The sequence below is a fragment of the Schistocerca piceifrons genome, chromosome 6 (assembly GCF_021461385.2).
Source record: "Schistocerca piceifrons isolate TAMUIC-IGC-003096 chromosome 6, iqSchPice1.1, whole genome shotgun sequence".
In the NCBI taxonomy this organism is placed as follows: domain Eukaryota; kingdom Metazoa; phylum Arthropoda; class Insecta; order Orthoptera; family Acrididae; genus Schistocerca; species Schistocerca piceifrons.
This window is the reverse complement of record NC_060143.1, coordinates 69,400,186-69,472,274: the sequence shown is the minus strand read 5'-3', so window position 1 is coordinate 69,472,274 and position 72,089 is coordinate 69,400,186.

Here is a 72,089-nt window from a genome sequence, read left to right as displayed (position 1 = left end):
TTTCCGTAAGTCACGAAATCTTTGCTTAGTGTGCATGACCTGGGTTTGAATCCCTATGCAGAACGAGACGGTTCGTCGTGTCATTTGAAGTTCATACATACTCTCAACTAGCTGCTCGTGAATAACTTAAATTTTTAATGTCATTTTGTGTTAAATAATAAGTACGGTATGTTACTTTGAAGAGGAAATCATGAATACGACGAACTTACTACGTGCATTACCTATCTGACGTAATAATGAGAGTGGTAACATTTCAGGTACGTCTTTTATTGTAACAAATGTGAGCTTACAAGCCTTAAGGACTATCTTATCTGTGATAAGGTGTTCCCTGTAGTATTACTTTACATCTTGAGTTACTGCGTTACAGAGCAGTGTTTTCTAGTGGTGACTTGTTGGAACCATTTTCAATAGTCAAACGACTGTACCAAGGAGCGATTAGAGGACCTGCTAAACAGCTGCGTTATGCCAGTTGCATACGAATCAGGCGAAATGCAATTCAGGTCGTCCGGACACTTTTGAGCACGACTGTTTATCCACTGACATATGTGGATACTCTCTGTGAAACGTGTTGCGACTAGAGTAACCAGCAAAGAAGTAATAAATTCAAACGACATATACAATGCAGCAGTCTTTCACACGGTCACTGTTTATGACGTCGTATCTAGTGAAATACGTGTGGTACCATGATATAATTTTGTGGGTTCATTTAGCGGCATGTGTGAACACTTACACGAAATTTATTACGATTAGAGTATGTAGTACAAAAGTAATAAATTTAAACGTCTTGCATGATACGGCATGTCTCCTGAACTACGTTAGGTAGATGACTCTTACCTCCAAAGCGATCATTGTCTGACAGTAAGGGACATGTGTACCAAGTTTCGTTGAAATCGGTCCAGTGGCTTAGGAGTACATGTGGAACATTTGTAGACACACATACACAAACCCATTTTTATTGTATGTTTGTATTAAATATTTTGGTTAACCATAGTAGCTAACAGAAATGTTCAGTGATAGAAGCTTTTTTTATAAAGCAGGCTGTGCTTCAGCTAACATTTATATTTCGTTTAACCCTCCGAGTTCATACGCAGTCGTACTTGGAATTCCATTTGTTGCGCTTAATGGGTTTTACATGCCAGATAACTGTTTGTCAGAGATAACATTGGTTTCCAGGAAGTACTTCATCTCGATCAGTTTAACAACATAAATAAAAGGCTGTCCCGCAAATATAAAAAAGGAGAATGGGGGACACAGGAGTGGGGTGTTTGATGTATTCCCGTGAAATCATATACGCGTATCGATCCGTCCGCGAGTCACGTACGACAGATATTAAATTGGCTGCGATATGAATTTCGTGCTGGCACTGCGTTTGCTATAAATTACACAACACGGCTCGCTTTTTTCTTACTTTTTTCCTTACGGAGTGCGCCAGGAATAAGAGTGAGAGAAATTTATAACAACTGTATGTATAGTGAAATTCCACGCACGAAGAGTAGGAAGGTATTTGAAGAGACAAGTCACGCAAAATAATAATCCAGCGAAAATTTCGAAGAATTTGATGGTAGAATGCGGAGGGCTGGGATCTGTCTTATTCAGTGGACGCAACTCAAGATAATTTTTAGATCAGCAGTAAAAGATTAGGGAGCCAACTGCTTGCATTGAAAATGTTGTATACCTAATTATTATTCGTTATTTACGTAAAGCTTTTGAACCTAAATATTATTAACGTTAAGGCTAAGTGTGTTGACATTTTATCCGTCCCGGAAACCCAGAATCTCGAAAATTTTTGCCTTTCATCGATATCGATACTGTCAAGATATACGTCTACCTGTTACTGAGAGAAAGGTGTCTAAACAAACGGACAGACAGTCGGACAACAAATGAGGAGAACATATTTTTTCTTATGATGTAATTGGAAATTGACAATTTTCGGATTTTTTCCGTAGTTACTGTATGAAATCTTGCTTCTTGCCAAATTTCGTAATTCTACGTAGGTCAACGGGAAGTACCCTATATGGTTTGATGAGTGAGTTTGCGAATATGAAAATATGTAACATAAATAGTCGTATCTATTAATTGTATCGACTTATAAGCTTAAATTTTTTACATCGTTAAGGGACAGGACTCGAACCTGCTGTAGGCGAATATTTTTTTTATTTTTTATTTATTTATTTCTTAAGTAAAGACCTGCTGCCTGTTATTATATAGCAGGTCGTACATTGTGTGATTTTACATGTTCTGTCATACAAATCCAGTTTTATTACGAGGACATTTCTTTTTTATGGTTGTTGAAAATTAAAGATATCTGTCGAAGGAGCGAGACTGGAATTTAGAAAATGTTGCGTTGAAATCACCGAGTTCGTGGTTTATTTACTGTAACAATCTACACAATACTCTTTATACAGTGAACTTGTTTCACTGGACTCCTTAAGCGAATGAAAAATGTAATATATTCTGTAACGTAGACATGGGCTACCTACTTTGCAAATAGATGTCCTCAAAAAATTAACATGTGTAAGTACAGAGTATCCGAAAAAGATTGTACTCTTTTCTTCCATTTTTTTTCTGAGTATCTGGAGAAGAGTGACAGATGTCACTGATAAGCACTGCTGTTAGATACCCCGAGTTTTGGTAGAAATAACCGCCGTTCCCGCGACCATACCTTTTTTTGAGATGGCTTCCCTATAACAACAGAAGGTGTTTCATGCTGTGCAATCTGCGAAGATAAGGTCAGTTATCACAGCACAACGCAGCTTTCGGTGACAGTTCGGAATCGATCCACCTGACAAGAATTCCATTAAATGTTGGGCACAGACAACACTCGTGGTGACAGGTTGCCAAAGTCAGTTCGGAAAGCGACCGGCAAGTGAACACAGTCCCACTCGACAGTCTGCGATGTTCTTCATAAACGTTGCATATACGAGGCTTATCTCACTAGGGGTAAGATAGATACTGCCTACAGGAAAATTAAAGAGACCTTTGGAGAAAAGAGAACCACTTGTATGAATATCAAGAGCTCGGATGGAAACCCAGTTCTAAGCAAAGAAGGGAAAGCAGAAAGGTGGAAGGAGTATATAGAGGGTCTATACAAGGGTGATGTACTTGAGGACAATATTATGGAAATGGAAGAGGATGTAGATGAAGATGAATGGGAGATATGCTACTGCGTGAAGAGTTTGACAGAGCACTGAAAGACGTGAGTCGAAACAAATCCCCGGGAGTAGACAACATTCCATTAGAACTACTGACAGCCTTGGGAGAGCCAGTCATAACAAAACTCTACCACGTAGTGAACAAGATGTATGAGACAGGTGAAATACCCTCAGACTTCAAGAAGAATATAATAATTCCAATCCCAAAGAAAGCAGGTGTTGACAGATGTGAAAATTACCGAACTAGCAGTTTAATAAGTAACGGGTGCAAGATACTAACGCGAATTCTTTACAGACGAATGGAAAAACTAGTAGAAGCCGACCTCGGGGAAGATCAGTTTGGATTCCGTAGAAATATTGGAACACGTGAGGCAATAATGACCCTACGACTTATCTTAGAAGATAGATTAAGGAAAGGCAAACCTACGTTTCTAGCATTTGTAGACTTAGAGAAAGCTTTTGACAATGGAATACTCTCTTTCAGATTCTGAAGGTGGCAGGGGTAAAATACAGGGAACGAAAGGCTATTTACAATTTGTACAGAAACCAAATGGCAGTTATAAGAGTTGAGGGGCATGAAAGGGAAGCAGTGGTTGGAAAGGGAGTGAGATAGGGTTGTAGCCTCTCTCCGATGTTATTCAATCTGTATATTGAGCAAGCAGTAAAGGAAATAAAAGAAAAATTCGGAATAGGAATTAAAAACCCTTAAAGTAGAAATAAAAACTTTGAGGTTCCCCAATGACGCAAATCCGTCAGAGACAGCAAAGGTCCTGGAAGAGCAGTTGAACGGAATGGACAGTGTCTTGAAAGGAGGATATAAGATGAACATCAACAAAAGCAGAACGAGGATAATGGAATGTAGTACAATTAAATCGGGTGTTGCTGAGGGAATTAGATTAGGAGATGACACACTTAAAGTAGTAAATAAGTTTTGCTATTTGGGGAGCAAAATAACTGATGATGGTGTAAGTAGAGAGGATATAAAATGTAGACTGGCAATGGCAAGGAAAGCGTTTCTGAAGAAGAGAAATTCGTTAACATCGAGTATAGATTTAAGTGTCAGGAAGTCGTTTCTGAAAGTATTTGTATGGAGTGTCGCCATGTATGGCAGTGAAACACGGACGATAAATAGTTTGGACAAGAAGAGAATAGAAGCTTTCGAAATGTGGCGCTACAGATGTGGGTAGATCACAGAACTAATGAGGAGGTATTGAATAGAATTAGGCAGAAGAGGCGTTTGTGGCACAACTTGACAAGAAGAATGGATCGGTTGGTACGACATGTTCTGAGGCATCAAGGGATCACCAATTTAGTATTGGAGGGCAGCGTGGAGGGTAAAAATCGTAGAGGGAGACCAAGAGATGAATACACTAAGCAGATTCAGAAGGATGAAGGTTGTAGTAGGTACTGGTAGATGAAGAAGCTTGCACAGGATAGAGTAGCATGGAGAGCTGCATCAAACCAGTCTCAGGACTGAAGACCACAACAAAAACAACAACAACATACGAGGCTTACAAGCTGCAGCCTGAGCGGAGACTTAGTGAAGGTGACTCCAGAGATTCATTTTCCAACAGAATGGAGGTGCACAGCACATACATAATGACGTGGAGGGTACCTGGACCAACATCTCCCACAGCATGTGTGGGGCGCAGTCGTCGTGATTACGACGCATTGTGCAGATGCCTCTCCGGACGTGACACCACGCCACTTCTTTTAGTGGGGCTTCGTCAAAGCAAATTTCAATATTTGTTGTAAGTGATGTTCAGAACTGAAATACAACTCTCGCAAATGAGGTCGATGAACCTCTCAAATAGCCTCAAGAAAATTTGACTTTGAAATTTTTGGAGCGTGTTAAATTCACTAAATCTATGTCGACTTTTTGACGAGCTGTGTTGCTCTGTGGAAGAATGCTCACCTGCCATGCGGCTGGCCTCGGTTCGATTTGCAGCCATTGCAAATTTTTAAATATATGTGCATGGTCAATGCTGGCCGCGGTGGTCTAGCGGTTCTAGGCACGCAGTCCGGAACCGCGCGCCTGCTACTGTCGCAGGTTCGAATCCTGCCTCGGGCATGGATGTGTGTGATGTCCTTAGCTTAGTTAGGTTTAAGTAGTTCTGAGTTCTAGGGGACTGATGACCACAGTAGTTAAGTCCCATAGTGCTGAGAGCCATTTGAACCATTTGCATGGTCAACGATCATTTCAGTGGATTATAATGTGTGTGTTCTTTGGAAAATGTCCGAACGAACAGACACCATTTTCGATCCAGCAATCACTATGAATTAAGGCACAAATGAATTACAGACTTTGGCTATGAGTCGGCAGTGATGTAATCAATGAGAAAGTTGAAAATATGTGCCGGACTGGGATTCAAACATAGCTTTCCTGCTTGCTGGGCAGTTGGTCTGCCCACCAAGCCATCTGAACACGGTGGTCATCGTAGCTGCACGGACTACGCTAATACGCCTCCCGTCAGACCCAAATTCTCAACTTATTCATATACTACTAATGTAGTGCCCCTTGCCCAGTATCCTCATATATAGGGTGTTTCACTAAATGTGTTTGCCTCTGTAAGTTACGAAGTAATAGGCGACGGAAATATTTATTGCGGTACGTCACAATAAGGAACGATACACTGTCTGCGGAGGTATGAACATAGTTCATTGTGTTATTATCCAAAGAGTTACAGAAAAGAGATACAATTTTTTAAATGGAACAATAGTTGTTTCTATCATGCACTGGAATCAGTAACACCAGCTGTGTGTACATCAATTTAAATTACATTCCTATCACTTTTAGTTTGGGAGCTACAGCCCTTCAAAGTTTCAGGGGCAGATACCACACGTTGTACATCATACATGGCTGTGTGGTGGGTGATGGATGTTCTGGCGATGGGAAGTTGATTTAAATGAGATGTTCAAATGTGTGTCCATGTTCTTGAATGCACAGTGCAATGCGCGTTCAAAAGGATCTGCGGACGAGATGTAACATCGCCGGTGTCAAGCAGCAAAATGCGTCCTCGATAAGCCGTTTTAGATCATCTGGGGATGTGGGCTCAGTGACATAAACACGATCCTTCAGATATCCCCACAAAAAGAAATCTAATGGTGCTGAAAAAAGTAGGGGTAAGCTATAGGGAGAGACAGGTCATATACAATATGTGCAACAACCAAGAGGGAATAATTAGAGTGGACGATCAAGAACGAAGTGCTCGTATTAAGAAGGGTGTAAGACAAGGCTGTAGCCTTTCGCCCCTACTCTTCAATCTGTACATCGAGGAAGCAATGATGGAAATAAAAGAAAGGTTCAGGAGTGGAATTAAAATACAAGGTGAAAGGAAATCAATGATACGGTTCGCTGATGACATTGCTATCCTGAGTGAAAGTGAAGAAGAATTAAATGATCTGCTGAACGGAATGAACAGTCTAATGAGTACACAGTATGGTTTGAGAGTAAATCGGAGAAAGACGAAGGTAATGAGAAGTAGTAGAAATGAGAACAGCGAGAAACTTAACATCAGGATTGATGGTCACGATGTCAATGAAGTTAAGGAATTCTGCTACCTAGGCAGTAAAATAACCAATGAGCACGGAGCAAGGAGGACATCAAAAGCAGACTCGCTATGGCAAAAAAGGCATTTCTGGCCAAGAGAAGTCTACTAATATCAAATACCGGCCTTAATTTGAGGAAGAAATTTCTGAGGATGTACGTCTGGAGTACAGCATTGTATGGTAGTGAAACATGGACTGTGGGAAAACCGGAACAGAAGAGAATCGAAGCATTTGAGATGTGGTGCTATAGACGAATGTTGAAAATTAGGTGGACTGATAAGGTAAGGAATGAGGAGGTTCTACGCAGAATCGGAGAGGAAAGGAATATGAGGAAAACAACGATAAGGAGAAGGAACAGGATGATAGGACATCTGCTAAGACATGAGGGAATGACTTCCGTGGCACTAGAGGGAGCTGTAGAGGGCAAAAACTGTAGAGGAAGACAGAGATTGGAATATGTCAAGCAAATAATTGAGGACGTAGGTTGCAAGTGCTACTCTGAGATGAAGAGGTTAGCACAGGAAAGGAATTCGTGGCGGGCCGCATCAAACCAGTCAGTAGACTGATGACCAAAAAAAAAAAAATTAAATGGTGTTAAATCGGGCGACCTTGCGGGCCATGAATGAGGACCATGGCGCCCCAACCACCTTACTGCAAACTTGTAGTTTAATTCTTCCACAACAGCACGTGCAGAAAGGGCTGAGTGACCAACGTGCTGCACCCACATATGGACTCTCGTGTGTAGACACACATGTTCAAGGAGACCACCCAAACTGTCGGCTATAAACGCGCGATATAATTCACTTGTCAATGTATCTGGGAAGTAGTGTGGACCGATGTTTTCATCCCCAAGGTTTCCACACCATACGTTAATAGACCACCTACGTTGACAGTCGACAGGTCGTACCCACTTCGGCCCAGTAATGCACGTTATGGCGATTCACTGCACCATAATTTGTGAACGTGGACTCATCAGAGAACGTAACACCTTGTAAAGACTCCAGCGTGAAATTACACATGGCCTATTCACAGAATGTAACTCTCGCACGGAAATCGTTCCCATGCAGCTCCTGGTTTAGTGACAGGCGGTACAGGTGAAACCTGTGGCCGTGTGCTATACGCCACACAGATGTGAGACTGACACCAGCAACTGCAGCAACGGCTCGTAAGCTGACCTAAGGATCGTGGTGTACTGCAGCTAAAAAAACACCTCCGTCTCCTCACTTCTTGCAGTTCGTCGTCTGTTCCTGAGGCGCATTACCAAGCTGCCTGTTTCCCGAAGTCGTTGTTCGGCACGTAAGAACGTAATGGCTGCCGGAACTCTTCACCTAGGATACCTCACGGCGTACGCCATGGCTGTTTCAGTGGCATCGTCTCGGCTCTCGCCGAGCACCAGCAACATGTCAACGCACTCGTTGTTCGTGTATGCCATCTTCATCCGATGTCAGTAACTGTGGTGTATTGAGCCCCGTTTGTTTGTGTGGCTGGAACTGTCGGGTATACGGCCGTGTGTGGCGACAGTCGGCGGTCTAACAGCGCATCGAGGAAGCTTCCCGCTCCGTGACACAGGCGTCGTAACAACTCGGCCGCACCACATTTAGAAGGCGCATTTCGTCATGCACAGTATGTGTGGTATCTGCCCCTGAAACTTTGAAGGGCTGTAGCTCCCAAACTAAAAGTGATAGGAATGTAATTTAAATTGATTACACACAGCTGGTGTTACTGATTCAAGTGCATGATAGAAACAACTATTGTTCCATTTAAAAAATTGTATCTTTTTGCTGTAACTCTTTGGATAATAACACAATAAACTATGTTCATAGCTCCGCAGACAATGTAACGTTTCTTATGGTGTTATGGTGACCTACCGCAATAAATATTTACGTCGCCTGTTACTTCGTAACTTACAGAGGCAAACACATTTAGTGAAAACCCCTATATTTATTGTTCAGCTAATTCAATCTATACAAGATGTAGCCTCTTTAAGTTATTAAATACATTTCAAGAGGTGTTTCCATGCGTCCCTGTCCGCTCCTGTCGTTTGCCAGTTGAAGTCCGCAACTTACCTGAGTTCCTTATCACAGCGGTCGGGTGGTCTCCCTGGTGGTCTTCGTTTTTCTCTGGGACTTCACTTTAAAACTGATTTTGTCCATCTACCATCCTTCGTTCGTGCAATATGTCCTGCCTACTGCCATTTTAGAGACTTAACCCGTTCTTAATATTTTTTACTCCTGTTATCGCTTTTATGTCTTCACTTTTCTGTCGATCTTTCTTAGTGAGACCTAACATTGACCTTTCCATAGCTCTCCGAGCATGTCTAACAAGGGGAGGCCGCCAATTGTGAAATTCAGATTCGATTCATACTGCGAATAATAAAAGCTCATGGCCAGAGGTGTAATGTGGCAAAGCATCAAGATGCACTTCTCAGCCGTTGTCGAGAAAACCGACAGTTAAAAGAAACCGTTGCGGTGAAATACTCTGTACGATTAATAAATTTCTACAGCGTAGTGGCGCAGCGGTAAGCGCTCTGGTTCGTAATCCGCAGGTCGCCGGATCGAATCTCGCGCCATGCAACCTTTTTTTTTTAGTATTTGTTTTTTATAATTCAAATATATATATATATATATATATATATATATATATATATATATATAATTCCCGGCAATCAGTTGCAACAATTATGCATATAATAAGTTGTTGAAAGTCGTTTGTCGTGGAAAAACTGGCGACTTCGAACATCATTATGTTTTCCGCAAACAAAGTTGTATTTCACAACTGTTATTAATTGTCTTCACAATGTTAACCACGTATAGTTAACGGAAGACGTAGAAACGATATTCCGAAACGAATACGTATAGCGTAAGTCAAACGTTCGAATTAGAATAGAGACCCCACGAACACAAATTCGCTGTGGCACGTATGAAATATAAACTCCGTTACTCGCTCGTTACACTTGAAGGACAGATGTTGAATGGGCCGAAACGAGCCGCCGCATAACAGCGTAGTTGCCTGCTAACTTCGAAAGAAGGTAGATGCGGTCCCTAGCGCAACTTATAACGTCGTCCAAAATCAGTGCGGACGGGAGAGCTTTGGTACACCCTGTTAAAAAAACGGAAAAATGGAGGCGGTACAATTGGACAGCGATCCGCCTTTACCAACATGCATAAGCTATATATATATGAATTACAAAAAACTGATAATAAAAAAAAATTGCATGACGCGAGATTCGATCCGGCGACCTTTAGATTACGAACCCAAGCGCTTACCGCTGCGTCACGACGCTGGAGAAAATTATTAATCGTAGAGAGCATTTCACCGCAACGGTTTCTTTTAACTGTCGATTTTCTCGACAACGGCTGAGAACTGCATCTTGGTGTTTTGCCACATTACACCTCTGGCCTTGAGCTTTTATTATTCGCAGTATGAATCGAATCTGAATTTCACAATTGGCGGCCTCCCCTTGTAAGTTTCCTTTTGAAGAATTCATTCAAAGTCCAAGTCTCACATCCATACGTAAAAATCTGTAGGGTACACTGATCAAAAAATGTCTTCTTCAAGTAGACTGGCATGTCAGATTTGAAAACTGTTGCATTCCTTTCATAAGCCCTCCAACCCAGTTTAATTCGACGAAAAATTTTATGTTTCAAATCCCGTTTTGTGTCAATTAATTGCTCCAGATAAACGTATTCTGTAATATTGTTTAGGATGTTGCCGTTCAGTGTTACTTGTCCTGCAGCTACCCACTTATTATGTATAACATTAGTGTTAGAGTGGTTTATTTTAAGTCCAACTTCCTGACAACGATCTGTTAAGTCTTTTATAGAGCAGTGCATTTCCATCTTACTGTTAGCTACGACCACTATATCGTCGGCCCTTTTAACATTTATCCTTATTCTTCTGTTGTTCCAAATAATTTTGGACATAGCCATCTCGAGAACTGCTATAAATAACTTCGGGGATACAGGGTCGCCTTTTCCAACAGGAAATTCGCACTTGTTTTTTCATATGTTTATAGATGCTAAAATCGTGTCATGAATGTAGCACAATATGTTTATATATTTTGTTTTTACCACTCCTTGCTCGGCCAGTGCTTTTATGACTGCATTTTGGCTGACAGAGTCAAAGGCTTTTCGAAGTCAATGAAGGCTATGCATTTCATACTCATTGGCTCGACTAATTACCTCACGCAGTGTTTTTATATGGCCAATTGCACTGAAACCACTGCGGAATCCAGCTTGTTCTACGGGCTGTGCAGTCTCCACTACCATTTTAATGCGATTTATCAGGCCTTTAGTGAACACTTTATATATAACAGAGTGTAAGCTAATCGGGCGGTAGTTCTTCAGATCATGAATACTTCCCTTCTTATGTAGCAAGATTATGTTTGCTTCGTCCCAGCAGGTTGAGATGCTGCCATTCTGTATACACGAAGTAAAGACTTTAGCCAGATGTTTCCGTGTTTCCTCCCCTGTACGCTTGAGTATGTCTATTGTCACACCATCATGACCCCCTGTTTTGCCATTCTGCATCTCGTTTATAGCTTTTCTTATTTTCAGTTGAGATACCAGAAATATTCAAGTATATATACTTGAATATTTCTGGTATCTCAACTGCAGATTTTTCAGCGCTCATTTAACTTTAGGACTCTGTATCTCAGAATGAACAAAAATGGACTTGTACCACTATTGAAATAAGCCCTTCATATGTAATTAAGGCGAAGACGGTCAATGATGTCTTCAGTGCGGATGCACGTAAGGTTCGAGATAATAGTCAAGGGGCACCACATCAGTGGTGTGAGAATAAGTTGAGAATTTGGGTCTCACGGAATGCGTTCTAGGGCAGTCTGTGCAGCTGGGATGACAACTGTATCCGGGTGGCTCAGTGATCAGAGTTTCTGCCTAGTAACAAGAGACTCAGGTTTGAAGCCCGGTCTGGCACAAATTTTCAACTTTCACGTCCACTCGCGGGCTATGTCTGTAATTCAGTTGGGTATAAAAACGTTAATTGTTGGTGATTTTTTTATTTTAAACAATCTTTTGTAAAGGATTGGTGAATACGATTTGAGTAGACACCAGCCATTATTCTGATTACACTCTTTTGTGCAATGAATACTTTTCCCCCTTAATGACGAATTACCCCAAAATATGATCCCATATGAAAGCAGTAAATGCAAATAGGTACAGTAAGCTAATTTACTTATATATTTGTCGCCAAAATTTGCAATAACGGTATTAGCATAAGAAACTGAATTCAAATGTTTCAGCAGACAAACAATGAGCTTCTTCCAATTCAATCTCTCTTCAATGCACACACTTAAAAATTTGGAATGTTCTGCCTTAGCCGGCCGAAGTGGCCGTGCGGTTAAAGGCGCTGCAGTCTGGAACAGCAAGACCGCTACGGTCGCAGGTTCGAATCCTGCCTCGGGCATGGATATTTGTGATGTCCTTAGGTTAGTTAGGTTTAACTAGTTCTGAGTTCTAGGGGACTAATGACCTCAGCAGTTGAGTCCCATAGTGCTCAGAGCCATTTTGTTCTGCCTTAGCTACAGACTTCTGTTCAAACTCTACATTTATTAATGATGTTGTGCCATTTACTATACAGGACTGTATATACTGTATTTTATCAAAATGTAGTGAGCGTTCATTTGCAGACTTCAACATAATAATTTTCTGGAAGAAATTATTTACAATTTCCTCAACTAATTCCTGTTTGTTGGGTGTGATTACTGTACTTGTATCATGAGCAAAAAGAACTAGCTTCGCATATTCGTGAATATAATGCGAAATAAGAAAATAGGATTTTCAATGAGAAGTATGAGTCACATTACAAATTGAATTTGAAAAATCTAAGCAAAACCATTATAGAATCAGAATGTATGTATTTTCATAGAAGGAAAGAAGATCAGGTTTTAACGTCCCCCGCAGCTCGTGGTCGTGCCGTAGCGTTCTCGCTTCCCGCGCCCGGGTTCCGGGGTTCGATTCCCGGCGGGGTCAGGGATTTTCTCTGCCTCGTGATGACGGGGTGTTGTGTGATGTCCTTAGGTTAGTTAGGTTTAAGTAGATCTAAGTTCTAGGGGACTGATGACCATAGATGTTGACTCCCATAGTGCTCAGAGCCATTTAACGTTCCGTCGACGACAATATGATCGGAGATAGAATACGAGAGGAGACTGAGGAAGGATAGGAGCGTAAGTCGGCTGTATGCTTTCAGGGGAACCAGCCCGGAAATTGGAAATTTGTGGTAAGGTCTTATGGGACAAAACTGCTGAGGTAATCGGTTCCTAAGCTTACACACTACTTGATTTAACGTAAACTAACTTACGCTAAGGACAACACACACACCCATGCCCGAGGGAGGACTCGTACCTCCGACGGGGGGAACCGCCCGGGCCGTGACAAGACGTCTGAGACCGCGCGGCAGCCAACCCGGCATTTGGCTTGAGCGATCTACGGAACCGAAGGTCGGACGAGGACCTGAACAGCATTCATCACGAATACGAATACCATTGCATTTATTTTTAGGTTAAAAGTTCCTTCAGCAACAGCAACGAAGAAAAGGTCCGTTATCACAGCACAACGCAGCTTTCGGTGACAGTTCGGAATCGATCCACCTAACAAGAATTCCATTAAATGTTGGGCACAGACAACACTCGTGCTGACAGGTTGCCAAAGTCAGTTCGGAAAGCGAGCGGCAAGTGAACACAGTCCCACTCGACAGTCTGGGATGTTCTTCATAAACGTTGCATATACGAGGCTTATCTCACTAGGGGTAAGATAGATACTGCCTACAGGAAAATTAAAGAGACCTTTGGAGAAAAGAGAACCACTTGTATGAATATCAAGAGCTCGGATGGAAACCCAGCAAAGAAGGGAAAGCAGAAAGGTGGAAGGAGTATATAGAGGGTCTATACAAGGGTGATGTACTTGAGGACAATATTATGGAAATGGAAGAGGATGTAGATGAAGATGAATGGGAGATATGCTACTGCGTGAAGAGTTTGACAGAGCACTGAAAGACCTGAGTCGAAACAAAGCCCCGGGAGTAGACAACATTCCATTAGAACTACTGACAGCCTTGGGAGAGCCAGTCCTGACAAAACTCTACCACCTAGTGAACAAGATGTATGAGACAGGTGAAATACCCTCAGACTTCAAGAAGAATATTATAATTCCAATCCCAAACTTAGTAAAAACGGAGCAGGAAAAAGGAATCAGGAAAATTAGAACTTTTCTTTCAAGGCTAATAACCGGTATCAGCGATAGTCCCAGAATTGTAGACACTTTCACCCACTTTTTCCTTTTTTAAGAAAATGCCAGTCTTTTACGCCCGAAGAAGAAAAACACTCCATTTTAAGTTTAATAAATGTCAGCTCCTGTTTTTTTTACGAGTATTAGTCGATATAGGCAGTTTTGTTACACACAGCTCATAATTTTACCTTACAGAACTTTTGCGACGTAGTGATGTTCCAAAAACTCATTGAAATCGCCTGGTAAATCGCTGGTGTGTGCTGGAACAGGAGAGAGCGATGGACTGCAATTGATTTTGCTACCGCGATTGCCAGCGACATGTTGCTCGTACGCGGGGCTCGACGAGTTCGCCGTCGACGAAACAACTTGGTGTGCCAACCCACTGGCAAAACAGCGACGTAGGACGTGGACACTGCGCTACGCAGTGGCGACCATACTGTCAGAACTTACTGCACGCAGTATCGTTTGTTCGTCAAAGGTGGCAGCGGGAGTAATGAAACTATTGACAGAATTCCAGAGACTTCCTCCGATTTAGTCCTAGGAAGGCGAGGAGCCTGAGAAATGTGGGCGCACTGTACTGAGATTGAGGATCCGAACTGTACTGGTGCAAACACGTTAAGGCTCAAGCACCTTATTTAATAAAATGTACACAGAAACAGATACAAACTGTATTTCATTTCGGTAATACGGCGTCTCTTAATTAAAACGTAGGTTACTTTTCGGACAAGAATACGCCTTAATACACAAAAGATTCGGAGGAAGGCAATGGCAAACCACCTCCGCATGGACCTTGCCTAATACGGCAGTGGCCGCGCGGGATTAGCCGAGCGGTCTCAGGCGCTGCAGTCATGGACTGGGCGGCTGGTCCCGGCGGAGGTTCCAGTCCTCCCTCCGGCATGGGTGTGTGTGTTTGTCCTTAGGATAATTTAGGTTAAATAGAGTGTAAGCTTAGGGACTGATGACCTTAGCAGTTAAGTCCCATAAGATTTCACACACATTTGAACTTTTTTTTTTTTTTTTTTAGTACGGCAGTGCGGGTCTCCCGCATCGTCCCCTACGCTCTTCGGAGTATGGGACCTCATCGTCATCATCATCACACAAAAGATATCAGTACTGAGGTATAACGCCGGCCGAAGTGGCCGTGCGGTTAAAGGCGCTGCAGTCTGGAACCGCAAGACCGCTACGATCGCAGTTTCGAATCCCGCCTCGGGCATGGATGTTTGTGATGTCCTTAGGTTAGTTAGGTTTAAGTAGTTCTAAGTTTTAGGGAACTAATGACCTCAGCAGTTGAGTCCCATAGTGCTCAGAGCCATTTGAACCATTTGAGGTATAACTGCTTATAGAGCGGTATTATTGGGTGAAAAACGTTTGTTTCAAAACACCATGTTGATACTCGTGACTTGCCGAACATTATCTACAAGAGCGAATGCAATGAGCGCTTGGCACGGCAGCTCTGTTAGGGAATGATGAATGTGTAGTGTTCCAATGATATTGTAATTACAAAAATTCGTAACACGCTCCTCCTACACAAACAGTCTTGCAATCACCGTCATGGTACTGCGTGGTTTGCAAAATCGAATCACACCGAATATGACAGCTGTGTTAAAGATCTCCATACTCATTAAACATAGATGCCTGTGAGAATTTAGATCAAATGGCTCTAAGTACTATGGGACTTAACATGTGAGGTCATCAGTCCCCTAATCTTAGAACTACTTAAACCTAACTAACCTAAGGTCATTATACACATCCGTGCCCGAGGCAGGATTCGAACCTGTGACCGTAGTAGCAGCGCGGTTCCGGGCTGAAGCGCCAAGAACCGCTCGGCCACAGCGGCCGGCTGAGAGAATTTATACTGAACGTCCGCAGAAAACGTGTAGTTGACTGAGATGTTAACTGATGAGTTACCTCCTGACTGCTAGCGTTGCTGCACGCCCCTTACTGCATTTCACAGTTTTCACAAGACTTTGCTGAATGGGGTCGGAAACATCCATGTTGCTCACGATTCGACTCAACTCAAGACTGTTGATTAGCAACGGCGAGGGACGCTGCAGGGACGCTGCATTGTTGTAAAGTGCATCATGTCGCGATTTGCATTTTACTCTTCGAAGATGTGCGGAAAACAATCACCGCACAATTCAGGAAAGTGTGCAGCGATAACAGTACGTTGAAGTGACTCATAGGATAAGGTTCCCTATGCTCTCGAAGGAAAGCAGACGTTAATGAAATTTATAGATGCGAAAACAAAAGTAAATACGAGCCGCGAAGGCCACTACAATTTAACTGACTCCTAGTCTTCAAGAAGGGTCGTCGAGCAGATGCGCAAAACTATAGACCTATATCTCTGACGTCGATCTGTTGTAGAATTTTAGAACATGTTTTTTGCTCGAGTATCATGCCGTTTTTGGAAACCCAGAATCTACTATGTAGGAATCAACATGGATTCCGGAAACAGCGATCGTGTGAGACCCAACTCGCTTTAATTGTTCATGAGACCCAGAAAATATTAGATACAGGCTCCCAGGTAGATGCTATTTTTCTTGACTTCCGGAAGGCGTTCGATACAGTTCCGCACTGTCGCCTGATAAACAAAGTAAGAGCCTACGGAATATCAGACCAGCTGTGTGGCTGGATTGAAGAGTTTTTAGCAAACAGAACACAGCATGTTGTTATCAATGGAGAGACGTCTACAGACGTTAAAGTAATCTCTGGCGTGCCACAGGGGAGTGTTATGGGACCATTGCTTTTCACAATATATATAAATGACCTACTAGATAGTGTCGGAAGTCCCATGCGGCTTTTCGTGGATGATGCTGTAGTATACAGAGAAGTTGCAGCATTAGAAAATTGTAGCGAAATGCAGGAAGATCTGCAGCGGATAGGCACTTGGTGCAGGGAGTGGCAACTGACCCTTAGCATAGACAAATGTAATGTATTGCGAATACATAGAAAGAAGGATCCTTTATTGTATGATTATATGATAGCGGAACAAACACTGGTAGCAGTTACTTCTGTAAAGTATCTGGGAGTATGCGTGCGGAACGATTTGAAGTGGAATGATCATATAAAATTAATTGTTGGTAAGGCGCGTACCAGGTTGAGATTCATTGGGAGAGTCCTTAGAAAATGTAGTCCATCAACAAAGGAGGTGGCTTACAAAACACTCGTTCGACCTATACGTGAGTATTGCTCATCAGTGTGGGATCCGTACCAGATCGGGTTGACGGAGGAGATAGAGAAGATCCAAAGAAGAGCGGCGCGTTTCGTCACAGGGTTATTTGGTAACCGTGATAGCGTTACGGAGATGTTTAACAAACTCAAGTGGCAGACTCTGCAAGAGAGGCGCTCTGCATCGCGGTGTAGCTTGCTGTCCAGGTTTCGAGATGGTGCGTTTCTGGATGAGGTATCGAATATATTGCTTCCCCCTACTTATACCTCCCGAGGAGATCACGAATGTAAAATTAGAGAGATTAGAGCGCGCACGGAGGCTTTCAGACAGTCGTTCTTCCCGCGAACCATACGCGACTGGAACAGGAAAGGGAGGTAATAACAGTGGCACGTAAAGTGCCACCGTTGGGTGGCTTGCGGAGTATAAATGTAGATGTAGATGTAGATGTGCTTGATAGGCACGCAAGGAAAGCATAAAGCAAGAGTGACGTTCATCATTGCAAATTGAAGTCAGTGATATGGGTCTGTAATTCAATGAATATTGGTGTGACCTTTGCTACTTTCCAGTCTTTAGGAACAGACCTTTCGTCAAGTGAGCGGTTGTATATGACTGCTGAGAAAGACGCTATTGTGTCTGCATACTCTATAAGGACCGGAAGACTTGCCTTTCTTAAGTGATTTGAGTTGTTTCGCAACATCTAAGATATCTACTTTTATGTCACTCATGCCAACAGTTGTTCTGGTTTCTAATTCTGGAATATTTACTTCGTCTTCTTTTGTGAACGAATAACGGAAAACTGTATTTAGGAACTCCGCTTTAGCGGCACCATCATCGGTAACATTTCCATCAATATCGCGCAGTGACGGTATTGACTCTGACGTACTATAGGCCTTTCCACTCTGGCCCGCACAATCGTGCGGCTTCGGTTACAAATTTTTCGTGGTTCAGCTCCATCACGTTTCTGCGTCACTCCAGACTGCAGCCATGGTGAGGACTCCCGGCTTCCGTCTGGCAGCTGTTTTATTTCATATTGTGACCACCAGAGCGCAACAGATTATTTAAAACTTCAACGACAAGACAAAGCCATGCGTTACCGACATAAATACATCATGTTTTCCTACATTTCCTCAGTTTAAGGACATTTCTGAATCATTTTAGACTGAGAATGTTTCACTTAAGGTGTGTATGGTGTCTAGACACTTTCATGAAATGCTATTTGCAATTTTATATACGTTTGAATTTTGAGTAGCACGATATTGCTAGCGACTTTTTCAACAAACTATCACTATGCGAATTTTTTCAGTATTTTTACCTGATTCTATACTTAATAATGTATGGTGATTGGTACATATCAGATAACACTGACAGTCACCCACCAGAGGACAAGTTCTGCAGATGGTGTGTTGCAGAAACTGCCAATCTGTTGTTTGTTTCTTCAGTTCTGTTTACAAACGAGCCAACGTTTGCAAGTGCCATGCACACGCTAAAGATCGTACGGATACGTGAGTTTCCTGTGAAGTATCCTCCATGCTGAACGTACAGATTTGCCAAATGCCATGACACTTGTCTGACGCTGATTCGTGGCCGTTCTTCGACAGCCTGTAGAACGTGCTCCTGCGTAGCACTGAATATCTACGGACGGGTGACTTCTCTGGCGTAGTGGTAATTTTGTTTACGGGACACTGCACAGAGCTGAGATTAAATAAATCAGAGGAGAGCGCTAGATAACTGTATATCAACAGTTTCACATAAACTAAACAAGCAGTAGACACTATTAGCTGGTAGTCAGAGGTAGGGCCGTGCCTGCAGGAGGCACGTTAGCTTGCAGCTCCCATCGCTGTCTCATGACGTCACTCCAGACACCAATTAAATATGACACGGTCAACATTCGTAGCTATTGAAAATTTATCGATTCGAGCGGCCGTCTGGCGCTAGTATAAAAACTCTACTGTAGTTACTGACTGTAGCCTCCACATACAGACGTAGTACAGCACTGTAATTCATTATACACTACTGGCCATTAAAATTTCTACACCAAGAAGAAATGCAGATGATAAACGGGTATTCATTGGACAAATATATTGTACTAGAACTGACGTGTGATTACATTTTCATGCAATTTGGGTGCATAGATCCTGAGAAATAAGTACCCACAACAACCACCTCTGGTCGTAATAACGGCCTTGATACGCCTGGGCATTGAGTCAAACAGAGCTTGGATGTCGTGTTCAGGTACAGATGCCCATGCAGCCTCAACACGATACCACAGTTCATCAAGAGTAGTGACTGGCGTATTGTGACGAGCCAGTTGCTCGGCCACCATTGACCAGACGTTTTCAATTGGTGAGAGATCTGGAGAATGTGCTGGCCAGGGTAGCAGTCGAACATTTTCTGTATCCAGAAAGACCCGTACAGGACCTGCAACATGCGGTTTTGCATTATGCTGCTAAAATGTAGGGTTTCGCAGGGATCGAATGAATGGTAGAGCCACGGGTCGTAACACATCTGAAATGTAACGTGCACTGTTCAAAGTGCCGTCAATGCGAACAAGAGGTGACAGGGACGTGTAACCAATGGCACCCCATACCATCACGCCGTGTGATACGCCAGTATGGCGATGACGAATACACGCTTCCAATTTGCGTTCACCGCGATGTCGCCAAACACGGATGCGACCATCATGATGCTGTAAACAGAACCTGGATTCATTTGCCAGGTTCGTAGTTGAGTACACCATCGCAGGCGCTCCTGTCTGTGATGCAGCGTCAAGGATAACCGCAGCCATGGCCTCCGAGCTGATAGTCTATGCTGCTGCAAACGTCGTCGAACTGTTCGTGCAGATGGTTCTTGTCTTGCAAACGTCCCCATCTGTTGACTCAGGGATCGAGACGTGGCTGCACGATCTGTTACAGGCTTGCGGATAAGATGCCTGTCATCTCGACTGCTAGTGATACGAGGCCGTTGGTATCGAGCACGGCGTTCCGTATTACCCTCCTGAATCCATCGATTCCATATTCTGCTAACAGTCATTGGATCTCGACCAACGCGAGCAGCAATGTCGCGATACGATAAACCGCAATCGCGATAGGCTACAATCCGACCTTTATCAAAGTCGGAAACATGATGGTACGCATTTCTCCTCCTTTCACGAGGCATCACAACGTTTCACCAGGCAACGCTGGTCAACTGCTGTTTGTGTATGAGAAATCGGTTGGAAACTTTCCTCATGTCAGCACGTTGTAGGTGTCGCCACCGGCGCCAACCTTGTGTGAATGCTCTGAAAAGCTAATCATTTGCATATCACAGCATCTCCTGCCTGTCGGTTAAATTTCGCGTCTGTAGCACGTCATCTTCGTGGTGTAGCAGTTTTAATAGCCAGTAGCGTATGAAGCGGACAACATTCGTAGCTACTGAAAATTTGTCGATTCGAGCGGCCGTCTGGCGTTAGTATAAAAATCTCTACTGTAGTTACTGAGTGTAGCCTCCACATACAGACAGATAAACGCAATACGGGACTGTAATTCATTGTAGTTCAGCAGCTAGTTTGAACGACATATTTTTAAATTATACACGCGATCTTTCTTCTGAATCAAAGTATCTTTTAGTAAAAACCGGATCACAATCCCTATAGCAGTTCTTCAGATTAGCCTGAACATACAGACAGAAGCAAGCACGGGACTTCAGTTTATGCAGGCTGTTTCGGTATTACACGGATGTTGTATGAATGTGTGGTGTCTGTTCTTGCGGACACGCCCGAAGTACGTCCGATCTCCTGCCGGAATCTCAGAATAGCGAACACGGAGTAAATGGACAGGGGCTGTGGATAGGTGGCACCGGGTTGGAATGTGGGTCGGCCTGAGGCGTGCCGAGGCAGTCCGCGCAGTTGCGATAACGCTGTGTCCCAGATGGCGCAGTGGTCAACACACCTACCTAGTAAGCACGAGATCCCCGGTTCGAATCCCGGTCCGGCACACATTTTCGCTCGTCGCCTCTGATTCTGCGTAATGTCCCGATGCAGCTGACATCGGTAATTCCTTCCCTTTCGTTTCCTTTCTCCTCCCCCCTCTCCATCCCCAGCCCCTCCACCTTCAATTTACGTATAGCTAAACGGATAAACTTCGATGGGATGTACATGGTATGTTGAGGAACAAAAAGAGTATAGGAACCCGTGTCTCGAACTTTCATCCAACGACGCTACAAAGAGTCCAAGTTACAGACGCTGGCGGCTGCGTGCGTATGTACACAGGATGTTTCCGTGGTGGTGTTACAAGCTTCAAGGGATGATGGAGAACGGTAAATGTTTCAATTTGAGATAAGAGTCGAAAGTTATAAGCGAAAATCGTTGTGACACGTCTTGAAAACAGAATACATGTACCAGTACCGTTCTTGCTAATTTTGTGGGGTACAGCAATTATAGAGGTTCTAGTACGGATCAAAATAAGAAAAAAAAAGTCCAGTGTGAATGCACTCTAAGCTGCATACCTGGCAAGGCATGAGCAGTTGTTCATCTTCGCTACAGTGAAACACCTCTCCCCTATTAAACAAGTTCTCATAGCTCTTAAGGTATGCACTTTAGAGTCCATGTTTTCTAGACTTTTTTTTTCTTGTTTTGGTCCATGCTACCACCTCTGAAAGTTGCCTACCATACAATATTTCCAACAACGATACTGGTATATGTGTACCGCTGTCGAAGGTATCAGAACTAGAGATGGGTCGTTCGCGAACTAACGGGCCCAAAGGAACGGTTCACCAAGATGAACGGAACGAGCGAGGAACGAATTCTAAGTAACGGTCTTTCATAGTTCACTTCGGTCGCGGCTTTCTACTTATAGTTCCCGGGAACGGGAAACGGTCGGTCTCGTTCCCGCATCGGCAAGTCGGCCGGTCTCGTTCCAGCCTCGGTCCCGTTCCCGTCTCTCTCTGTCTCGGTCTCGCTCGGCCAGACTCGTCCTTCGCGTGGCCACTCGTCGCAGTTCCACTGCCGACTGTTTATAGTTAGTTCAGTAACGAGTTGTTGTTCGTTTCGTTCGCTTCGCACTCCCATTCCAGATCTGTTTCAAACTTTGTTTGAACTCCGAACTTCTGGTTCTTTTCCTTTTCTATTCAGCGTCCATGACCGGTAATTAAAATGCATTTTATAATTACGTAAGTTACATAAAAACTACGTGGTATGTAATACATACATCTTTTCAGGTAACAAAACGGTGTATCAGCTTACTTCACTATTTCGATAAACAGCAGAAGAAATACTTGTAAAAAGGCAAGAATTTCTGCTATTACACATGTAAAGGACGTCGGCACGGCAAACACGAGTGGCCATTTTCCGTCTTTTTTTGATCCAAGGTAAAAGAGCATGTTCATTGTTATGGAAGGCAGACCAACTTACAACCAAATGAAGCCCGCGCTTCGTAATCGAGTGTATGGTGTCACATTTTGTAAAGAGAATACGATAACTTGTACAATATTATTTCGGTGGTTCAGGGTGGCGCACGAAAGTCGGTCCCGAGTACTAAACTGCTCACTGTCGCTTACCAATCGTCATCTATTGTTTCAAAGTTGTTTGCATTAGTTTATTCAAAATGTTCAAATGGCTCTGAGCACTATGGGAGTTAACATCTACGGTCATCAGTCCCCTAGAACTTAGAACTACTTAAACCTAACTAACCTAAGAACATCACACAACACCCAGGCATCACGAGGCAGAGAAATTTAGTTTATTTGTTATTACTTCACTGCCTAATTATTGCATGTTTATCTATTCTGCTAGTAGCGGTCAACAAATCGTGCGTAAATGGCGAGTAGTCTGTACTCGGGGCCGCTTTTTGGTGCGCAACCTTACATTATTTCCCTGCGATCAGCCACATAACGCTACAGTTGTCTAAACGAGATGTTTTGCAGAATCACGAAAATTAAAACTGTGTGAGAATTCTGTTATGAATAAAAAATCTGTACTCCAGGGGGGAGGCAAGTGCCCCCTCTTGGCGCCTTCCATCTTCAGTCACCTATGCTAACAATTTTCAATTTTTCATAAGGACAATATACCAAGCACAATGAACGCTGAACAAGTAAAAAATGAACGGTTCCCAAAAAAGAGCGATCACTGGTGAACTAGTTCCCTAGGATGAACGACTTCGCCCATCTCTAATCAGAACGCTTTTCGCTTAACACTTTTGACTCGTTCTTTTCCGGGCCAGGGTTCCTTGCCTCCAATGGAAACATTTGTCCTTCTCCATAATCCCTGAAATCTGTTAGTGGAAACATCAGACAGACATGCGAACGGAGCATTCAACTGAGCTTAGCGACATACGTCGAAATTAATTTTATTCCACAAGTAAACTAACATATACACAAGACACAAAAGACAACATATGACTCTTCTCATGTATGAAATAAGAAGGAGGAATTCCCTTAATAATCTTGGTAACATTTTCTTCAGTTTTCGCAAAATATTGATTGGAGCTCCATCGGTCATTTTATTTATTATTACCTCCAAAAAATATGCAAAGTAAGAATATCAGGCACACGCCTTAGAACAAACATGACACTTTAAAAAATTATTAACCGATACGCTTCGTGCTGTCCAGTACAGGGAATTATTATAACAGACAAGACATGACATCTGGAAGCTACAGTCGTCATATTTTGACTTTAAACTGAACCAAGATAATGTTCCTTCGCTTTTCTTTTCGTGTAGGTTTGAATGCCTGGCGGCGTTCCCATTTCATCCGGTTGCCGGACTACGGATCGTACCAACCCATTCAGTAAAACAAAAAACCTGACAACAACAACATCCCAGGTCGCATCGGCGACAGGCAGTATTAGACACCAGCGACGCACAACGCATAAACACAGGCGCTTCTATAAACAGTGAGAGGGCCCGAAACTACACTCCTGGAAATGGAAAAAAGAACACATTGACACCGGTGTGTCAGACCCACCATACTTGCTCCGGACACTGCGAGAGGGCTGTACAAGCAATGATCACACGCACGGCACAGCGGACACACCAGGAACCGCGGTGTTGGCCGTCGAATGGCGCTAGCTGCGCAGCATTTGTGCACCGCCGCCGTCAGTGTCAGCCAGTTTGCCGTGGCATACGGAGCTCCATCGCAGTCTTTAACACTGGTAGCATGCCGCGACAGCGTGGACGTGAACCGTATGTGCAGTTGATGGACTTTGAGCGAGGGCGTGTAGTGGGCATGCGGGAGGCCGGGTGGACGTACCGCCGAATTGCTCAACACGTGGGGCGTGAGGTCTCCACAGTACATCGATGTTGTCGCCAGTGGTCGGCGGAAGGTGCACGTGCCCGTCGACCTGGGACCGGACCGCAGCGACGCACGGATGCACGCCAAGACCGTAGGATCCTACGCAGTGCTGTAGGGGACCGCACCGCCACTTCCCAGCAAATTAGGGACACTGTTGCTCCTGGGGTATCGGCGAGGACCATTCGCAACCGTCTCCATGAAGCTGGGCTACGGTCCCGCACACCGTTAGGCCGTCTTCCGTTCACGCCCCAACATCGTGCAGCCCGCCTCCAGTGGTGTCGCGACAGGCGTGAATAGAGGGACGAATGGAGACGTGTCGTCTTCAGCGATGAGAGTCGCTTCTGCCTTGGTGCCAATGATGGTCGTATGCATGTTTGGCGCCGTGCAGGTGAGCGCCACAGTCAGGATTGCATACGACCGAGGCACACAGGGCCAATACCCGGCATCATGGTGTGGGGAGCGATCTCCTACACTGGCCGTACACCACTGGTGATCGTCGAGGGGACACTGAATAGTGCACGGTACATCCAAACCGTCATCGAACCCATCGTTCTACCATTCCTAGACCGGCAAGGGAACTTGCTGTTCCAACAGGACAATGCACGTCCGCATGTATCCCGTGCCACCCAACGTGCTCTAGAAGATGTAAGTCAACTACCCTGGCCAGCAAGATCTCCGGATCTGTCCCCCATTGAGCATGTTTGGGACTGGATGAAGCGTCGTCTCACGCGGTCTGCACGTCCAGCACGAACGCTGGTCCAACTGAGGCGCCAGGTGGAAATGGCATGGCAAGCCGTTCCACAGGACTACATCCAGCATCTCTACGATCGTCTCCATGGGAGAATAGCAGCCTGCATTGCTGCGAAAGGTGGATATACACTGTACTAGTGCCGACATTGTGCATGCTCTGTTGCCTGTGTCTATGTGCCTGTGGTTCTGTCAGTGTGATCATGTGATGTATCTGACCCCAGGAATGTGTCAATAAAGTTTCCCCTTCCTGGGACAATGAATTCATGGTGTTCTTATTTCAATTTCCAGGAGTGTAGTTTGTGAATACTAGTTAGTGTCGACACTCACACGCGATCTGCTCATACAACAAGGCACACAGAACTTGATTCGTGTTCGGTCATAAGCACCCTCAAAACCAGTCTGCTGTGGGGCACATAGTTCAAGTTTCACCACAAACAAATCAGTCATCCATAAGCGGAGCGCTGCATACGAATAAACAGGAACCAGGCCGGGTGGTATCGTTGGGCGAACACGGTACCTCAGTGACACTGCATCATCCAGAAGCAATCTTTACGTCCAGCTGGCTGGTTATACTCGTGTCCAGCATTCCGGTACGCCACTTGCTCGCCCACAATACAACTCCAGCACTCCGCTGCGTCGGCCGCTCACTTCCTCCTCGCGCCATCGCCTGGACTCTTGTTTCCTGATGTCCCGCAACCCCACGAGAGGTCGCCTCACCGCTAGCGGAAGCATGACCAACCTAGGTGGCTAGCGCAGCCTACATCCATAGTTAAAGTTTGTAACATCACCACACAATCTCCTGCATACACACACACACCTGCAGGTGTCGGCGCTTATAACTTCAACGCACTGTAACGTCCTTGGACGACGTTTATCGACACGAGTTCCTATCCTCGGTTTGTTCCTCAAGACACCTTCTACGTCACCTCGAAGTTCACACGCTGTGTGTACGGAGATTACATCAAACTTCTGCCTGAATCACCAGGAGCCAAAAACCGAAAGGTGATCCCCAGCCTCGCTCTGGTTGCTAGCCGGCCGCTGTGGTCGAGCGGTTCTAGGCGCTTCAGTCTGGAACCGCGCGACGGCTACGGTCGCAGGTTCGAATCCTGCCTCGGGCATGGATGTGTGCGATGTCCTTAAGTTAGTTAGGTTTAAGTAGTTGTAAGTTCTAGGGGACTGATGACCTCAGAAGTTAAGTCCCATAGTGCTCAGAGCCATTTGAATCATTGCTAATTGCTACACAGTCTTTCAAGTTTGTATTGGTCATACCAGTTCTCGCACAAATTGTTTTTACAACTTTTTTTCTGATTCTTCGCTAAATGTTAATTTCAAATGTAGAGATAGCATAATGAATATCAAAATGTTGCTCAGCGATATGGAAACGTGACAAGGGGGAAAATTCGCGTTATTGACAATTTTGGAAAAAATATTGATGTTCACTGCGTAGGACGTCCGAGCCGCCAGCTAGTTTTGGGTTTCTGTGAGTGCAGTATCGTTTGAAATGGGACGCAGGAGCGGAACAATGGAGGCACGGCATGCACAACACGCCTTTGTCACGAAGAAGAAAGGCAAACAATCTTTAATTTAATAGACAGTCATTGCATTGTGTTCGTTCTGCACTGACCGACATAGAATTGCTCCAGAGCTACTGCAGTTGCAGTTGATATTTTTCAAAGACTGCAGTGTCCGTAATTTTATTTGAAGAATATACAGACAGTTTTTGTTCTGTGATCATTGGTTTGTGGTACATAGCGAACTGCTATAAAAATATTCTCTTTTTATTTTCAGTAAGGCCGGCCGTTGTGGCCGAGCGGTTCTAGGCGCTCCAGTCTGGAACCGCGCGACCGCTACGGTCGCAGGTTCGAATCCTGCCTCGGGCATGGATGTGTGTGATGTCCTTAGTTTATTTAGGTTTAAGTAGTTCTAAGTTCTAGGGGACTGATGACCTCAGATGTTAAGTCCAATAGTGCTCAGAGCCATTTGAACCATTCTCAGTAATATGCGGCAGTATGCAGTTGGTTTTCCTTTCTTTCTCCATTTTTCTAAAAAAAAAAAAATTGCTGCGTGAAGCTGAGACAAATTTTTATTCATTCGCTTATAATTTTCTATACTTTAGTCTCGTCAGTGCTGCCTGCAGAACTTTTTTTAATGCGGTAAAATGCGATTTCTAGGGCCCCGCTTACGTTTTCTGTACTGATAAATTAATTTTCCCAAGGGATTTTTTTTATTTAGACTCCTAACTGCAGGGCTTCGTTCGACTCAAATTATATGAAGTTCAGCGCTCAGGATAGGAGGCCTCTTGAGTAACGTTTAATTAAATTTAAAGCCTCGTTTTTAAATAAGGGAACAGCCATACGTTACATTTAAAATCATATTTCAACATTCTGGTGAAATGCTGGAAAAGTTCGTGTGTTAGCTTCTGGAGCAGTTCGCTCACTTAAAAAAGAGCGTATCCACAACGACCACTTTCTCGCTTTTCTCGTTAACTTTTTCTTCTTGTAGACTGCAAAGCAGTACAGTGGCATTCACTTCCACTCATTGGCTTTCATCCACTTCACGGTCATATCGCGGCCCCTGAAAACTAATCTGCTCCGGAAATGTATTGCCGTAAATGTTCACGGCCAACAGTAGCTGGCATTGCTGTCGAACATGAAGCTGACACTGGTGTGGCCATCAATGTTGCGGGGAAATTTGTCGCCCCATATTGTCGGAAATATTTACATCTACATCTACACTCCGCAATTTGAGGGTATTTTATGCACCACTGACACCTCTCCCTTTTCCTGCTCGGTTTATGAATGGTTCCTGGAAAGAACGATTGCCGGTAAGCCTCTGTGTAGTATCGAATTTCTCTAATTTTAGCACTAATAACACATAATTTACACATCACTACAAGGCAGCTTCTTAGTGCCATTGGGCACAGGCAGAAAAGTGTCTTATGAGCACTACATTCCAACGAATTTCATCCTTTCGACATTTCACTCAGTCAACAGTCTCATGGCAATGACTTTCAAAATTGGTTATAACTCTCCGAATGCCAAGTGATGTCTCTTTTCTACGCAAAGTTTTATTTGTGAATGAAGCATCATCAACAAATCATGGACGAATAAATCATTCCAATATGTACTACTGCTCAGTGAAAATCAATGTTGACTGAAGGAAGTTGACAAGTAATCATCTTGGTTGGTAACATACGGTGTAGGCTGTTCAAAAATCATATCATCGGTCGCTGTTTTATTGATGTGAGTCTAAATACAGACAGATATCTGCTATTCCTAATAGAAGTGCTGTCACGGTTATTGATAGATATCCAACAAGACATAAGACATGCCATGTGGTGCCATCATGACCGATGTGACACCAATTCTACAGCACAGATAATTATTTATATACCACCTTGACAGAATATTTGTAGGTCGTCGGGTTGGTTTTTCAAAAGACACAAAATCACCCGTGCACGTACCGGACTTAACACCTCGGGACCTTTATCTACGGTGTCAACTAAAACATGATATCTGCAAGGAAACACGATGATTCCTCAAGACACGAAGTGCCACAGAACATCGGTATGTGCTGCAATAAGTCGATATGAAAATATTTGTGCAGCATTGTTTGTCCAGTATCAGTTTACAGTTTGTATCAATGCCCAAGATCAACATTTCATGCAATTTTTATGGCTTGTGTAAACGTACCTTAAGATTAAACCGCCAAGGACTATTTGCTATGCAAAAGGCTCGTCAGCACTTAACGCCATACAGACAAGCAACATAGTTCTGTACGTAACGTAACCGTAGGCCTGGAAGGGGATCTTATTCCAAGCCCTCTATTCAGAATATCACGTTTTGGTAAATTATTTGAATGAGAAACGATGTTATTTACGCTGCCAGAAAATAGACGTACAATCTTCTCAGGATGAAAGTTTAGATGATTTCGAAGTACAGCTTGTCCATAATTAAACTTCTAGTTTCGAAATGCTGCAGAAGAAGAATCGCCTCTCAGAATGACGTCAAATTTAAAGAGCATATTATTGATGCAAGGGGGGACGTCACGGAACAAAAAAGAAATTATCGAAAACTAGACCAACAGATGGCGCTATAAGCATCAGAATATGCACACCAACAATGCGCGACACACGGCTGTTTATCAGTTTGCGTCCGAAACGCCCAACAAAAGCGCGCTGCTAGTAAAGGTCTGTTACAAGCACGGTGACTGTGAGTTAGTAGCCCTACAGAAGTTCCGGACGCTCAAGGCTATGAAAAAACGGCATTGGTCCAGTGTCTGATATGGGTCTGGAGAAAACGTTTATAAAATTAGAAAAGACAGATTCTTTGGAGTGCAATGTGGCAGAGAGAGAAATGTAGTTGATCCTACGTCTGTTGAGGATGTGACCACAGCACTGCAGTAGCGGTCGAGCGGCGATGTGCAAATGTGCAGCGCACGGGAAATTGCGCGAACGTTGGACATGCCTGAGAGCACGGTGCATAATATGCTACGACACATTCCGCATTGGTATCCATACAAAATCACCCATGTTCAGGAGTTGCTTCCTACTGTCCTGCCAGCAAAGAAAACGTTCGCTTTGCGGTTTCTTGCTCGCGTGGAAGTCAACAACGAACGGCCATGGAACACTCTGTGGACAAACGAAGCCCATTTCCATCTCCAAGGACATGTTAGTATGCAAAATTGCAGAACATGGACAACGAAAAATCCGCACGCACACCAACCAGTACCACTTCATTCCGCGAATACGGTTGTGTGGTGCGGATCGGCAGCATCGTTTATCGTAGGGCCGTATTTTCTCGAGGGGATGAGTCCTGTGGGTGCTTGTACCGGCACTGCCAAACGCTATAACAGTCTTTTCCGGACCAACGTCACTCCGCAGGAAGTGCGATACATTTCCGCTTATTATATCTACCCGTATTAGAGGTAAACGGGTTTTAAGGATTGAGTAGACAGATAGACGGTCAAGAAAGTGAGACTAGTGGGGTTCCACTGTGAAAGGTCTCTGTTGGATTCCTTTCTTGTTAATTTCTTAAATCTGTTATCATTTACGGCATACATTCCACTTCAAAATTTACTGTGGTGTTTCTGACTATCTGGGAGGAGACTGAGCAGTGAAACGTGTTACTTTTACACATAAACAAGAACGATCTGTCAGACTACTACACTTTAAAACACAGTTTATATGTAATTCATATCACGCAGTCTCATACGGAACCTACATCCACTTTCTTTTATATACTGTATATGATAAGATACTGTCATCCCCCTTCCCTTCTGTGTGAGAGGATGAATGAGCAAATGTGTTTCTAGTTGCATGCTTGAGGGTAGCAGACAATCCTGTCTGCTAGAGAACAGTAGGACCAACGTCGGAACAGGTAGCTACGCTTTCTAAAAGCAGAGAGGTTTCTATTCTTAGTATGGTCCTGTCCGTCCCTTGTCATGTTGGTATAGGAAGCTGCCTCTCTGGTCACTTCCGTTTGTATCTGTTAAGCACCCTTGGTAGGGGCCTAGCCAGTCTGTCCGCGGAGAGCGTCTGAAGTGGTAAGATCTCCGGCTAAGTGCGTGTCTGCTAAGTCCGTAGGACAATGGGTTTCTTAAGTTCAGCCTAACTGAAAATTTAATCACCTTTATTTCAGGTTTAGTTCTAAAATATCTAATGTTATCTTAAATTGCAATGCAGTGTAATTCGAGTGTGAAGTTCAGAATATCTTCCGGTAGTTGCTTTGTCACTACTTTGTGAGTAAAGTGGAACCACGTGTTGATCGGTAACTCTAACTAAGATCATCAATCTTAAATGCGAATGTGCATGAGATTATAACGTCTCGTCTTGACAATATTTTTCAATACAGCAACTTTTCTATATGTTCAACCCACGTGGGGTGTACTTTGTGAGACCAGTACCACGTGCTTATACAATTGTTTGACCCATCAGGTTAACAGTAAGACGATAGTAACCAGTTCGAGGTTTTTCTTTTGTAAATTGCGCTTCGATGTAATTTATTTTAATTATCAACATTATTGTGGAGTTACAACCTTTGTGTAAACCAAGTTGACCACGTGAAGTATGTGGTGTAAGCATCAAAGTAGCCCTAAGCTATTCTTTTCGGGAAGATTTCACAGAGAGTTAGCATGAATTTAGTATACCAGTGTGTGGTAATTTCATGACGGACAGGATTGGGCTACGAACGTAACTTCTTTGGGTGAAAATTGAATCGGTTGGTTGTGGTTGATTTCCTCTTGGATATGCTTCAACGTTCTTCGTGTGTTATTTTATGAATGCAGTGTTGTATGTAGTCTCCCAATCTTGGCTCCATATTTGATGTGTTCCGTAAGATTACAAACTCACATTTTCACGATCCTAAATAAGACACCAGTTTAGTTATGAATCAAGTTTGATATGCTGAAATTTTAACGAAACAATTATCAATGTTAAAAATAAATGTCCAAATATAAATTGATTTATTTCTTTTTGATTAAATTGTCTATATATATATATATATATATATATATATATATATATATATAATAACAAAAATATGGGAAACAGAAAAACTACCAGAGGATTGGAAATGTGCCCTTATTCACCCGTTACATAAAAAAGGAGACAGAACAAATGTCAATAACTACAGGGGAATCTCACTTTTACAAGTCACCTACAAAATTCTCTCAACATGCCTGCTGAAAAGAACACAAGAGCAGCTGGAACGCCAAATTGGTGATTATCAATCAGGCTTCCGCCCCGGTCGCTCATGCATAGAACAAATATTTAATTTAAAGACAATATTAAAACACAAAGCAATTAGAAATGCCCCCATAATTTGTACATTTGTAGATTTTAAGAAAGCCTATGACTCAATTGACCGGCAATCTTTGTTTAACATTTTAGAGGAACTTGGACTTGACTCCAAAACACTAAGGCTTATCAAAGAATCACTGACAGACACTGTATCTAAAGTTAAATTCAGGGGAGAAATCTCTGAACCTTTTCTCATAAAAACTGGAGTACGTCAAGGTGACGGGCTATCTCCACTTCTGTTTAATATAGTCCTGGATAAAGTCATTAAGGAGTGGGAAAAAGAATTAAAAAATCAATCCTACTGGAAACCAATCCATCTTGGTAGAACCAAAGACAACGTGGAGATATCTTGTTTAGCATTCGCGGACGACTTGGCCATACTTGCAGATGATGAAGAAATCACCACCAAACAAATAGAGATCCTTAAGGAATGCGCGTATAAAGTAGGTTTACAAATTTCGTTTCAAAAGACAGAATTTTTCTGTACGAAATTCCATATACACCGTTTGAACACAAAATATGGAAAAATAAATAGAGTAAAACATTTTAAATACCTAGGTGAAATTTTGGAGCCAACCGGAGGAGAGAAAGTTGCACAGAAGATCAGACAACAGAAAATGAAGAGAGCATATGGTATGACACATGAAATATACAATAAAAAATGCATCTCCTCGAACACAAAAATAAGACACTACTGCGCAGTAATTAAGCCAGCAGCACTATATGCTAGTGAAACGCTCACACTCCACACAAAATGTGATTTAGAAAAAATACTAAAAGAAGAACGCAAAATTATGAGAAAGATTTTAGGTCCAAAGTTAACAGAAGAAGGATACCGGATACAATCAAGAAGAACCACAGAAACTATATCAAACCTGGCAGCAGACATAAGAAGGCGAAGATTAAAATTTTATGGACATGTCACTAGACTTCCCCCCACACGACTCACCAACAGAATTCTCACTTACATAGAAAAAGTCAAATCAACAACACCATGGATTAGCCAAGTGAAATTAGATTTACAAAAAGCAAATATTGAACCTAAAGATGTCAAAGATAGAAAAACTTTTAGAAATAAGGTGGAAAAGTGGATTGTATTGTCGGAGAAGGAAGCACTAAAGAGACCAGGAACAAAATGGACAGAAGAAAGAAAAAGAAAACATGGAGAACGAATGAAAGAAGTATGGAAGAAACGACGTCACAAAGCTTTGCGTGATCCTTCTGGGTCCATTCGCGATAAGTAAGTATATATATATATATATATATATATATATATATATATATATATATATATATCCGGTTATCGTAAGATGAGTACTAAAAGATTATAACTAATGTTAGTCTGGGTGGGAATTTGGTAAGCTAGACTGGATACCTGGTGAAACAGTTGCGCAGTAATGCAAGGTTAACTTCCTCACATAGCTCACAGCTTTTAACTCACTTTTATGGTCTTGAATATCAGCACCGCAATCAGAACAAATTAAAGCAACAACATTACAACTGTTATCGACTTAGGTGACGAAATCCTAACAACGAAAATAGCTACGACAGTTACTGAAGATGAGGGCCGCATAAATAATTCCCTCTATTCTTTATTCGAAATGTTCTAGTTGCAGTCGATACATCAGCATATTAATAGTAGCTACGCTTTCGACCCAAATCACGTTTACAGGAATGCAAATAAAATCCATTTGCCTATACACGTGGTAATTCAGATTCCAATATTAATGCCACTGCGTTTTAGAAGTGCGAGCATTCCCACTGCTAGCTAGCTTAAGAAACACGTCGGCTAATGAACGTTTTCTGGCTGTGGCGAGTTTAATGCAGAATTCGAAACATTGTAGAATACATTTGGCAGCTATGTAGCCCTTTTTTTCCTGGGGTGGTGCAGAATTATCCTACTAAATTTACTCGCTAATAACAGTATTTTGTTATTTCGATAAACATTCCGACTGATTGTCACATAGGCGGTGACATAAAGGTAGAAAATTCACGTTTTTTAGTCCAGAAAGCTCTATGCAACAGAAACTGTAGATCGTTTTGCCATTTTCATTCCGAAATTTCCGGCTTATTCATGTCTGGGGTAATAATAGAAGGCTGTTTGCCTGGGTTGTCTGCTAGCGTAGTGAAAGGTGTTTGCTACTGCAAGGGAGGTCCGGTTTGTTTTTGGTTCTAATCGCAATGGAGGCAGATAGACTATCAGCAAAGCAGTTTTAAGAAAATCTCGGGCCCCAATACGTTTTATTCCTACCTTTTTTCTGTACCGGTGCCCTGTTGATGTAAATGTGAAAATCTTGTAGAATTTCGTACTTGTTACTGACTACTTTTTCCGCTTCTGTCAGTAACTGAATTGACTCACGTGTGGCACTAAATGATTTTTAACTGAATTTCGTTATGAATCGTAACGCATTGCTAAATTTGCACACTTTCATAGTACGCCAGCAACGGTAATCCAGTATGACTGGTCTGAACGTTGACACAGACCGTATCGCGGCCGAATGCGCATAATATTTTGCTAATTCGTAACGATCTTGGGTACTTTGGCTTACTGAAGCAGTTATGTTATATCGATAAGCTGAAATTCATTTTTATTAGTACAGTTCATACTAATCAGCGTTTCTTCTTTCATTTATATCTTATATTTACGCGTTGTGTTTAACACACTAATCAGCATTAATATAGTCTTACACATGATTGAAAACAGTCTGACAAAGTTCGGATAGTTTTTCAGTTTCACGCCTGTGCATAGTATGTTGGTAGCACTTCGTCGCCTTGCCTGTTATGTTGTGTAGCAGACTTTAAAGCTGTGCGGATCAGCATAACGAAAAGGCGAGGGGTATCGCTCGTTTTGTCCACGACTGTTCGTGTGACTTCTGGCTGTGGGGTTATCTGAAAGATGTTGCGTTCAATGCTCCAATTAACAACGTACCTGAACTGAAGGCACGCATTGCCTAACGCATTCTGAACGTGACCCCTTGAGACACTCCGATCTGTTGTAGAAGATGCTGTGTGTCGATTTCATTTTTTGGCAGAAAACGGAGGACGGCGTATTGACATCTCTTGCGCCAGTCTCACGACAGTTAGAAACCGATGTCATTTTGATTTTTATGCGGTTTTTGGCGTCGAGACAATTAAAAATCAATATTTTCCATCCAATGTGGTACGTCCTTGACATGGTGGATGGGCTTACGTAAGAGTGTAACAACTGTTGACTCCCGAACTTGTGCAGTCACGCACGTTGGACAGTGCGAATGGTGTCATAGCCAACGCATTGCAATTCATCTGTCGTTTATAGCCGTCGTTAAGACTCTTACAGCGCCATCTACTGGTAAAATTTTCTTTAATTTTTTTTTCTTCCGTAACATTTCTCCTGGGTCAATAACATGCTGTTCAAACTTGGCGTCATTCTGAGTAGTGGTTCTCTCTCTACAGCGTTTAGAAACTGGAACTTTAATTATGGACGCTCTTTAATCGAAACTTTAATAACGACAATAACGATTTTGAAGTTAAGTTTGAAGGTGCTGTTGAAAAGAGTATAATCTGGCAAATTTCAACAATCTCCTTTTGATGTCGATTAATATTGTGCTTATTGTAGCTATCTGATTCGATGTCTTGGAGGTCGTACTCCAGCACTGCGATAAAGCTGTGTTGCTCATCTGAAAGTACTAATATTTCAACGAATAAATACTAAAAGTAACATCTCGATATTGGGAAGATATATTTAAAAGAATTCGTGATAGTATGCGTTACAGTGACCTCAGGCAGTATGATTATTAATACGAAATTACCGATGTATTTAACATTCTGTTTATCATCATATTAAGTTAAACAAAATTTATAATTCTGAAGGCTGTCGTAACTGATCTTTGCACATATTTTGTTTGCAAACATGTAGTAACTGACAGCATCAGTTTGACTGTACCAGACCGTTATGTTAATTCTGTAACACAGTGTTCATAATTAATGGGTTCGTATGTGTGTTGGCCGGTTTTAAGTCAAGCGACCATTTTTTTTTTTTTAATTTAATTAGTATTTCACTTACATACGAATCCTCCTCGGGTGTACATCCAGCTCTTTGATTTCAGTGTAACTGCAACATACTTACGATTTGCATCCTCTAAGTGTTCTGACTCGGCATTCCCACAACATTATGTGTTTCAGTGTCTCAGTACAAGTTGTTGGCAGTGGCGGTGATCCCTAGGTATTTAGTTGAATCTGCAATCTTAAAATTTGTGATATTTACTTTGTAACCGTAATTTAACGGACATTTTTAGTACTCATTTGAAGATCCTCAAACTTTTTATTGTGTAGGGGTAATTTCAACTTCTCGCACCATACAGATATCTTGTCCATATCACTTTGCAAGTCGCTTTTATCTTATAGTGATTTTACTATGTAGACGGTAAACGATGATACTCCATAGGCACGCAATTTGGTAAGAAGCCGCGTGTTAGGAACGATATTAAAAACCTTCTGGAAACGTAGAAATATGATATACACTTTTTTTCTCGGGATATGATGAAAGCAGAGAATTCTTTCTGTCCGCCACGAGAGAGAGTATGGAAGCAGATGGGGGATGGTGGAGGGTGGCAGAGGTGGTGGGGGGAGGGGGGGGGGCTGAGTGGATATAAAAGCCAGCAGCGAGCTAACTGCGAGCTACAGCCTAACGCGACTTCACTTGCAACCCCTCCCCCTTCCACAACTGGGTTTCCCCTTCTAAAGGCGGAATGAAATATTTAATGGGTACTTCAGCATTTTTCATTTCCATTTCTTTTGAAGTCACAAGGTCACTTGGAAAACTTCCTGCTCAACACAGAAAGAAATGTTTTACGTGGTTCTGAAGTCCCGTCCATTTTCTAGTAGAGTGTCGCTTGAGTTTTCATCAGACGGCCAAAAGGTTATCAAATCCACTCACTTAGCACAGCCAGCCATTACTCTCTCCAACAACCTATTTTCGTATTAAACAGACATAGACAATTTTTCATGCTCGTTATCCCTACCCTCACAACATTTTTCCTATGGTTCCATGTAACATAGATAGTCAAGTGCTGTATGGGGCAATCTGATGTCCATATGACGTCATTCGTGTGACACGCTTTCTGTGATTACTGTCAGTTATTTGTACGTTACGTGGACCGTATGATGTGGAATGGTGACGTTAAGTCTATATAAAAAACATTTTTTCTCTGTGAAAAGATTTATGTTTACCATTTATATAATTGGATTTTTGCTTTAATCTTAATCTACAGTATTGTTTAATAATTAAAAACCAACCACGTGAATATACTGCCATTACAGAAATCCATGTCTGTAGTAGAAGGATTTGTCAAGCACTAATGTTTTAAACTTTTCGTAAAATTTTTATCAACATCTATGCTTTGCAAATCCACTTCCCTGTTTCATACGCAAATGGTGCCTATAGCCTTCCGTATGAACCCCAATTTCTCTGATTATCTCGTCGTGGTCATTTTGCGAAAGATGTGTGGGATCAAATAATACGTTTCCCGACCCTTATGCGCACATACGCACTCGTAAGTTCAACAGCAGACCTTCTTGTGTCTGTCAGCGCCTTTAATTCACGAGGGAGGAAATCAAATATTTTAACGTTTGCTATTTCCGCCGTCTCAAAACATATTTCGTGCGAAGCCAAGTAACATCTATGTTCAGGTGCGGATCAAAAATGAAGTAGTCAAGAGAGGTGACTATTTTTATTCCTAATGTTTACGGGTACCACTATTATTTCTGAATTGTGAATTTTTTCACAACAAGTTTCGTAAGGTAGTAAATTTTCTGTGAATCTATCGTCAACATAATAACTCTTTCAACCAATCAGCTACACGAGGTTCGAGGATTCAATCCATATATTAGCCTCACACCACGTTTCTGCTCAACGAATACGTTTTAAAGGCACATCTGCGGGAAGAGCGGATTTTACAAACAAAATGTTTGAAACGTAATAAATAAATAAGGTACGGTTCAAATGGCTCTGAGCACTATGGAACTTAACTTCTGAGGTCATCAGTCCCCTAGAACTTAGGACTACCTAAACCTAAATAACCTAAGGACATCACACACATCCATGCCCGAGGCAGGATTCGAACCTGCGACCGCAACGGTCGCGCAGTTCCAGACTGTAGCGCCTAGAACCGCAGTCCTTAGCATTTACGCATGCACGCTCTCGTCACAATTAATAATATAAGAAAATTTAAACTGGTGACTTCATGTCTGGACCAACTTTTGCATATACTACGTTGTATTTCTTTCCTACATGGACGAAGCGAACATACATGAGGAGCCATTACCATTGAAAAAACGTAACAAACAAACTGGAGAGAAATTTAATGAAAATTATGATGAAATCTGGAGTCTGCATTGAAAAGTAGAATCCGAGCTAAGATACCACATTTATAGGGCTACTTCATCACTCTAGTTCTAGTGCATTCCAGAATTGTAGTTTGCTCCGAGCTTCCATAAAAATTTTCCGAAATTGTAGCAATCACTTTTGCTCAAAATCGCGAATTGCAATTTATTTCACCGAACTGTTCACCACAAAGATAGACTAACACTATATTACAAAATAGCCGAATTGTGCCTGTACAATGCAAAATGGCGAGCAGCCATTGTAGCTAAATATTTTCCAACCAACTACTGTTCTTGCTCAACAAAACGATCATTGTTGCTATGCTGAATTTGACAAAATTAATTTTCACGAGTTTAATTTCTCACGAGCTTAAAGATTTTTTCGTTCCACAATACATTCCGTGTAGCATAGCAATGACACGCGAACAGTTCGCGAAAATGGAGCACGGTAGACAGCAAACACAAACAAAATCTTACATGGACACTAAACAGAATACTGACAATAACTCTCATGTTGACACAGACATTAATTAGCAATCAATAGATGAAATGCCTAGTGACGGTAATTTTTTAATGTCCGACCAATAGTCAATTATTAAAAGCCAACTCTGAATTAATTCTTGGCTGTGACGTCATGACGATTACAGCGTTGGTAATGAGTGTGAGAGCACCTTTGTGTGTACTTGCTCTTCCGCGGATACTTTTTTTTTTTTTTTTTTTGTACTATGCATTGCTGTAAACGACGACTCGAGCTTAGTCGCAGCGGTGCATAATAGGTGCTTTTAGTCGATTTGTATCTTTCCGCCATTGAATCTTCTACTAACAAAAGTCAATTCGAGTCAATGAGTTGCTGGAACTCCCAGCAATTACACTTTTGGTTCATTTTATTGTATTTGGATGTCTGCGACAAGAGAATGGTGCTCGAAACTCGTGGGAGTCTTCGATGGTGCCCAGCATTCAGGCAAACATCGCCTCCATTTCACTTTCCACGCCCTCCAGTAGCTACACACTTTAGGCTACTTCTCGGTGGCGTAATCTTTCAAGATGGAACAACTACCATACGTTTTCATGATACAGTATTTTCGTTTACTGTGACGGGATGGGGGCTTGGAAAGGTATGTGAATGGAATGGATAGTATATCGAAAAGTGATTACAGGATGCATATCAAGGAAAGTGAAACAAGGGTAATGGAATGCCATCAAATTAAATCAGGCGATGCTGAAGGAATTAGATTAGAAAATGAAACACTAAAAACGCCCAGTGCGTTTGGCTCTTTGAGCAGCAAAATAACTCACGGTCGTCGAAGTACACAGGATGCGAATCGTAGACTGGCAACAGCAAGAAAAAGGTTTTCAAGAAGGAGAAAAGTGTTGACATCCAACATAAATGTGTGACTAATTCTGTCCCGATGGCATTTGTCTGAGCTGTAGTCTGGTGCGAAAGTGAAACATGGACAATAAGCAGTTCACACAAGGAGAGACTGGCAGAATTTGTAATGTGATGCTAGAGAAGAGTGCTGAAGATCACACGAGTCTGCCTGTCATCTGCGGGTGTGACCCCTGTAGATTCCCGGTGTAGGCCACACGCACGATGACAGTGTGAGGAGGGCTGCTGCCAGCGTGGGTGAAGGGCCCATACACACTAGTACTGTGGATACGGTTCAAGAACTGTGTGTAGTCGATGTTTATAAGATGATCTGGGGTGTTTGAAAGAATTCGTAGCTCACTACAGAGACGAATGCTGTATTGCAACCATATGTGAAGACCACACATAGAATACCACCTAACAGGTAGGAATGTAGAGTTAATTGTAACATGTTGCACTCGTAGAGCGGGAAAAAAAGGCCGCGCGGGGTAGCCGCGGAGTCTTGGGCGCCTTGTCACGGATCGCGCGGTTCCCCACGTCGGAGGTTCGAGTCCTCCCTCGGGCATGGGTGTGTGTGTTGTCCTTAGTTTTAAGTTGTTAGCCGGCGCGATAGCTCAGCGTGTTCGGTCAGATGGTTAGCTACCCTCTGTAACAAAAAACTGAATGAACGGATCAACGAAGAACCTGAACGGGTGTCATCGGAAGTCTGCCCAAAACAAATTCAATGAACAATATCTACATCTACATCTATACTCCGCGAGCCACCTTACGGTGTGTGGCGGAGGGTACTTATTGTACCACTATCTGATCCCCCCTTCCCTGTTCCATTCACGAATTGTGCGTGGGAAGAACGATTGCTTGTAAGTCTCCGTATTTGCTCTAATTTCTCGGATCTTTTCGTTGTGATCATTACGCGAGATATATGTGGGCGGTAGTAATATGTTGCCCATCTCTTCCCGGAATGTGCTCTCTCGTAATTTCGATAATAAACCTCTCCGTATTGCGTAACGCCTTTCTTGAAGTGTCCGCCACTGGAGCTTGTTCAGCATCTCCGTAACGCTCTCGCGCTGACTAAATGTCCCCATGACGAATCGTGCTGCTTGTCGCTGGATCATGTCTATCTCTTCTATTAATCCAACCTGGTAAGGGTCCCATACTGATGAGCAATACTCAAGAATCGGACGAACAAGCGTTTTGTAAGCTACTTCTTTCGTCGATGAGTCACATTTTCTTAGAATTCTTCCTATGAATCTCAACCTGGCGCCTGCTTTTCCCACTATTTGTTTTATCTGATCATTCCACTTCAGATCGCTCCGGATAGTAACTCCTAAGTATTTTACGGTCGTTACCGCTTCCAATGATTTACCACCTATGGCATAATCGTACTGGAATGGATTTCTGCCCCTATGTATGCGCATTATATTACATTTATCTACGTTTAGGGAAAGCTGCCAGCTGTCGCACCATGCATTAATCCTCTGCAGGTCCTCCTGGAGTACGTACGAGTCTTCTGATGTTGCTACTTTCTTGTAGACAACCGTGTCATCTGCAAATAGCCTCACGGAGCTACCGATGTTGTCAACTAAGTCATTTATGTATATTGTAAACAATAAAGGTCCTATCACGCTTCCCTGCGGTACTCCCGAAATTACCTCTACATCTGCAGATTTTGAACCGTTAAGAATGACATGTTGTGTTCTTTCTTCTAGGAAATCCTGAATCCAATCACAAACCTGGTCCGATATTCCGTAAGCTCGTATTTTTTTCACTAAACGTAAGTGCGGAACCGTATCAAATGCCTTCCTGAAGTCCAGGAATACGGCATCAATCTGCTCCCCAGTGTCTACGGCACTGTGAATTTCTTGGGCAAATAGGGCGAGCTGAGTTTCACATGATCTCTGTTTGCGGAATCCATGTTGGTTATGATGAAGGAGATTTGTATTATCTAAGAACGTCATAATACGAGAACACAAAACATGTTCCATTATTCTACAACAGATTGACGTAAGCGAAATAGGCCTATAATTATTCGCATCTGATTTATGACCCTTCTTGAAAATGGGAACGACCTGCGCTTTCTTCCAGTCGCTAGGTACTTTACGTTCTTCCAGCGATCTACGATAAATGGCTGATAGAAAGGGGGCAAGTTCTTTAGCATAATCACTGTAGAATCTTAAGGGTATCTCGTCTGGTCCGGATGCTTTTCCGCTACTAAGTGATAGCAGTTGTTTTTCAATTCCGATATCGTTTATTTCAATATTTTCCATTTTGGCGTCCGTGCGACGGCTGAAGTCAGGGACCGTGTTACGATTTTCCGCAGTGAAACAGTTTCGGAACACTGAATTCAGTATTTCTGCCTTTCTTCGGTCGTCCTCTGTTTCGGTGCCATCGTGGTCAACGAGTGACTGAATAGGGGATTTAGATCCGCTTACCGATTTTACATATGACCAAAACTTTTTAGGGTTCTTGTTTAGATTGTTTGCCAATGTTTTATGTTCGAATTCGTTGAATGCTTCTCTCATTGCTCTCTTTACGCTCTTTTTCGCTTCGTTCAGCTTTTCCTTATCAGCTATGATTCGACTACTCTTAAACCTATGATGAAGCTTTCTTTGTTTCCGTAGTACCTTTCGTACATGATTGTTATACCACGGTGGATCTTTCCCCTCGCTTTGGACCTTAGTCGGTACGAACTTATCTAAGGCGTACTGGACGATGTTTCTGAATTTTTTCCATTTTTGTTCCACATCCTCTTCCTCAGAAATGAACGTTTGATGGTGGTCACTCAGATATTCTGCGATTTGTGCCCTATCACTCTTGTTAAGCAAATATATTTTCCTTCCTTTCTTGGCATTTCTTATTACGCTTGTAGTCATTGATGCAACCACTGACTTATGATCACTGATACCCTCTTCTACATTCACGGAGTCGAAAAGTTCCGGTCTATTTGTTGCTATGAGGTCTAAAACGTTAGCTTCACGAGTTGGTTCTCTAACTATCTGCTCGAAGTAATTCTCGGACAAGGCAGTCAGGATAATGTCACAAGAGTCTCTGTCCCTGGCTCCAGTTCTGATTGTGTGACTATCCCATTCTATACCTGGTAGATTGAAGTCTCCCCCTATTACAATAGTATGATCACGAAACTTCTTCACGACGTTCTGCAGGTTCTCTCTGAGGCGCTCAACTACTACGGTTGCTGATGCAGGTGGTCTATAGAAGCATCCGACTATCATATCTGACCCACCTTTGATACTTAACTTAACCCAGATTATTTCACATTCGCATTCGCTAATAACTTCACTGGATATTATTGAATTCTTTACTGCTATAAATACTCCTCCACCATTGGCGTTTATCCTATCCTTGCGGTATATATTCCATTCTGTGTCTAGGATTTCGTTACTGTTCACTTCCGGTTTTAACCAACTTTCCGTTCCTAATACTATATGCGCACTATTTCCTTCAATAAGAGATACTAATTCAGGAACCTTGCCCTGGATACTCCTGCAGTTTACCAATATTACGTTAACTTTTCCTGTTTTTGGTCTCTGAGGACGGACGTTCTTTATCAACGATGATAATGTCCTCTCTGGTAAGCCGTCAGGTATTTTATCGTTTCGCCCAAGGGGGGGTCCCTCTAACCTAAAAAACCCCCGTGTGCACGCCACACGTACTCTGCTACCCTAGTAGCTGCTTCCGGTGTGTAGTGCACGCCTGACCTGTCTAGGGGGGCCCTACAGTTCTCCACCCAATAACGGAGGTCGATGAATTTGCAACCATTATAGTCGCAGAGTCGTCTGAGCCTCTGGTTTAGACCCTCCACACGGCTCCAAACCAGAGGACCGCGATCGACTCTGGGCACTATGCTGCAGATATTAAGCTCAGCTTGCACTCCGCGTGCGATGCTGGTTGTCTTCACCAAATCAGCCAGCCGCCGGAAGGAACCAAGGATGGCCTCAGAACCCAAGCGGCAGGCGTCATTCGTTCCGACATGTGCTACTATCTGCAGCCGGTCACACCCAGTGCTGCCGGAAGGGCCTCCTCCACATTACGGACGAGACCCCCCGGCAAGCACACCGAGTGCACACTGGCATTCTTCCCCGACCTACCCGCTATTTTTCTAAGGGGCTCCATAACCCGCCTAACGTTGGAGCTCCCTATAACTAATAGGCCCGCCCTCTGTGACTGTCGGGACCTTGCCGGAGAATCGGCCACTGGCCCAACAGGCGAGGCATCCTGTGGTGGCTCGGAAACGATGTCATCACCACTAGGAAGCACCCCGTACCTGTTGGAAAGGGGTAAGGCAGCTGCCACGCGGCCAGATCCCACCTTCGCCTTTCGGCCAGGCACGCGCGAGCCCACCACTGTCCGCCATTCACCCTGGAGTGATGGCTGACCGGTAAGATGCTCACTGCCGGAAGACGCAGCGACATCAGGGGTTCCATGTGATTCCAAGGCCACCGAAGTAGGCATAGGTCTCACCACAGTTGCCCCAACGCCACTACGAGCCGACGCCTGCGCCTCGAGCTCGATGAGCCTAACAGACAAAGCCTCCACCTGCCTCCGAAGAGTGGCCAATTCTCCTTGCGTCCGCTCACAACAACCACAGTCCCTACACATGACTTTGTTTACCCTACTCAATACGGTGACAAATTCCCAAGATAATCTTCTGATGAGCTACTCTGATAATCAAGAAACACTCACTGAAATACGAGACGCGAAAACTACGCTAGGTTTTCCCAGAAAAACTATTTAAAAGCTAAGCGCAGCAAATAAGTACAAAAACGCTTTATACAAACAGTACTCGCTGCTGCTGGTGCTCTCGCTCTGGCTGTCACAAGACAACTGCTGATTCAAGTGACTAGTGGCTAACGGCCGCGAAACAAACAAAAGACGGTTTTAGGGCGCTTTCTGTTCTAAACGATCAAGAAAACACTAAGAAATCTAACACGAAAACTACGTAAAGTTTTATCAAGCACTGTTAGTTACTATGCAGAGCAGATAAACACAAATAGAATCCCTTCCTTAGTGGAAGGTCGTAAACAAAATGCAAAATAAACGCTTTATACAAACAGTACTCGCTGCTGCTGGTGCTCTCGCTCTGGCTGTCACAAGACAACTATAGAACAAAATGAGATAAAAAAAGGGTAGCGTCTTTGATTCATAATGGAAACGTCTTCGGTCCCGGGTTCGAATCCCCCCGCTGCTTAAATTTTGATTAATAATCAGTATTGGCAGCCGAAGGCTTCCGGTATAAGAAATCACGGCCTCGTCAAAGAGGGCGGAGGAGCGGACAGAGGTTCAGGGCACTCTCTTGTCCTATAGGTAGGAAACTACCCCTAAAGGTGGAACAATCAGCAATGATCAACAGCATGAGGATGCAGAAGGCAGTGGAAACCACTGTAGTAAAGACATGTAAAGTTTATTCGCAGGAAATGTGGCCTGTAATTGAAGAAGTGTCATGATGATCTCTCCATTAGTAAAATAGTCCCCCATTCGGATCTCCGGGAGGGCACTCCCAAGGGGGAGGTTACCGTGAGAAAAAGATTGAATAATCAACGGAAGGATAACGTCCTACAAGTAGGGGCGTGGAATGACAGAAGCTTGAACGTGGAAGGGAAGCTAGAAAATCTGAAAAGGGAAATGCAAAAGCTCAATCTAGATATAGTAGGTGTCAGTGAAGTGAAGTGGAAAGAAGACAAGGATTTCTGGTCAGATGAGTATAGGGTAATATCAACGGCAACAAAAAATGGTATAACGGGAGTAGGATTCGTTATGAATAGGAAGGTAGGACTGAGAGTGTGTTTCTGTGAACAATCCAGTGACAGGGTCGTTCTTACCAGAGTCGACAGCAGACCAACACCGACAACGATAGTTCGGGTATACATGCCGACGTCGCAAGCTGAGGATGAAGAGATACAGAAAGTGTATCAGGATATTGAAAGATTAATACAGTTTGTAAACGGGGATGAAAATGTAATAGTCATGGGGGACTGGAATGCAGTTGTAGGGGAAGGAGTAGAAGAAAAGGTTACAGGAGAATTTGGGCTTGGGGCAAGGAGCGAAAGAGGAGAAGGACTAATTGAGTTCTGTAACATGTTTCAGTTAGTAATAGCGAATGCCCTGTTCAAGAATCATCAGAGGAGGAGGTGTACTTGGAAAAGGCCGGGTGATACGGGAAGATTTCAGTTAGGTTACATAATGGTCAGGCAGAGATTCCGAAATCAGATACGGGAGTGTAAGGCGTACCCAGGATCAGATATAAACTCAGAACACAATACAGTAGTGATGAAGAGTAGGCTGAAGTTTAAGACATTAGTCAGAAAGAATCAATACACAAAGAAGTGGGATTGGGAAGTACTGAGTAATGACGAGATACGCTTGAAGTTCTCTAAGGCTATAGATACAGCAATAAGGAATAGATCAGTGGGCAGTACAGTTGAAGACGAACGGATACCGGTTCCTGTAAAAAGGACCATCATCGAAGTTGGGACGGAAAACATAGGTACAAAGAAGGCAACTGCGAAGAAACCATGGGTAACAGAAGAAATACTTCAGTTGATTGATGAAAGGAGAGAGTACAAAAATGTTCCGGGAAACTCAGGAATACAGAAACACAAAGTCGCTGAGGAATGAAATTAATGGGAAGTGCAGGAAAAATGTGAAGGCATCGAAAAATAAAGGTTGTCGGAAGGACAGGCTCAGCATACAGGCTCAGCATACGCTGATATTAAAAGCAAACTTGGTAACATTAAGAGTGGAACGAGAATTCCACTGTTAAACGCAGAGGAGAGAGCGGATAGGTGGAAAGAACACACTAAAAGCCTCTATGAGGGGAAGATTTGTCTGATGTGATAGAAGAAGAAACAGGAGTCGATTTAGAAATTCTGATGGAATGTTATCTATCCCTTCTGCCTTATTTGACCTTACGTCCTCCAAAGCTCTTTTAAATTGTGATTCTAATACTGGATCCCCTCATGTCTTAACAGATGTCCTGTTAACCTGTCCCTTCTTCTTGTCATTGTTTTCCATATGTTCCTTTCTTCTCCGATTCTGCGGTGAACCTCCTCATTCCTTACTTTTGCAGTCCACCTAATTTCCAACATTCGTCTATAGCACCACATCTCAAATGCTTCGATTCTCTTCTGTTCCCGTTTTCCCACAGTCCATGTTTCACTACCATACAATGCTGTACTCCAGACGTACACTGTCAGATATTTTTTCCTCAAATTAAGGCCTATATTTGATATTAGTAGACTTCTCTTGGCTAGGAATGCCTTTTTTTCCCATAGCTAGTATGCTTTTGATGTCCTCCTTGCTCCGTCCGTCATTCGTTATATTACTGCCTAGGTAGCAGAATTCCTTAACTTTATCCATGACCATCGATCCTGGTGTTACGTTTCTCGCTGTTCTCATTTCTACTACTTCTCATTACATTCGTCTTACTACGATTTACTCTTAACTCATACTGTGTACTCATTAGACTATTCATTCCGTTCAGCAGATCATGTAATTCTTCTTCACTTTCACTCGGGATAGCAATGTCATCAGCGAATCGTATCGTTGATAACCTTTCACCTCGAATTTTAATTCCACTCCTGAACTTTTATTTTATTTCCATCATTGCTTTCTTGATATACAGATTGAACAGTAGGGGCGAAATGCTACATCCTTGTCTTACACCCTTTTTAATACGAGCACTTCGTTCTTGGTCTACCACCCTTATTATTCCCTCTTTGCTGCTGTACATGTTGTATATGACCCGTCTCTCCCTGTAGCTTACCCTTAGTTTTCTCAGAATTTCGAAATCTTGCACCATTTTACAGTCGAACGCTTTATCCAGGTCGACAAATCCTATGAACGTGTCTTGATTTTTCTTTAGCCTTGCTTCCATTATTAGCCGTAACGTCAGAATTGCCTCTCTCGTGCCTTTACCTTTCCTAAAGCCAAACTGATCGTCATCTAGCGCATCCTCAATTTTCTTTTCCATTCTTATGTATATTATTCTTTTAATCAACTTAGATGCATGAGCTGTTAAGCTGATTGTGCGATAATTCTCGCACTTATCAGCTCTTGCCATCTTCGGAATTGTGTGGATGATGCTTTTCCGAAAGTCAGATGGTATGATGCCAGACTCATACATTCTACACACCAACGTGAATAGTCGTTTTGTTGCCATTTCCTCCAATATTTTATAAATTCTGCTGGAAGGTTATCTATCCCTTCTGCCTTATTTGACCTTACATCCTCCAAAGCTCTTTTAAATTGTGATTCTTATACTGGATCCCCACATGTCTTAACAGATGTCCTGTCATCCTCTTCTAAATTCTGGTCGTGCGATAATTCTCGCACTTATCAGCTCTTGCAGTCTTCAGAATTGTGTGGATGATGCTTTTCCGAAATTCAGATGGTATGATGCCAGACTCATACATTCTACACACCAACGTGAATAGTCGTTTTGTTGCCACTTCTCCCAATGAACGACTTCCCAGGTACTAGAGGGAGCTGTAGAGGGGAAAAACTGTAGAGAAAGACAGAGATTGAAATACATCCAGCAAATAATTGCGGACGTATGTTGAAAGTGCTACTCTGAGATGAAGAGGTTAGCACAGGAGAGGAATTCGTGGCGGACCGCATCAAACCAGTCAGAAGGCTGTTGACCAAACAAAAAAGTCTAGGGACCGATGACCTCAGCAGTTTGGTCCCTTAGGAATTCACACATATTTGAACATTTTTGAACGTTTAGTGGTTGCTCGTAACCATATACTCAGAATTACCTCACCAACTATTGGTCTGTGCATCCATGTTTACTGGTATGTTTTTGCTTGCATTATGGTGTATTGGGCTGACGCATAAGTTCGTACCATTTTTGTTTTGTTGGTATTCCAGTTGCGATGGATTTAACGAATGTCATTTTTATTTGTAAAACACTGCCGCTTTATGAGTTTATATATTGTCATATTGTAGTTGAGAGATTGAGAATGTAGCTGTGGACGCTAGAAAATGGAACGTCAAGTGAAGAAATCAGAACATTCCAGACATATTCTTCTGTTTCAGTTCAATAGAGGAAAGACAGCAGCAGAGGCACCCAGAAACATATGTGTGCCATGTAAGGGAAATATACTTCCCCAAGGCGTAAACATCACTGCTGACATTAATTATTGTCAACAACTGATACGTCTTGCTGACGCAATTCAAGAACAACCACCAGGAAGACGGCGTGAAGAGATGCAATTCCACGATAACCCCCGCCCGTGTTCTGCTAGACTGACAAAAAACGCTATACAGGAGTTGGGTTGGGAAGTCATTCCGCACCCACCTTATTCACCCGATCTCGCACCCTCAGATTTTCATTTTTTCTGCTCTCTATCCAACATCCTTCAAGGAACTTCCTTTCTGGATCAAAATATGCGTCGAACATGGTTCGACTAGTTATTCACCTCAAAATCACGTGCTTTCTGCAGTCGCAGAATCGAAATGTTATCCCAGCGTTGGCAGACTGTTGTATGTAATGAAGAACAATGATGATTAAAGTCTCTGTTATGTGAATCTGTTGTGTTTATTGAACTTAAGGAAAAACGCTTCGAGCTTACGCGCTAACGCAATACTTTCATCCCGTGTCGGTTTTCTCTACTGATCGGGATACACCCTGTATATAAATTCTCTGATATAAAAGCTTTTATAACATTCTGAAAGATAGTCGTGCAACCTACTGGAACACTGGCTAGAATACAGAGTATTTTCTTTTAAATTTTTGGGATTTTATATATATTCTGAAGACTACTTTAACGAACATACATCAAATGTATTCGCAGTTGCGAATATGGACAATCATCTGCCGTATAATAGAATGACGATAGTAAAAATTTCTGCCGGATCGGAACCCGAACCCGGATTTCCCGCTTTTCGCGAGCGGACGCCTTACTGTTTGGCTACCCGAGCATGAGACACGACCAGACCCAAATTTCCTCATGTTGTCAGCCTGTATTTGTACATTCATTATGTATATTCTAGTACAGGGCAGACATGTTACTTGAAAGTCGCTTGCCCGATGTTGGCGGATAAATACGATTGTACTGCGCCTGTGTTATTCCGAATTACGACGCAAGGTTCCTTCGAGCATGCGTGTTATTCCGAATTACGATGCATGTCTGAAGGAACCTTTCATCGTAATTCGGAATAACACAGGCACTGAAACCGATCTGGTAAGAAATTTCATAAACGTTACAGCTGTTTGCTGAGTTTCTTTTCCCTCCTAAATGAACTTCACCGCTGCGGACGCGCTTCAATCAGTCTGTGGTAATGCGTGAAGAATAATGGAGTGGCCGGATATCGTATTCGTGCTGATGTCAGCTGAAATCGTGAGTGTGTATTGGCCAGTGATAAGAAGTAAAGATTGTTTACACATTGACCTTGAGCTTTTGAGAACTGAAGTGGCCCAAGGTGAATAGCCACTTTCGTGCAGGGCTGGTTTGCGGTGGTGGGTTTCGGTGAGGGTTCAGGCCATTGGTACTCAGGAAAGCAATATGAGGAAGTAAAAAATTTTATTAAGGGGAGTTGGAACGCCCTAGCCCGACAGTGTTAAATTTGGTGACTTGGACTCCCTGTATTTCAGGAACCACTGTATCCATTAACGTGAAACTTTTACAGGACATTAAACTGTATGTTCTGAATCTACTTAACTACAATAACTGCATTTCAGCCACTGCTGTCGGAAATAAAATTTTTAATTACACGGTTAATATTTTGTGTACTTTTTTGTACATTACCCAAAATAATTTTAATTATGCATAACAAAATGTTCTTCTTTTAGTTCAGTAATCTCAGTATATGTATGTTATTATCCCTGAAAAATTGAATACTCTACTCGAAGTGGGTTATGAGATTTCGGGAAAAATGCAACAGAAAATCTAAATTTTCAGAAACGGCTTCTTAAGTTTCAATGGACTGTAACCCACTTAACATGTGCTTAATTTATTTTTAGTCACTCAGAAGCACAATACACCATACTGTATATCATCCTCTTGATCTCTTCCCAAGGTTTTTCTTCTTTCTGGACTCCTTAGTGGCCAACTGTGCTGCATACTCTGCTTTATCAATGCGAACCTTGTCCATCCGTTCAAGTTCTCTGATGCAGTTTGCTTCAGGATTAATTCCCATATGCTGCAACACTTTCACCCTACTAATGTTGCCATCATTAAAAGCGATAACAACATCACTGACTCCACTTTAGTGTCTTCATTCCGACAAAAACATTTTTTTGTAATCGAGTCCATAAAAGATTATTGAACGACTCATTGAGATTTTGAGTCTGACCATGCAGACACTTCCTTAGTAATTGAGGATTTTCCAGGTCTCTGTAAATAAGATTTATGAGACCCATGACTGCTGCTGGGATGGAATGTTTATGGCTGTATGAATTGTTTGAGTACTGGGCATTGCGGTAATTGCACCACGAATCAGGTCCAGGAGGGCAAAGGTGGTGTATTGGTTTTTCATCAGCTGACAGTCTGTAGAAGAAGGTGGCCCATACTGGCTGCTTCATTTTCAACAAATCCTCAGCATTATTTCTAGTGGCCATCCCATAATACTGGTGTAGTTCATCAATCATTTTGTCTGTCAGCCTGCCTCTTATGGTTTTACCACCAGTAAGTTTCTTTTAATAATCTTTTCATAATGCGGGGCCACAGTCATAATATATTTCTTTAACGTCAGTGCCGCCATTAGACTGTTGTTTATTTACAGTGTTACATTTACACTTACACAATCATGATTTCGCTTCAAAGTGCCGTTATCAAGTGTTTTCTGAAAGCAGGTTAGACAATAACAGTGAAATACATAACAAGTGATATAACCGTATAACAATCCATATTTGTAATGCTTGTTTACAAGAGCTTTAAATTGCGTGGGATGACATACTGTCGTATTAAAATACACTATTAGACACATTGTCTAAGAGTCGATATTTCTGGCAGAGTTTGTTTCATTACTGAGTACACCATCTAGACTGAATGACAGTTGTCTAAGTGTCAAATTGTCTTGGTCAAAGAAATTCCTGTTACAAGCAGGTGACCTTTTTTTTAGTCTTTGGACTCAGTGTCCGGTAGGACAGGAAAGATTAGGAGCAATTTATTTTCTTTGGTAGTTGTTACAGCTTTCCAGTACCTGTTTATCTTAGTATACAATGACGTTGCCTGTTCATAAACATAAACAGTAACAAACATCTCGATAATATTCGCTGCATCCATAAGCATAGAAGTCCAGCTAGTCCCTGACGTTGTTTAAAGTAAATTTTAGTAGGTAAATATACAGCTTTGTATGTGAAAGTAATACATGGCCAACTTGTGTAATTTTGCCTCAATTCAGAATTAATACAATACAGTGCAATTACTATTTCTACTCACTCATTAATTAACCAGTGAGGTTTGAAGCGATATTTATGATGTACGTATCATCAGACATGTAAGTCCTGTCATACGTGTTGGAACATTACTTAGGAATAAGTGCAAATAACACAGGTGTGTGAAACATGTCATGTACATAAAAGAATTTAAGCAAATTAAAGAATCAAAAAATTTCATATTAAACTGCAAATTTAAATTTAACATAACATAAAGACTAGGGATATCCTAGTATTTGTTAATTGTTGATGAGACACAATTGCAAACGTGAGTGCACCGTGGTATTGATACATATGGCTGTAATCATGGTGCTATAAATCTTATTTACATATTATAGTAGTGACATCTTATTTATATGACGTAAAGATGACATAGTAATGTTAACAACTCAATCAGCTACCACATATGGAAGCCCCAAGTGAGTTAATTCCTACTTCTTAACAACAAAGATAAATTCAATGTAATGTAACATTATTGATCACAGTTACTTCTTAGGTAATAAATAATTGAGAAGAAACACAAGGTCTAGAATACTATAAATCATTAATTGAAGACTGTAGGCATGTGGAGTATAAGTATAGGGTTGGGTGTAGAAGAATGGATTTGGGGGGGGGGGGGGGTATAAAATGACTAATGAAATGAAGAAGAAGCCATTATAGTGGGGTATGGGCCTGGTAGGGGACAAAATGCAAACTAACAAAGGAATAAGAATACAAATGTGAAGTGAATGACCTTTTTTAAAAATTAAGATACACCTATGGTAAATGGGCACTTTTAAATTTAAAGCTAGGACCAAATATAGCATATCTTAGAGCACTGTGTGGGAATTATGTATCCAGAGTGAGGGAATTGTTGAAGTATGCCATCTCAGGCAGTTTATAACACATGTAAGTAAGCATTACAAATATGGATTGTTATACAGTTATATCACTTGTTATGTACTTCACTGTTATTGTCTAACCTGCTTTCAGAAAACACTTGATAATGGCACTTTGAAGCCAAAATCATGATCGTGTAAGTGTAAACGTAACAATGTAAATAAACAGCAGTCAAATGGCGGTACTGACTTTAAAGAGAAAGTTTCTTGTCTCTTAAACTTTGTTTCAACTTTCTCAACCTGGCGCCCATCCTCTTCTGGGCGTGACCAACGCATTCCAGCCTTCTATATAAAACATTACCCATTTTATTAGATCTTGACGTAATGCACGTAAAAATTTTAACATTTTCAACCGGTGTAGATTATATTTAAAAAAATAAAATAAAATACTTCCCATGTGAGTTTTATAGATATATATAATTTTATTCGGAAAATTGCAGATTTTATAATGAGATAAAAATCCGAAAATGTGAAAAAAAGTTCCGTCCTAAGGACTGTGGCAGGGCGGCCACAACCCCTTCAGCACTTGGCGCGGTTGACCCGTGGTGCTCAACGGTGGCCAGCTGTCAGCCGACCGTGACACACGCACCCAGAAATGCTGATGTCCACAAGTCCGCTCAGCAACATCTGCTTGTTAGACGTGGCCTCTCTACCCTCTGAAGGCAACACACAGTGGGCCAGAACCATGAAAACCTGGCCAGATTTGCTAAATCTGCTCCAATACAGCCAAAAATAGGTACAATAGTGTTTCTGACCCTTCCGATAACGATATGTATATCAAAATTTAAAAATTCAAATTGGCGGTTTCAATATGGCGGAACGAAGTTGGGAAAAATTAATGAAGTGAACAAAAAACTGTTTTTGGCGAACATTTATAGTTTTAATAGTAAACTTTATTACAGAAGTGCCTCTATTACCGTCTTTATTACAGACAATACATATTAGTAACAAAAATAGAAAGTTTTAAAAGTATTCTCAATCGTCATCCTGTTGTGCTTCTTGCTCTTCATTTCTTTCTTCATCACCGTCCCCATCGATATTTCTATCCTCTACATCATCCTCAGCATTTGATTCCTCTAATGCTGTGCGGCAGGTAGTAAGAGGGCAACAGCTTCCTCGACAAAGTTTTGACTTTCTTCGTAGATGGTTCCGCAAAGAAGAAATATACAGGGTGTTACAAAAAGGTACGGCCAAACCTTCAGGAAACATTCCTCACACACAAAGAAAGAAAATATGTTATGTGGACATGTGTCCGGAAACGCTTACTTTCCATGTTAGAGCTCATTTTATTACTTCTCTTCGAATCACATTAATCATGGAATGGAAACACACAGCAACAGAACGTACCAGCATGACTTCAAACACTTTGTTACAGGAAATGTTCAAAATTTCCTCCGTTAGCGAGGATACATGCATCCACCCACCGTCGCATGGAATCCCTGATGCGCTGATTCAGCCCTGGAGAATGGCGTATTGTATCACAGCCGTCCACAATACGAGCACGAAGAGTCTCTACATTTGGTACCGGGGTTGCGTAGACAAGAGCTTTCAAATGCCCCCATAAATGAAAGTCAAGAGGGTTGAGGTCAGGAAGGTGTGGAGGCCACGGAATTGGTCCGCCTCTATCAATCCATCGGTCACCGAATCTTCGACTGAAATGTGCAGGAGCTCCATCGTGCATGAACCACATTTTGTGTCGTACTTGTAAAGGCACATGTTCTACCAGCACAAGTAGAGTATCCCGTATGAAATCATGATAACGTGCTCCATTGAGCGTAGGTGGAAGAACATACTGACGAAACTAAAATGAACTCTAACATGGAAATTAAGCGTTTCCGGACACATGTCCACATAACATCTTTTCTTTATTTGTGTGTGAGGAATGTTTCCTGAAAGTTTGGCCAAACCTTTTTGTAACACCATGTATAATGGTAAAATATAATTTAACAAAATTAATTTTATCAACGAAAAGTTTTTGGATATGAAATAATGTAATTATTTTATAAAGAGTGCTTTTCATACTTTTTAATATATTTCAAATATAGTTTTGTATTTACTACTTGTTGTTGTATTTCAAATATAGTTTTGTATTTACTAATTGTTGTTGTTTTGCTCTTCAGTCCAGAGACTGGTTTGATGCAGCTCTCCATGCTACTCTATCCTGTGCAAGCTTCTTCATCTCCCAGTACGTACTACAACCTACATCCTTCTTAATCTGTTTAATGTACTCATCTCTTGGTCTCCCTCTATGATTTTTACCCTACACGCTGCCCTCCAATATTAAATTGGTTATCCCTTGATGCCTCAGAATATGCGCTACCATCCGATCCCTTCTTCTAGTCAAGTTGTGCCACAAATTTCTCTTCACTCCAATTCTATTCAATACCTCCTCATTAGTTATGTGATCTACCCATCTAATCTTCAGCATTTTTCTGTAGCACCACATTCCGAAAGCTTCTATTCTCTTCTTGTCTAAACTATTTATCGTCCACGTTTCACTTCCGTACATGGCTGCACAACATACAAATACTCTCAGAAACGACTTCCTGACACTTAAATCTATAGTCGATGTTAACAAATTTCTCTTCTCCAGAAACGCTTTCCTTACCATTGCCAGTCTACATTTTATATCCTCTCTACTTCGACCATCATCAGTAATTTTGCTCCCCAAATAGCAAAACTCCTTTACTACTTTAAGCGTCTTATTTCCTAATCTAATTCCCACAGTATCACCCAATTTAATTCGACTACATTCCATTATCCTCGTTTTCCTTTTGTTGATGTTCATCTTATATCCTCCTTTCAAGACGCTGTCCATTCCGTGCTTTTCCAAGTCCTTTGCTGTCTCTGACAGAATTACAATCCCATCAGGGAACCTCAAAGTTTTTATTTCTTCTCCATGAGTTTGAATTCCTACTCCGAATTTTTCTTTTGTTTCCTTTGCTGCTTGCCCAATATAAAGATTGAATAACATCGGGGAGGGGTTACAACCGTGTCTCAGCCCCTTCCCAACCACTGCTTCCCTTTCATGTCCCTCGACTCTTATAACTGCCATCTGGTTTCTGTACAAATTGTAAATAGCCTTTCGCTCCCTGTACTTTACCCCTGCCACCTTCAGAATTTGGAAGAGAGTATTCCAGTCAACATTGTCAAAAGCTTTCTCTAAGTCTACAAATGGTTTGCCTTTCCTTAATCTACTTTCTAAGATAAGTCGTAGGGCCAGTATTGCCTGACGTATTCCAATATTTCTACGGAATCCACAAACTGATCTTCCCCGAGGTCGACTTCTACCAGTTTTTTCATTCGTCTTTTCACATCTGTACTACTTTTCTGTACTTAACTAATTATATTTTTATTTTTGACAGTTCATTAGCAACGTTGTAGAAATGACAATTGCACGATTAAGTGTGCATATTTGTTTTAATCTTATTTTAGTAAGATTTTTTATTCTATTTTCTAAGTGCAATTGGCGCTTAAAAACTGGTCAAAGCCAGAGATGCGGCTAGTAGCTGGGTTTTAATGCTGATTCGCGAAGGTATATAGTACATACTTAAGGACAGAATGAAAACAAAGTCAGAGTGTTGTGGAATCTCAAACTTATCTTTTGTTCGGTCGAATTTTTCAATTTTTTGCTTGTATTCTAGTAAGAAGTTAATTGAGAAAAACTAATTGTTAATTAATGATTAGATAATGAAACAAGTGTCTGGAATTAAGTACATACCTTCTAGAATAGCTACCATCTAAAAAAATTCGGTCTGATTTCGTTAAACAAAAATATTTCATTTGAACGAAATTCAGCTTTCGGAAGAAACAGCTGACCGCTTCTAAGATCGGAATTCAGCAGTCCCAACATAACTGCAGCCAACGTTATTAAACAAAAAAAACTTTTTTCCGGATGCTGGCTCAGTGTGCCCCAGTAACACTGAAGACTGCAGAAATACTTGCAGGGGATGACATTCTCCGGGAGAGGAAACTGGCACAGCGAGCGAAGACTCGGGGTGCCAGGGCGCCCGCACCAGCGTAGGAGGGCGTGCTGTACTGCTCTGGTCGCGATCTGCTGACCCCAGGGCAGGAGTCTGGCTGCTGCTGTTGGAGTGAGCCTGGAGGCCCGCCAGTAGCAAGATGGCAGATTTTGGGGGACGACGTTGTGCTAGAAGATGGTCCAGCAGTGGCGGAGGCCCAAATTGTAGGTGGCTGCTTGCCGACCCACGCGGCTCCGGCACACAGCTTAGTCCTCTCATCGTAGTAGCTGCTGCCGGACTGTAAATACCTCTGCTAGAATTGGTGGTCATTTATACTGCTTAGAGGCTCATTTGTTCTGCTACTGTCCTGCTTTCAGCCACATGTGGAATAACAAATCCGTTCCCCGACGTTGTACAAACTCTGTCGTGCAGGAGGCCTGTCTATCTGTGCGGAGACAGGATTTCGGTCCTCAGCCCGCCACGTTGCAGTGCGTAAACAGCCCTGCTGCTGCAACTGTCGTGCTGACGCGTTGGCACCCGCAGGCTGCTTATGGGATCTTCACTTGCTGTGGCTGTGCTGCTGTTTTACACTGTATGTCCAAAAAAGTGACGGCACCAGACAGCTCTCTCCTAAGGGACACCCAGCGCCTGTGTCTCTAGGTGGACCGGTCTGCAAACAAATTCAGCATCCATGGTCAACAAGATGCAATTTTTATAGTTTTCTTCCTAAGTACTAAGCAGCTTGAGCCACAGAGATCAGAGATTGCGAGTTTCTCGGTGCTTAAAATACTCCCCACGTCTTCACTTATCTTTCCTCCTCTCCTTTAACTTTATCTTTCTTCATCCCGTCTGGTTCCTCTCGTTTCTTCTTTCCCTCCTTATCGCATTCCTTGCTTCTTCAAATCACCTCCGAAAATTCTCCTCATACTCTGGAGAATTAGGAAAGCTATTTTCTTCTCCCTAGCCCGAAACATTTCCAGTTATCCAAACACGAACAAGAAGGACACTTAAAACTACTTTACTTACTTAAATATCGAGCCATATTCTTTGCTCAATAATGTTGCCGGTTCCAAACGGCGCAAATCAACATACATTTACTATTATCTGAGAGTCTGTCATTGTGAAAACTCTCTACAATAAACACAACAAACCAGCAAAACGTAAGCGATCTATGAATAGGACACTTGACTGTAACGCTACAATAATACTTCTGACTGTAACTTAGCTGCTCTGCCGGAGTGGCTGCTCATGATTACTACTTCACACACTGAAAACAATTTGTTATGCCGGAGCCAAGGTAGCCCCCGAGGGCTGGCAACCCATATTACACCACAGAGGACAGGGTTGTCTACGTCCAAGACATGCCAAAAGCACGATGGTAAACACCGGCTACTTACATACAGGATAATGGAAACAGACATTCCGAGCACTACTTCCAGCAGGGGGAGCTCGAGCTATGAACAGTTCACAAAGTACAGACAAAATACAATTTCATAAGTGTGTACTTATCCAACTGTGTAATTACGTAAACATCTGTGACAGATGTAATAAAATAAATGTTTGTCTCTCTCAGTTAAATGATCAGATAGCTGTGTAATTTATGTGTTAGAGATATATGATACCGATGTGTAAAGTTATATAAGCAAATACCGTATTAACTAGGGCTCCTTGTGGTTGCCAAACACATGGTACACAAAGTAAGCGTGTACCCCCCTGAGGATTAATGTAATTATACCCTCAGGTGTTACAGATTACAGCAATGGAATGAAATGTATCACAGAAAACCTTTGTATCATTGTAATTCAAAAATCTTTAAAAATAAATGTTTTAAGTACAAAATGAATCACTCAAATACATGTACTGCAGCGCTAAACTGTGCGTCTTGTTGTAAGATAATCTCTGTCATTATATAACGGTAAAAATGTGCCAAGTGTAGTAATTATAGTCGTCTGTAAGCAAAGTTCTGTAGAAGTCAATGTACTACTTCTTCAAGACTACATGGAAATCCACTACTTCCGTGTGCATGGTCTTTTACTACTCAGACTTTGAAAAAAAAAAATACACCACTGCAATTTTACAGTGATGAATGATCAGGACTGTCTTTATGGACTGTGAGAAAATTTTAGCTTTTGACTAACATTGTATCAATAAGTGTGTGCATTTGATTTCTTTGTTATTGTAATTATGAAAAATTTCTTCAAATATCTATTGGCCACTGCCTAAAACAATTTGTAAAACTTTTTCGTGGGGAGCATGGGGGCTATGTAAGTAGGCTGTTCAGGTTTTTATGTTGGTAATGTCACGTAGCGCTCTGTATGAAAATCACGTACTGTGCTGTGTGCAGTCTGTGGCTGGTTTGCATTGTTGGAATTTGCTATTATAGTGTTGGGTAGTTGGCTGTTAACAGCGCATAGCGTTGCGCAGTTGGATGTGGGGAGAGAGATGGCGGAGTTTTGAGAGTGGATGATCTGGACGTGTGTCCATCAGAGCGGATGATCTGGACGTGTGTCCATCAGAGAGAGTAAATTTGTATTACTGGATATCATGAAATGATATATATATATATATATATATATATATATATATATATATATATATATATATATAATGAGTTTTGAACACTATTAAGGTAAATTCATTGTTTGTTCTCTATCAAAATCTTTCATTTGCTAACTATGCCTATCAGTAGTTAGTGCCTTCAGTAGGTACAATCTTTTATTTAGCTGGCAGTATTGGCGCTCGCTGTATTGCAGTAGTTCGAGTAACGAAGATTTTTGTGAGGTAAGTGATTCACGAAAGGTATAGGTTATTGTTAGTCAGGGCCATTCTTCTGTAGGGATTTTGAAAGTCAGATTGCGTTGCGCTAAAAATATTGGGTGTCAGTTTAAGCACAGTCATCTATAATTTTTCTAAGGGGACGTTTCATAAGTGTTCAAAAGTCATTATATATATATATATATATAAGTTCATGATATCCAGTAATACAAATTTACTCTCTCTGTTGGACACACGTCCAGATCATCCGCTCTCAAAACTCCGCCATCTCTCTCCCCACATCCACCACTGCTGGCGGCTCACCTCCAACTGCGCAACGCTATGCGCTGTTAACAGCCAACTGCCCAACACTATAATAGCAAATTCCAACAATGCAAACCAGCCACAGACTGCACACAGCACAGTCCGTGGTTTTCATACAGAGCGCTACGTGAATTTACCAACAAAAAAACCTGAACAGCCTACTTACAGTTGATGTTCATCTTACGTTTTTCTTTCAAGACACTGTCCATTCCGTTCAACTGCTCTTCCAAGTCCTGTCTTTGACAGAATTTCAATGTCATCGACAAACCTTCAAGTTTTTATCTCTTCTCCCTGTACTTTAAAGCCTACTGCACATTTTTCTTGTGTTCCTTTTACTGGTTATTCAATGTACAGATTGAATAACATCGGTGATAAGCTACAAACCTGTAGCTCCCCCTTTTCAAACACTGCTTCCCTTTCATGCCCCTCGACTCTTATAACTACCGTCTGATTTCTGTAAAAATTGCAGATTGTCAAAAGCTTTCTCTTAGTCTAAAAATGCTATAAACAAACGTTTGAACGTGGTAAACTACAGTGGGACTTCTACAGGGTTCGATCATTGGCCCACTATTGTTCTCGACTTACCATTTTATTTGAATGAGAAGGCAGAATTGGTGCTGTTTGCACATAATACAAGCGCTGTTGTGAAGCCGAGCGTGGAAGCATTGACTGAGAAAAAAAGGAAAGGATGTGTCTGTGAAGGTTACCGACTAGATTTTTCACAAATAGGCTAGCCCATGCAGTCCTGTACTGTCAAAAACATCTCACTTCCTGCCAGATTAGCCTATCAACAAGAAATAAAAAAACAGCGTAGGAAGTTCTAAGTTCTTGGGAGCGCACACCGCTGAAAACTGAATCAGGAAGAACCATACAGTAGACCTGCTAAAACTCTGACGTTTGGTTACTTTTGGCTAAAGAACAATTGCCAGCTCTGAGGATATAAAAGTAAGTAACTTAATATGTTTTGCAGATTTTCATTCTCTGCTGTCTCACTTATGAAAAAACCTTCATAGCACGAAAGAAAGTAATTAGAAGTATGTGTGGGGTTCACACAAGCACGTCTGGCAGGTATCTCCTTAGGCAGCTAGGAATACTAACCACAGCCACACAGTACATTTATTGTTCTATGAATTTTGTTACCGAAAGTCGATCTTAGTTTGAGGGCGACAGAGACATTCTCAAGTGCAACACTAGAAAGGAAAGAAACGGGGAAAGTGCGAGTAGGACTCACGCCCTGAGGGCTCGGACCAAACTAAAAAAAAAATGGCTCTGAGCACTATGGGACTCAACTGCTGTGGTCATCAGTCCCCTAGAACTTAGAACTACTTAAACCTAACTAACCTAAGGACATCACACACATCCATGCCCGAGGCAGGATTCGAACCTGCGACCGGGAATAAAACTCAGTTATGTAAACAGATAACAGTAATTTCGTGTGGCTCAATGGCCGCGTGCGAGTCCTTCTCTTGGACGTCGCTTCGGCGACTTGCGTGGACCCAACCTATTGTAGAGCCTCGAGAATTTCGATGCAAATTCCAGAGACCCTCGGCTTTCCATCGTCTGGAACACCACATATTTTACGTACGAGCGTGAGAGACAGGAGAGTGTCTACCTCGCGCCGGTTTTCTGTATGCGCAGGGTGGGCCGTGTGTCAAGAGAATGCTACAAGGTGGACGGTAGATGGACGCGGGCAAGTGGTTGTCGCGCTCGTCACAGAAGTTACATGTCCAGCACAAGGAGCAAGCGCGCCTTACCCGGTGACGGTGCTACGTCAGTCATTATTGTGAACGGTTGAATTATGTAAAAGAAAAGAAAAGAAACTTTTTACTTTCTTACTTACTGGCTCTCTAGAGTTGCAGATGGTGGACTTGCGAGAACCTCGAGAGATTTTTGGAATTGTATTTATTGTAAAAGTACGTAATAGTTTCTGACGGAGCACGAGTCAATGACTTACGAAATGTGATTCATTTATGTGAAAACTGTTATGTGGTGTTCTGTTTTTGGAAGTGAAATATAGTAGGATTGATTTAAAAGTATCTTGAGTGCACGCAATCATTTTAAGAGTAGAGAAAATTCCTCCAAACGGCATCATATCTACGGAGAAGAAGTTGGGCAGATCGTCGCAGCCGACTATCGTGAAAAGAAGATCGGCAAAGCTCCTCCAAGTAAGTCCATTGATGAAGGGGACAAGTGGGTCTTGCACACCAGCACCATATTTCTTCCTCTAGTCGCCGGAAACCGCCAGACTATCCCAGTAATCCAACCGGGGAAACCTACAGTTTAACATGGAATCCACACCACCTGTTACTTCTGGTGACTCCTGACACCGCTGAGAGATGGAGGCTAGTTTAAAACGAGACTGGAAAACCCGTGGTTGAACCGAGATTCATGCCGCGTCGTCTCACTTTCGAGACACACGCTTCACCGATAGATCACCTCTTTCTTTTTTTTAAAAAAAAAAAAAAAAAAAGGGGGGGTTCCTTTCTCCCCCCACAGCCCCGCCTTTGCTCGTACGAATGTGCCTTCTCGACTCGGCTTCTTCGCCTTTAAGAACACAGTAATTTCTGAACATAAAGTAAAATGCTGTTTCTTATGCACGAATAAACTAAAATTTTGTTTCTTCTTCAGCCGTTTTGTGCTTAGATGCATAGGTAAAGCTTAAATTTTTGAGGCGTTGAAGTATCTTTCCTTAAATACCGATCTTTTTCAAATCCGACTTGGACTAGGCAGTTCATCTACAGCAGCAGTGTCCAACCAGCGGTCCGTGGGCCACATGTGGCCCAAATCAACTACCAGGGCGCCCCACGATGTGAGCATCTATCACAAGATCAGTAAAAACAATCAAAAGATTCCGTTGTTTTAAAGTTTAAATTGAATATTTTCAGTTTGAAACTCCTGCCACACGGTGACTTATGTTAACTACATATACCTCCCACCGTCCCCTCCCATTCTTTTGTGTTGTTGTTGTTGTTGTTGTTGTGGTCTTCAGTCCTGAGACTGGTTTGATGCAGCTCTCCATGCTACTCTACCCTGTACAAGCCTCTTCATCTCCCAGTACCTACTGCAACCTACATCCTTCTGAATCTGCTTAGTGTATTCATCTCTTGGTCTCCCTCTACGATTTTACCCTCCACGCTGCCCTCCAATACTAAATTGGTGATCCCTTGATGCCTCAACACATGTCCTACCAACCGATCCCTTCTTCTTGTCAAGTTGTGCCACAAACGTCTCTTCTCCCCAACCCTATTCAATACTTCCTCATTAGTTATGTGATCTACCCATCTAATCTTCAGCATTCTTCCGTAGCACCACATTTCGAAAGCTTCTATTCTCTTCTTGTCCAAACTATTTATCGTCCATGTTTCACTTCCATACATGGCTACACTCCATACAAATACTTTCAGAAATGACTTCCTGACACTTAAATCTATACTCGATGTTAACAAATTTCTCTTCTTCAGAAACGCTTTCCTTGCCATTGCCAGTCTACATTTTATATCCTCTCTACTTCGACCATCATCAGTTATTTTGCTCCCCAAATAGCAAAATTCCTTTACTACTTTAAGTGTCTCATTTCCTAATCTAATTCCCTCAGCATCACCCGACTTAATTCGACTACATTCCATTATCCTCGTTTTGCTTTTGTTGATGTTCATCTTATACCCTCCTTTCAAGACACTATCCATTCCGTTCAACTGCTCTTCCAAGTCCTTTGCTGTCTCTGACAGAATTACAATGTCATCGGCGAACCTCAAAGTTTTTATTTCTTCTCCATAGATTTTAATACCTACTCCGAATTTTTCTTTTGTTACCTTCACTGCTTGCTCAATATACAGATTGAATAACATCGGGGAGAGACTACAACCGTGCCTCACTCCCTTCCCAACCACTGCTTCCCTTTCATGCCCCTCGACTCTTATAACTGCCATCTGGTTTCTGTACAAATTGTAAATAGCCTTTCGCTTCCTGTATTTTACCCCTGCCACCTTCAGAATTTGAAAGAGCGTATTCCAGTCAACATTGTCAAAACCTTTCTCTAAGTCTACAAATGCTAGAAACGTAGGTTTGCCTTTTCTTAATCTAGCTTCTAAGATAAATAGCTGATGATGGTCGAAGTAGAGAGATTCTTTTGTGTGTCCCAAAAATGCTCTCTTCTTCCAGTGTGGTACAGGTAACCTAGAATGTTGGACACCCCTGATCTATATATTTTGATAAGTGAATTTGCAAGTATAAAAACAGTGACATATACGGCAGTACCTTTCGTTGCATTGACTTAGGAGCTTAAATTTTTCAAGCCACCAAGTGACCGTATACTTTAGCACGTGACATAAATCTATTTGATACCTCTATCCGTTCCTGAGTAAAAGGGGCCTTAACAGACAGACAGCAAAGTGACCCCATAAAGATTCCGTTTTTACAATAAAAAGATGTGCATTAGCCTTTAATGAATCTATTTTTGGCACAGAAAGGGGTGAAGTACTCGGCTATAATTCTTCTTGATAATGTGCCTCCGGAAATAAAATGTTTGACAGATGGCGGAAGAAATATCAAATACCGATTAAAGATAGTGCTCCTTAACGACCTCTTCTGTACAGGCAATTAGTTACTTTTACAGAAAAAATTGCCATCGTGAAGCCATATTAATATTTTTTCAACCATTTTTAAATATGTGTTTATTTTTCTCGACACGTTCCACATTATAATGTTCATCTGAGTATGATCTATGGAACACGACATTGAGAAAATAAATAGATGGTAAATACGCGACCACTCATTAGAACATAAAATGAAGCCATGACAAGTATTCTGCTGTAACCGTGAAACAAAGGAGAGCGCTGAATAGCGTTTTCCGTGTGTGCCGACAGTGTAGTTCTCTGCCATGATAAAGTGCTATTACGCAGCAGCATGAGCTACAGATCGGTATTTTATGGGTCAATCAATCGTTGATTCTAATCGCTGTTAGCACTGTGTACAGTAACAGTTTATGGCAGTTGAATCAATGTGCTAACAGCGCCCCCCGGGGCGCCAAACCAACGCCGTATGGCGCTGCGTAAACGTATTACAGGAAATTACTGCCCTCTGCTGGGACTATGCGTCGCTGGGCCGTGAAATATTAACCAGAAGACGTGTAGACAATGCTGGCATCCATTAACATACTATCGTCCGCTTCCGCATTGCTTTTTTCGCTTAGGAAAGCTACGTTATGGAAGAAAAGGGAACTGAGATTGAAATTAAAAAATTACAAACAATAACACGAAATTATAATATAGTCAAAAACGGCTAACGCGTAAGCGCTTAACACAGAATGATAGTGCGCTCTCGAGAAAACATTTTGTACTTTCATTCATACAAAAATCCTTTAAGAGGAAAAGATGTTTCTCGGACGGATAGATACGTATACCCGCTTTCTGAAGTTTCTACGATACCCGGATTTATTGCTCTTTTTTCGCTAGACAAAACAAAGCAATGTTCGCTACTGTTACTTATGTTACTGTTTCTCCTTGGGTTCAGCCACTGTAAAAACTCTCCAATCAGTTTTCAAATTCGAAGATGTGCGTGTGAATAGTTTGTCGTAATCGTGTTTTTTAAATATATGTACTGCAAATATTTATGCGCAGTACCAAATAAATAGCGAAATTTTCTAAATTCGACAGTACCACTGGATCAATTTGTTGCAATTGATGATGATTTCTGTTCAATGCCTATTACGACATATCGTTCAGAGCTCTCAAGATCGCATCGAGTTAGACTACTGCGACAAATTTGGCAATCTAATCTTAGTTCCCGGCGCCACAAGAACAGAAGTGCGGAACTCTACGAAAATAATGCTCAGGACGATATCGCAACATCTGACGCTGAAAAACACTCTGTCATAAACAATAACAGTTTTTCCCCAAACGCAACAACATACTCCATAGAGCTTTTCATTACAGTATGTACCTACAAAATTAAATAGAATTACTGTGCGGTAATTTGTTTTAGCATCTGCCGTTTAACATAAAGTTCTTTCAACAGGGGGAAATATTTCTGTCCTCTCAGTTACGTCTATAACGTTTTTCTCTCTGAGATTTTCCCAGGCAATCTGAGGTTGCTTTTCACGTCAGTATATTACGTGATTTGAAGTTTAATACCTCCAATAGTACAGACAACTCATTCTATCCCACAGACTAAATTATGAATAGATATTATCTGTTTGTTTTGGATCACTTCTAATTTTGAAGTACAGTCATGCTCAAAAGTGTCCGAACGACCTGAATTGCATTTCTCCTGATTCGCATGCAACCCGCATAACGCAGCTGTCTAGCAGGTGCTCTAATTGCTGCTCCTCGGTACAGTCGTTTGACTATTGAAAATGGTTCCAACAAGTCACCACTAGAAAACACTGCTCTGTATCGCAGTAACTCAAGATGTAAAGTAATACCACGATACTACAAATATCAGGGAACACCTTATTACAGATAAGACTGTCCTTAAGGTTTGTAAGCTCACATTTATTACAATAAATGACATACCTGAAATGTTATCACTCTCATTATTACGTCAGATAGCTAATGTACGTAGTAAGTTCGTCGTATTCATGATTTCCTCTTCAAAGTAACATACCGTGCTTATTATTTAACACAAAATGACATTAAAAATTTGTTATTCCCGAGCTGCTAGTTCAGAATATGTATGAACTTCAGATGACACGACGAACCGTCTCGTTCTGCATACCGATTGAAACCCAGGTCATGCAGACTAAGCAAAGATTTCGTGGCTGACGGATACTAAGAGTCATTCCCGACTATGCATACAGAGAGTGATATACCTCGATTTTAGTTGGCAAATATCAACTTTAAATTACATAACGTAAACATTTTTAACGGACAGGAATTCCTACCAAGCAACTATTGTCCCTCTTAACGAACTACGAGAGATGTTAAATAGTGCTTCTTCACAAGAAAATTACTTGAAATGCCGTGAGGTAAAGCTTTGTGTTAGACAGGGATTCGAACCCAGAACTTAATCAGATTGTTATCGAAGAACAATCAACTGCGCTTATCGGATTTTCTCGGCAGTAGATAGATGTTTTGACTGAAATGATGAGACGAAACAAATTTTTTCCTTCCCAGGACTCCAACCTGACACCTATCGCTGTTATACTCTAGAGAAAACGAACGTTAAATATGGGTTTGTTACACCAGCAGCAACAAAAATGGTTCAAATGGCTCTGTCACTATGGGACTTAACTTCTGAGGTCATCAGTACCCTAGGACTTAGAACTACTTAAACCTAACTAACCTAGGGACATCACACACATCCACGCCCGAGGCAGGATTCGAACCTGCGACCGCAGTGGTCGCGTGGTTCCAGACTGTAGCGCCTACAACCGCTCGGCCACTCCAGCCGGCCCAGCAGCGACATGTGAGCATGTTTGAACTAGAAATAATATGACGAAGAGTTCAGTGCTGACTGGGAATCGAACCCCACACATAGTGATCTCGCAAAAAGGTTCTGTGTCCCATTGGGAGTCAAAAACGTCAGATATCGTTAGTGCTGACAACGAACGAAAATACATTAAAAATCTAAATTATTATCCTCCAGCAGATATGTGTTCTCATCTAGAGCTTGATAATACATAATGAAAACTTTAATGCTGGGCCAGGGTTCGAACCCATTCACGCGCAATATGTGGAGATGTTGAAGAATCTGCTGTTTTGAACAGACAACAAATTGTAGTCGAGCTGTATTGTCACGAAGGGATCAAATTCCGCGTTAAGGACGGCCTGAGTTGCATTCCCAGTTCAGAACCAATTTTATCGACATACAGAAGCTCAAACAGAAGATGGAATAAGCGTCCTGTGACCCTACATACCGTTCGTTTCGTCACTAGAAATAAATAACTAGTATAATAAAGGTTACTACATGTCACCATACCTAACTTTATTGTGGTTCAATCTAACGTCTACTTGGTAGAGAAGGAATATCATGATTAATGTGAATTTCAGACCACAATTCCATTATACATTCTTCACTTGGCGTAGCCAGAAGAGAATAGAATCTGTCTCTCCCTATCAAAAATCATCAGCAGAAGTTGGAATCGAACCCAGACCATAAGTATATGAACCTATTATCAAGCCAACAGCCCACCGAATCCCCTGCTCAAAATCCTATTGCGCCACTCTGGAACAGAATTCTTACACACAGGCTCCCTGTAATGGTTTGCACTATGTTCAGTACTTTCATTTATTTGGTTGACCGAATCGCCATGAACTAGCTTCCTCAGTTACCCAGTGCGTATATTCGAATCTGTTTTGTAATCACCGAAATAAAACCACGTAACTGCCACCTACACAGAACTGCCAACAGTGTAGGATGCAGAAATGTAAATAGAAAGTGTTCCTTTCCGCTTGAGCTACTCTATTGACCTATCTGTTTGTTGAAGACGTCGTGCAGTGCAAAAGAAAAGCTATAACTGTCTGTCTCTCAGAAGTCTAGATCCGGTCATATGCATTATCTCACAGCACTGTGGAATGAGAAAATTCTGGAGGAATTGTTATTGACTTCTGGAAGTGCTACACCTCCGTGTCGGTTAGTAGCGTAATTGTAAACATCACGCATCGTGTATGAGATGTCGCGAGTTCGAGTACAGTCACTGCCACTGTTTTAAAACGCAATTCTGCTCTCTGCTGAAGTTATCGATCTAATGGAACTTTGAACATAATCCCTTCACTTCTCAACCCAAAATAGTCGCATGTGGAAAAAGGGCTAACTTCTGCCACATTTTGTTTTTTTCAGGTTTAATAGACGGCCAGGAAGCAGATGCATCTCGAAACTTTTGTGTTATGTATGGGGAGAGCGCATCGTGCCGAAATACGTCAGAAAAGTATTTTCTACATTATCTGTCGTGTGGTAGTGGCATTTTATTCTTCTTCAAACCTTGTTTGACAGCTTTAATTCAAAACAAGTTTTCTACATGCCTGTAATCAATAAACTGCATGTGCATTGTCATACTGTTCTAAAGAACATCAGAGAAATCGCATATATCATTGATGATTAATTTCTCCCTCATGTTTATTATTCTTTTAACAACACTAAAACAAACCTTACGAAAACTGTGTGCAGTATTATAAGAAATGAATTAAAACTACCCATGATAACCTTACGACGAAAGTCTGTTTTAATAAAACTGAGTATCTGTCACAAGTGTGCTTCTATTGGCACGAATTAATAAAATAATGCTCTCTTAATTTCGATTGAGTATATGCTTAATTGGTATGCTGTATCATACTCAAGAGGTATGCATATGTGGCGTTTCATAAACAAAGTTATGTATTCACAGAAACCCAAAATTTGCTTGACAGCAGCGGAAAGAGGCGTTACCTGTAGTGCAACGATGTAAGTTTTTCACCATTTCACTATGAGCCGAAAGTATTTTCTTACGATTTCCTTATCGATGTTTAATCTGACTGCTTGTAGGTCTGTCACATAAGGGATAAAAACGTTACTGTCAGCGAGACTGGAACCGCGAACTATAACAGACAACGCTTTACAAGTTAGCACATAACCACAGAGACGGCGAAGAGGTATGTATTTTAGTTTCCTCTTACGAGCCCAAATATGGCTAGAACTCGTAAACAGCTGTTTAAAGGACGAGATTAGTTGCGATTTCCACGTGCAACGACTGTCCTGGACCGAAAACCGTAAATTTACAATCTTTTGTTACACCTCAAGTGATAATAACTCAGATTATTCAATGGGAATGACAGGTAAAATCAAGTGAACTTTGATGCTTAATTCCGTGTACACCAGGAAGTAACTCGTCGATCACAGAGTTGCCAAACATACTTTGCCTTGTTGCCAAATCTCAGTTACAGTAACAGCAGGAAGAAAACGAATCGATGTGATCCCAGAACGGGCTGGGAAGTGACCATAGCTGGAGTCTCAAAGACGCAGCTGCTACGGCCTGGAATACGTAATGCGTCTGATTCGCATCCTTGTAACTAGGTTTAGGGACTGCAGCGTAGTTAGTAATAATACTCAGAACTGACAGCAAACTAAGCATCATGAACCAGTAACTCCTATAGTTGTTTTTATATTTCTTTCGTAAGTGTACTCAAAGCTAAGAAACTCATTCACAGACGTTTTCGATCCTCGCCAATAGTCGAGCACAACAAACAAGTATAAAAAAAGAATGTGTGTGTGAGAGAGAGAGAGAGAGACAAATGAGAGAGTAAAAAACTGTTGTAAAGAAATTGAATCATGGTATGTAAAGAAATCTTTCATTAAAATGACACATTCCTCATCATTACAACATGTCGTATTCATGATCTATGGAACAAGTATTAATCTAAGCTAATCTAATCATATCATATTGCTAACTATCCATGAAGCGTCATGAATTACCGAAAGTTTCGCCAATATCAGTAACCAAATCTAAACTTGAAAATAAAAGACGACAGTTTTTGTAATAAACCAGGACTCCTATCAAGACCCTTTCGTCCCTGTTAACTAACCACGAAAAATGTCTAATATACCTCCATTCAGAGGTAACAAAGTGTGCACGCATTTAAAGATGAAGCACATGATGTAAAGTTCTGTGACAGAGATACGAACCCAATACGTAATCGGATTGTTAACTAAGTAAAATCAAATGTTACTTATCGGTTTTTCTTACCACCTGCTAGATGTTTAAATCTAAAATAAGGATACAAATATTTGTGCCTGAGCGACAATCGAACCGCACATCTACCGTCTTTCTTTATCATCGACGAATATAGCTTAAGTGTCAATTTCTTACTCATCAACAGTAAGATGAGTAGGTGTTTGACGAGAAATAACGACATCTATTGCGAATGTTGGCAACACATGAACAGACAATAAAAATGCACCTTAATTCTCACTAGCAGGCCGGTGCGCATGTGATACGGCTTGAAATGAAATTATGAATATTTTTGTACTGGATCAGGATTCTGACCCACATACTTACCTTTGGAGGAGACCTAGAGAAGATTGCACTCTTGGGAAAAGGAACGAAATGATTGAATTATACTGTTCCAAGAGATTGAGATCCTTGAAAGAAGAGATACTAATTCGAATCACTATCCAGCACCAAACTTTTAACGACTCTAGTTCAATCAAGTACAAGTAAAATAAGAGCTCTGTTCCTTTAAATGGCTATCAGTTCATCAAATAAAATAAAATTTCCTAATGTAAGTAAGTTTACTGCCGACTGTATTTCTGTTTACCATGACTTCCGCCTATGTCATTTCCCTACGTAAACAAGGCAGACTCTATTCTCTTCTGGCTACGCCAAGTGAAGAAGGTATAATGGCATTGTGGTCTGAAATTCACATTAAACATGATATTCCTTCTCTGCCAAGTAGACGTTAGGTTGAACCACAATACAGTCAGGAGTGGCGACATGTAGTAACCTTTATTATACTAGTTATTTATTTCTAGTGACGAAACGAACGTTACGTAGGGTCACAGTACGCTTATTCCATCTTCTGTTTGAGCCTCTGTATGTCGATAAAATTTGTTCTGAACTGGGAATGCAACTCAGACCGCCCTTAACTCGGAATTTGATCCCTTCGTGACAATACAGCTCGACTACAATTTGTTGTCTGTTCAAAACAGCAGATTCTTCAACATCTCCACATATTGCACGTGAATGGGTTCGAATCTTGGCCCAGCACAAAAGTTTTCATTATGTATTATCAAGCTCTAGATGAGAACACCTATCTGCTGGTGGATAATAATTTAGATTTTTAATGTATTTTCGTTCGTTGTCAGCACTAACGATATCTGACATTTTTTACTCCCAGTGAGACACAGAACTATTTGCGAGATCACTGTAAGTTCAAGTATGCTGGTGGAGAAAAATTCGGTAGCTGACGTTTCTTTGTGTGTAGTCAACAGCGATATGTGTGGGGTTCGATTCCCAGTCAGTACTGAACTCTTCGTCATATTATTTCTAGTTCAAACATGCTCACATGTCGCTGCTGGTCTAAGAAACCCATGTTTAACGTTCGTTTTCTCTCGAATGTATAATATCGATAGGTGTCGGGTTGGAGTCAGGGAAGGAAAAAATTAATGTTTCGTCTCGTCATTTCAGTTAAAACATCTATCTACTGC